Source organism: Diabrotica undecimpunctata, chromosome 9 (assembly GCF_040954645.1).
Source record: "Diabrotica undecimpunctata isolate CICGRU chromosome 9, icDiaUnde3, whole genome shotgun sequence".
Classification (NCBI taxonomy): Eukaryota; Metazoa; Arthropoda; class Insecta; order Coleoptera; family Chrysomelidae; genus Diabrotica; species Diabrotica undecimpunctata.
In genome coordinates, this window is record NC_092811.1 from 125,657,082 (window position 1) to 125,729,170 (window position 72,089).

The 72,089-nt window shown below is 32.9% G+C and overlaps 4 protein-coding genes across 4 annotated transcripts; all 4 read left to right on the forward strand.

Moving 5' to 3' along the window:
• Positions 1 to 7,659: 7,659 nt before the first annotated feature.
• Positions 7,660 to 16,728, forward strand: LOC140451408 (cathepsin L-like proteinase). The gene is made up of 5 exons (XM_072545197.1): positions 7,660 to 7,800; positions 8,888 to 8,981; positions 13,000 to 13,338; positions 13,486 to 13,765; positions 16,400 to 16,728. The coding sequence occupies exons 2-5, from the start codon at positions 8,898 to 8,900 to the stop codon at positions 16,645 to 16,647; spliced, it is 951 nt and encodes a 316-aa protein (XP_072401298.1). The 5' UTR covers positions 7,660 to 7,800; positions 8,888 to 8,897; the 3' UTR covers positions 16,648 to 16,728.
• Positions 16,729 to 28,933: 12,205 nt separating this feature from the next.
• LOC140449984 (cathepsin L-like proteinase) lies at positions 28,934 to 40,949 on the forward strand. Its single transcript, XM_072543401.1, has 5 exons — positions 28,934 to 29,025; positions 29,899 to 29,990; positions 38,443 to 38,781; positions 40,087 to 40,366; positions 40,606 to 40,949. The coding sequence occupies exons 2-5, from the start codon at positions 29,907 to 29,909 to the stop codon at positions 40,851 to 40,853; spliced, it is 951 nt and encodes a 316-aa protein (XP_072399502.1). The 5' UTR covers positions 28,934 to 29,025; positions 29,899 to 29,906; the 3' UTR covers positions 40,854 to 40,949.
• Positions 40,950 to 45,456: 4,507 nt separating this feature from the next.
• On the forward strand, positions 45,457 to 51,686 carry LOC140449985 (cathepsin L-like proteinase). Its single transcript, XM_072543402.1, has 5 exons — positions 45,457 to 45,565; positions 47,474 to 47,565; positions 47,854 to 48,192; positions 50,688 to 50,967; positions 51,329 to 51,686. Exons 2-5 carry the CDS (start codon positions 47,482 to 47,484, stop codon positions 51,574 to 51,576), a joined length of 951 nt encoding a protein of 316 aa, XP_072399503.1. The 5' UTR covers positions 45,457 to 45,565; positions 47,474 to 47,481; the 3' UTR covers positions 51,577 to 51,686.
• A 2,048-nt stretch (positions 51,687 to 53,734) lies between these two features.
• LOC140449986 (cathepsin L-like proteinase) lies at positions 53,735 to 71,906 on the forward strand. Its single transcript, XM_072543404.1, has 5 exons — positions 53,735 to 53,781; positions 59,999 to 60,092; positions 61,195 to 61,533; positions 66,727 to 67,006; positions 71,539 to 71,906. Exons 2-5 carry the CDS (start codon positions 60,009 to 60,011, stop codon positions 71,784 to 71,786), a joined length of 951 nt encoding a protein of 316 aa, XP_072399505.1. The 5' UTR covers positions 53,735 to 53,781; positions 59,999 to 60,008; the 3' UTR covers positions 71,787 to 71,906.
• The last annotated feature ends 183 nt before the right edge of the window (positions 71,907 to 72,089 follow it).

The following is a 72,089-nucleotide window of genomic DNA, read 5'->3' on the forward strand; positions in this document are numbered from 1 at the left end:
TCTTAAAGTTGTGTACTAAAGTAGTGAATTCCATAAAAAACTGTGCGTTGAATAGTCTACTGTTTAAAATTCTTTGTGAAGATTTAGGGAGTGATCACAAAACACTGCTATGTAGTTCATACAGAAGTACGATGGCTCTCAAAAGGAAAAATGTTGGCAAAATTATTTAACCTTCTAGATGAAGTAATCACATTCTTGAAACAGCAAAAGCAAAATGAACTAAGCGTGGCCTTCAAAAGCATTGTACCCAAGTAATATTGGCTTATTTGTCAGACATTTTTGACTCGTTAAACAGCCTTAACCTAAAACTGCAGGGTGAAGGCTCAAATATCGTTACTGATCGTGATGCGATCAAGATGTATATTGAAAAATTGCAACTTTGGAGGCGTAAAATATCAGCAAACCCCTGCAATTATTCGAGTTTCCCTAAAGTAGAGTCAATCTCATAAGAAACACGCTTCAAGGATATTTATGAAGGATCAAGTTTAAAAGTCCAAATATCAAACCATTTGGAGAGCCTAATTGAAGAGTTCCAGAGATACTTCCCAAACAGTTGTGACGATAGTATTTTCAGAATGACAATTGACCCATTCCATGTCAACATAGACTCCCTGACTGAATGACTTCAAGAAGATGCTTTGCAAATAAAACATGATTCCTCTGCAAAATACAACTTTGATATAATGGACAAACCTTCATTTTGGTTAAAATATTTGAAAGTGTATCCTAGTGTACCACGGGAAGCTCTTCGTTTATATTTACCTTTTTCTGTCACCTCGGGGGAACAAATAAGGGTCTAACCACCTTCTGTTGTCTCCGGGTGCTCTGTAGAGGGCTTCGAATATACTATCGAGAGCTCCTCTACTTAAGTCCATTTTCGGGTTATAGACTTATGGAAAATATTTATCTTCGGTGTCTTGATTTGAAAAAGGCAAGATATTTCTTACATGACAATTTCTTCGTCGAAATAAAACACCAAGTTAAGTTGAAACAATTCTCAGCCACAGAGTATGAAAAATAAATTCAGGAAGCAGAGCCCCGAGAGCACTAAGCTCTCGGAGAGCCCGTGAGGGACTGACTTGCTGACCTGAAAATCGCCAATATTTATATGCGCTGTTGAAGCGATAAATAGGGATTTCCAGGTCAAGAGCCAATGGGAAAATTCGAGGCGGGGCGATGCGCATCGAAATGCGTACTAGTCCACAGACTATGGCATTCGATGACATTTCAAGCACCTTTTTGTGCGAAAAAGCATTTTGAACACTTGTGGCAGTTAAAACAAAGTATCGGAATAAATTTGATACTGCTAGTGGCTTGAATTGTGCACTTACTAAAATTCAGCCACGAATAGACATAAAGAAAAGCACATCCATCTTACTAACCAACCTAATTTATATTTCTTTTATTAATAATTTTTGTATTTTATAAAAACTGATATTGTATCTTATGTCAGTATAAATAAAATGTTTTGTTTTCTATGTAAGACTTATTTGTTTTTGTTTTGTTCCCTGGCCCATAAAATTCATTGTTAAGGGATGAAGGGGATGAAACTATCATTTCAACAAAAGAAGGCTTGGTATAAAAAAGTTTGGGAACCCCTGACGTAGACGAATATTGCATGTAATTACGTAAGAGGAAGGTGCAACAGTTTTTGACCGAAGAACGCCGATGGGACAAGGAGCCAGAGGAACACCAAGACTTTGGTATTTAGACAATTTAGAGAATAATTTTAAATCTATGGGAGTTAGAGCATGAAGAAGACTTGTCAGAGACAATGGAGAAGAAAGCATTGTTTTGAAGAAGGCTTTGGGTTCATAACGAGCTGTGATGCCATTGGGGATGATGATGATTGAATATTTATACATCAAATAACATTCTTAGTTTACTATTTTTGAGTGAATCTAGTTTTCTGCCTTATTCTTATTCTTCATTGTCTTTTATTTTCATTCCTAAATAGATTAACATATTCACCTTTAGAACGATATAGGCATTACCTGCATTTAGATTTATTTATAAAACACTTTCTACTGTTTGTTGTGTTTCTCATGTAATAATACAGCTTGTCACTTTTTAATTTAGTTTAAAACCAACTTCTTTTTATTTCCTACAATATTAAATTACTTTATCATTCTCTAAACTTTTCTATTTGTGCTGCAGTTGTAGTCAGATCATTCGTAAAAAATAAACAAATACGTTTGTGTTGTTTTTATCTTGCCTCTTATAAATTATTTTAAGCGTTCGATTTTAGATTCTAAAGTAACGTAGACAGTGGATCCCCGTGAATCCCCTTGTCTCCGTGTTTGTTTAGTCTGCGCTAAATTAGACCAGTATAACTACCCACAAGAATTGTTCTTCAAATTTTTGTGCTATTCAAGGACTTTAAAATCGATAATTTGAGAACCGTTAAAATGAGAATGGTTCACAATTTGATGAAACAATTAAAAATCAAAATAATAGATACAAATATCAAAAATTTCAATTCTGGTTCAGTTCTTAAAAAAAACATTATATTGGCTTAAAACTTTTACCCAATGTGTATTTTAATAGCATAAAACTCAGCAGAACATATTAAATTGTTTTCGAAGTATGCTATATGTTTATTAGCAAGATCCATAAACTAAAATACAACTTCAGCTGATTTAAATCTTTGTACGAGGCTCTTCATTGCCTCATTTTATTCATTTATGTTGATGCTTTAATATTTATTCCGGATATGTATATTTTTAATTTGTTTCACTTTCTAAATGACTTCTGAAGTAGTCTTTTATTTTCAGCGTTGTTTTTTTGTAAATACCTTTACAATAAACAAACATATGGACATGCCATTCAAATAGTATAAATGCTATTAATTCTTCACGAATCCAGCGATCCGATACGTACGTAGCATCACCGCCCGATGGCGCCACTATCGCAAAAGAAATCTACTATCGTGTAGTACATACTCGTATTACTCGTCAAGACTAGAAATGACTTTCGAAATTTTGCTTGTCGATGCAGAGGGAACAGAGAGACAGTATTCGGAGAGAAACAGATAGATGGAAGCCGAGACTCGACTAAGTGATTTGGAAACGTAGTTCACAGGTTGAGTTTACTTCTACTACTAAGATAATTTGTGGTTATTTTGCTGAGCATCAAGTGGACGTGTCGATTGTAGGATTTTCAAAGTAATTACTAGTTTTACAACCTGTAGACGCGTGTGGAAGCGGGTGTGTCCCGCGAATTTTGGAAAAAGAAAAAACGAAGCTATATCTTGTTTTTGGAAGGAAAACCGCGTAGTAAAATTAAAGAGCGCCTGGATGCTGTATACGATGACTCGTCTCCAACGATAACTTAATCTTGAAACTTTTTAAAAAATTGGTTTAAGGATGTCAATACAAATCGCACCTAGGTTTTTGATTAGCTGCGCCCAGGGGCATACAAAACGGCTATCATGGAGTATATTGTGACAAAAATCAACGATTTCGTAACAGCAGAGTACCGATTGATGGTGTTTGAGATAGCTGAGATAGTAAGCATCTCAAAAGACTCCAAGACTCATATCCTGCATGAAATTTTGAGCGTGAGAAATCTTTCAACGTAATGGGTGTCATGTTTGTACAGTCCTATTAACAACCTCAACCGTAAGACCGCTTCAGAGCAGAGTAAGTTGATGCTGTATAAGCGTAATCCTTGGGAAAAGTCTGGGAACACGGGATGCACTGTTTTCAATGAGTGTTCTTTTACAAAAAAGGCGAAGACTCTCCTATCGATCGTAAAGGTGATGGCCACTGGCCACAAGGTGATGACAATGTACCGACTCACACCACCGCCATCGCAACTGCTAAATTGGGCTGCGAACTGCTGCTCTATCCACCGTATGCTCCAGATTTGGCCCTTTTCGAATTCTTTTGGTTTCCAAACTTCAATCCTCGGGCAGATATTTGAGTCGATTGAGAAGGTCGTCGTCGCCACGAAGGCATACTTTATAGAACTCGAGAAAACGTATTTTTCAGACGGGTTAAAGAAGCATAGCTGGGTCAAGTGTATCGAACTAAAATGAGACTTGCTAGAAGTAAATCGCCATGTTACCAAAATTTTCGTTTGTTTTTTGAAGCTATCCTTATGGGACCGCTTTCTATATTGCTACAGACCTACTAGTAGCCAAGATTAAAAAGTTTCACATTAGGTGATGATGATGGTAATACAACTAATGATTTTTCTATGGTTATTGATAATGCATATATAAATAATGTTCATGAAAAAAAGCTGATATTGTTTGTAAAATTTCAAAGGAAGGGAGCATGAAAGGGGAATGTAAAAGGAAGGAACTATGAAAGAGATAATTCTCGGATTAAACGTATCACCAAAGGAGACGGAACAGCTAGTGAGATATTGCAGGATAAACAGACTATAACTGATCATTGGCTGTGATGGGAATGCGGACCATCTAACCTGGGGTGCACAAACTCCAATGAGTGAGTTATTACTACAGTTTGCTATGGAATTTGATTTAGACGTACTAAATGTAAAAAATAAACCAACTTTCGTAACAAAAGACAACAAAAAGAACTCGATTGGGGTGATTTATATTCCTTAGGGGAATAGTAGTCTGCTTGTTATATTTGGCTCTATTCCTACAGAACTGTCTAAAAAGAAGCTGTTTTCTTTTTAAAAGGCATCCGATACCTCTTCATTTGCTCAGTCCTTGTTTTACGTCTTCATTTCTCTGTTAATTAAACCTTGCAATATATTTCACTCGTCTGAGAAATCTCATTCTAAAGATTCACATTCTGTCTATGTATCTGTCTTATTCTCGGACATGTTGGCTATTCTAGTGATATCCTTTTTCTTTAAAAGTTTTATTATATTTTACTCCTTTTGTTGGCATTTTGTTATTTCTACTAGTCCTCCTCTCTCGTCTAAGTTCTTCCATACTTTCTTGGTCATCTCCGTTTGGCAACGTTTCCAAAAAACTTTCTTTTGTTTGTCTAGGTCTTACAGGACCTCGTTCATCACAAAAATCAGTTAAAAAGAACCAATATTTTACGAATTAAATAAGTAAAATAGAAAAATGTAAAAATAGTAATATTTTAAGAGCCTGTTGCATCGCAAATTTGATAAAACTTAAGTACACTCAATTTAAATACGGGGAAATTCGGGACACAATTCATCAATCTTTCACAATAAATGTAGTGAACACAAGTATTGTCTACCGTGTGTTATCTCAACTATTTACAAACAAAACCTCATTGTATAAATAGTTTTAAAGTGTAATATTGATATTTTAAAATATAATTGTTGCGTATGAATGACTTTCAATAATGATTTTACGTTTGTTTATTATATTTTCTAGAATCATTTAAGAAAGAATGCATTTTTATTCATTTACCAATGAAAAGTAAATGTTAGAAATTTCCGAAGACGAATAAATAGCATCTATCGAGCCCAATTAATACAAAGTTATTAAATACATACATACTATACAACAAAGACTAGTAATTAAACTGTTTTCTCGACACACCAAGATGGAGGAGTGATCATTACTTCCAGTCTCTGTTTGCGGTGTTGCCAGCTAACATTTTCTGTCCTCATTATGAATATACATATATATATATATATATATATATATATATATATATATATATATATATATATATATATATATATATATATATTTCTTATAAGTAAAATGTAATGGCATTTTACTGTTTTCGCTGTACTGTTTTGTTTTGCTGTTTTCGCAAAACAGGAAAACAAAAAACAAAATAGGTATATCGATGAAAGGCAACCGTATATACGTATTTCTGACTATTGGTGGTCTTTAGTACAGTGCAGCCAAGTTAGAAAAGGAGCATGTTAACTTGGGAAAGGATCACTACAGGAGCAATGCTACCAATTTGTGGCATCAGAGTTAGACGACCCTGATGTTTCCAGGGCAACCATGCCGGTCTGCTAAGGTTCAACCTTTCTGCTCCATGCGTTAGAACCAAAAGTACATTAACCAAAAACCTTCCTTTTTAAGCACATGGGAATATCTGAGCTAAAGACTTCCTTCAGTTTTCCGTAAGCTGCCCATATTGGCCCTATTCTCCTGTTTAACTCTGTTGTTTGTCTCGTGGCCCAGATACTTATAGATATAAAGTTGTTCAATTTGTGTGCCATTAAATGTTAAAATGTTTTTGGCCAGTACAAGGTTGGTGATGTATTCTGTTTTGTGAAAGTTAATTTTAGAACCAACTCGCGTATTTTAAAGAACTTGACAGGCATGATCTACCCAATCTGCAATAAGTACTATGTCGTCTGCAAATTTCATGTTGTTCAAAAACCCCCCATTTATGTTGACTCCAATATTTTTCCAATTATTGTTTCTCCATAACGCTCTGTAATAAAGCGGTGAATGGTTTAGGAGGGATGGTGGCTCATTGCCTAATATCCTTATCCAAGGGAAATGTGTTTGTGTCGTCGTAGTACATTCTCTCTGCAGCTGTGGTATAGATTTCGAAGAAGAGTTGTGTACCTATGATCAATACTGCACTGGTAAGAGATCTCAATATAGAGCTATGCTGAAATCAAATACTTTTTCAAAGTCTACAAATATTGATATGAATGGCTTGTTGTATTCTATAACTTTTTCTATCCAGGATTTTATTACTTGTTGGTGGTCATTCATTTCAAAGCCACTCCTTTGCATTAGTGGTTGGTGAAAATCTAGTTTAGGTCCTGGTCTGTTTGTAGTTATTCTCATAAAGAGCTCATATATATGATATAACAAGGTGGTAGGTCTGTAGTTTCCAATTTCTGTTACATCTTCTTTTTTACGCAATATTATCATAATACCACTATCCCCTTTTCTGGTGAAATTCTTTCAAAGAGGGGGGCATTATCTAAGCTTTTATGATGCATTTAACCCTGAAGTTTCCTAGTTTTATCACTTCAGTTGCAATGCCACCATTCTTCATACCTTTCAACGTTGATTAATTTCCTCCTCGGCTATATTTTTAAACTCCTCTGATCCTTGATTTTATATTGCTGGGATTGTTACATCTGGAATGGAGAAAGGAGAAGATAGCCTTTAGAAATTTAAAAGAAAAATAATGAGAACGATACTGGGCTCCAATATAACAAGACAGAGAGAAAAAAGAATGAAAACGAATGATGAAATTAAAGAAGACTTAAAGAAAGAAAATATAGTCAGATAGATAAAATTTCTTCGTTTAGAATGGATAAGATATATACAGGGTGCCTAAACTCAGATATGCTGAGAAGGATAACTAACTGGAGAACATTATGGCCAAGATGTAGAGGAAGATATGGATGATCTAGAAGATATAAGAACAATAAATATTAAAGACTGGAAAGTTTACGGCAAGGATAGGAAGAAATGAAAAAGAGTCACGACATCAACAAAGACACACAGCAAGCAATCTTGGAGGAATACGTCACCTCATCCAAGAATAGGATTTTAAACGCCATGGCATTAGCTATGATCGTAATGCTTAATGAATGAATGAACTCATTCAGAAATATATCAGGAGTATAATTACCCCAAAATAACGTACATATACTTTAACTATTAACTTTTATTAGCTTCGATTCCGTTTGATATAAAATATACATTTAAATGAAAAAATAAAAATGTAAATACTATCTCAAAGGTCGATCGTCTACATAGATCCTCAATCAAGTATTCTTCAATCAAACAATTAAGTCATCAATCAATACAATGAAATCTAATCTGATGGGATCTTCAAAAAATTGTATATAATAGTTGAAATTTGCCAGAACACTCATAGAATTTTTGTAGTGCTTGTCAAGAATAAGGTAAGTGTTTCATTCACTATATATATAATATACGCTCCCAAAGAAGTTGAAGCTGTTTTCACTTGAAAATCCTTTTTGTCTGGGGGATCATCCCATTCTGGGTTTGGTTGTAAAGTTTCTGGTGTGACTTAGCTGTTTCCACTACTGTTTTCCTGTTTTTAAGTTTGCATATTTTCTCTTTTACTTCTGTATAGGTCAATTCTTCTTCTTTATCTTGTTCTGTGTTCTTTATTGTTTCTACTTCTTCTTCTCTATCCGGTTCTTGATATATTTCTTCCAAATGCTTCTTCCATTTTTCTGCTTTTATAGCTAGCTATACATGCACTATCGTTTCTCGATAAAATTACTTTAGATTTAGTTTCTTTAGAACCAAGAAGCTAAAGATAAAATTATTAATATTGCAAGTTTTTTGTTTACTAAAGACACAGAAGTGTACTTACATTAAAATCTGGTCAGTAAGACCAATTATCAATTTGTTTCTAACTTAAATTACTAATGAAATCTTAAAATTAGGTGTCTACTCACTAGTATCTTTTCTATTATTTCTAATAACTAGCATTAAATTTAGCATGCATACTCGCACAACACTTTACTCTGCTTTTCACTCACTCATTATACCAGTTCAAAAGGCTTTGTTCTTTTGAGCCTTCTTTCTAGGTTCGTATTGTCGAGGAGCTGGATAGCCTCGACGTTTACATGATGATGGAGTCGTTGTTCATGGCTTCCTGCAAATTTCTTGATTATCTGATTGACGTCTTTCATCTTGAGGTCCCGGTGAAGGTCGTTGTTCCTAACGTACCAAGGCGCATCTACGATGTTCCTCAGTACTTTATTCTGGAATATCTGGATTACTTTGATGTTACTAGGCTTGGCACAGCCCCAGAGTTGGCAGCCATAGGTCCATACTGGTCTCAGTATTTGTTTATAGATTAGGAGTTTATTATTTATGGATAGAGAGGATTGCAAATATTGCAAGTGAAATATTGTTAATACCTTTCTCTTCCTCGTGGACCTTGCCACTTTTTGTTTTGTTATATTTTTTATACAGCTTAAATATTTTTAATAATGTTTATTATTTAAATTTCAGAAAAGGCATAATGAAAGTGTCCGTTGTTTTTGCTTGTCTTATTGTGGCAATCGCTGCTGAATTAAATGATTACGATCACTGGGTTTCTTTCAAGGTAAGAATATTCTTTTATAGTAACAATAATTATCGTATTGTTCGAATTTCTTTAGATACTTAAATATAAGTCTTGACCGGAAAAAATACTCAAAGGCCAAATACAACAAAATATGAGAGTTTCATCAACCATTTTTGAAGAAACTAAACGAAGACAAAAAAATCTTAAACCAAGTGTTATAAGGAAAAAATATTCAAAGGCCAAATACAACAAAATGTGAGAGTTTCAATAACTATTTTTGAAGAAATTAAACGCAGACAAAAAAATAAAATAATTCAAAAAATGAATGATATAAGACTCAGAAAAGAAATGTGGAATGGATACCGCTAAATCTTAAAAAACGAGGACGATCCAAAATATATTGAAGAGAAGGAATAACCAACGCAATGAGTTAAAGAGACCTTAGGGAATTCGAACTTTCGTAGCTTAATGTTTTTTGTTATTTTATTTAGTCATATTTACGAGATAATGATTGGATAGACGTACGCACTAATCAATCTCTCGTTTTTTATATTAAAGTTATTACCTACCAGAACAGTACTTTCTGGTGTTAAAACAATACTTATCAGATACTTTAAAATCACTCACGAGGAACCATTTTCTGATTTGAGATAGATTAGAGCTAGTGTCCCACAATAAAATGAGCTTGGACGAGTTCTTTATATTTTATACCCTAGATATAGGTACCCCTGCACTAAATCAAGCCATTATTGCCACATTTAAAGATAAAGTCGCTACCCAAGAAAGATGGTTCGATTTTAAATTGGTCAACTAGTATACTTCAAAGCTATTATTCTTCCTCTTTCTATAATTACTAAACTTATGGGAGCGTCTAATGGCAGGTTTCTCAAATACCTCTGCTTTCATACGAAATTTTTTTTTGTCACTGAATTGTTTTTTGGTACTTCTTTGTGGTTGATTTATTAATTAATTGAATGATTATATACCTGTATAGTAAAAATTAGTCAATACTCACAATCTTTAGTAGTTTTTATTATTTAATGGTAGTAAATTTTGAGAAAAAAATTTTTTTACGGTATGCAACAGGAAATATGGCGCTTTATAAAAGGTCAAAAAACGGAGGTAAACAAACTAATAGAACCAAAACACATAGAAAAGGATACGTGGATGGACTACCTAAATAAGCTCTATGCAGAGGAAGAACAAATGACGCTAGCACCGGAAAAACGAAAAATTACCACAATGAAGAACTTAATAGAAATGTACAGGAAGTTCGGAAGATACTTGAAAACCTGAAGAATAGAAAGGCAGCAGGTACAGACGGGATACCAAATGAATTACTGAAATATTTTGGAGCAGCAATGATGGAACAATTAACAACATTAATTAATAAAATTATAAAACACAATAATATACCGGAAGAATGGAGAACGGGCGAACTAATTCTACTATTCAAAAAAGGAGATTAAAAAACAGCCAGAAAACTACAGAGGTATAAACTATGCCAAAAATTACATCTAAAATTTTACAACTGCTAATAAACCAGAAGAAAAGTATAGTAGATGAACAACAGGGTTTTCGTAATGAAAGATCGTGTACAGATACAATATCCGTTATAAAGCAAATTACTGAGAAATTGCTAGAGTATAATAGACCAACATTTCTGTGTCTGATTAACCAAAAGAAAACGTCTGACAGAGTAAGATTCAAAGATTTAATCTATCTTCTGTATAATAGAGAAGTTCTCCTAAATATTATAAAAACTATCGACAACATCTACCAAAACAACAAAATGAAAGTCAGAATAGATAGACAACTTACAGAACCTATGGGAATAGGCAGCGGAATAAGACAAGGGAATTCACTGAGCCCCATGATCTTCGATTTGATCATGGATGAAATCATTAAAAGCGTTAACAAAGGAAGAGGATACATACAGAATGGGAAACAAAGAAATAAAAATACTTTGTTACGCAGACGACGCACTATTCATAGTCTAAGATGAAGATAGTCTGCAAAGACTGGTCCACAGTTTTAACATAAGAGCAAAAGAATTTAATATGACAATATCATCTTAGAACATTAAAACAATAGTAGTCAGTAAAGAACCAACCAGATGTAAAATAGAAATTGATGGCATCAGTATTAAATAAGTAATGGAAATAAAATACTCAGAAATTACATTGTCTATCTATTGAGATCTATATGGACAAAGAAGTGACAGATTAAGTACAAAAAGGAAATGAACTGGCAGGATGTCTTAATAATACTATATGGCGAAACAGACACATTAACACTGAGATGAAGTCAAGAATTTATAAACGCCAATAATGACATGCCTCAGAAACAAGACCCGACACAGTCACAACGCAAAAGCTACCGAAAACGGCAGAGATGAGAGTACTGAGAAGAATTACAGTAAATACGCTGATAGATCGAAAGAAAAGTGAAGACATTAGAAGAAAATGTAGCGTACAGTGCATAAATAAATGAATACAACATAAAAAAAGAATGAAATAACCAGACAAGCAAAATGGAGGAGACCCATGTGGACAAAATAGCAAGAGATGAGTTACCAATCGGCAGACGAAGGATCGGACGACCACGCAAAAGATGGAGCAACAACCTTCCAACAAGGTTTAAATCCTCCAATGAACAAGCAGAATTGCTTACAAAGAGGAAGAAGATGATGAAGAAGAAATTTTGGGCTATCAGTTTCAAGGCTTGCAATATTTTCCCCATCATTAGTGCCCCATTGCTTTAGTCGTATTGTATTAAAACCTACAAGATATCAGATACAGGAAAGCTCTATAAACTAAGGTAATCCTGAAAACTAAATTATAGACAAACGTCCGAAAATATAGATATAAAGAGAGGAGTAAGACAGGGCTGTGTTCTGTCACCATTACTGTTTAACGTGTACAGTGAAGCCTTATTCCAGGAAGCGATAGTGGATCTGGGTGATGGAATCTCTGTCAACAGAAGAATAGTAAATAAAATAAGATTCGCTGATGACACCGTTATAATAGCAGACACCCTGAAATCGCTACAAGAATTGGTAAATAGAATTAACGATTATTGCATTAGATACGGACTAAAAATAAATAAGAGAAAAACTAAATTTATGATTGTCTCAAAAACGCAACATGGAAATGAAAGATTAATGATAGAGCAAACCCAAATAGAAAAAGTAGAGACATACAAATATCTGGGAACCTGGGTTGATGACAAAAATGACCAAAGCAGAGAAATCAAAATCCGAATTGAAACTGCAAGGCAAGCATTTGAGAAAATGAAGACAATGCTTACCAACAGAGACCTTCAGTTGCATCTCAGATTGAGGGCTCTAAGATGTTACATATTTTCTATCTTACTATATGGAACGAAAGCTTGGACATTGAAGAAACAACACATAAGAAAAATAGAAGCGTTCGAAATGTGGTGTTACAGAAGAATATTAAAAATTCAGTGGGTTCAAAGGACTACCAATGCTGAGGTACTACGACGTCTAAATAAGGAGTTAGAAATTATGAACAGCATAAAAAGAAGAAAACTAGAGTATTTGGGTCACATAACCAGGGGAGAAAAATATGAGCTGCTGAGAATTATTATGCAAGGAAGGATCCAAGGAAGAAGAAGTATAGGAAGAAGACGCATCTCCTGGCTGAGGAACCTTAGAGAATGGTTTAACTGTAGTTCACTACAACTTTTCAGAGCAGCAGCCAACAAAGTGACCATAGCCGTTATGATATACAACCTCCGATAGGAGATGGAACTTTAAGAAGAAAGAAGCAAACTAAATGCTGAAAACCACCTTCTTCCCCAAAAAATCCATGTACTCAAACCCCGGAATGTACAACTTTTTTATTTAAATATATTATTATGTAAATATGTAGCGAGATGTTATTTTTTCATATGTTTATAATTTTTATAGCTGTTATGTCAGGATAACACGATGCACATACATGAAAATACGATTTATGAAAATTTCAATAGCCTTTTGCCCTCTATGGGAGGTTATGAATTATATTATACCTATTTTCGCTTTCATTTTTAGGCTAAACATTCAAAGCAATATAAAATCACAGAAGAAAAACTAAGATTCCAAATTTTCCAAGACAACCTTCGCGAAATCGAAGAACACAATGCAAGATACGCTAAAGGAGAGGTAGGATGGTTCAAGGGTATCACTCCATTCGCCGATTGGACAAAAGAAGAATTCAAGGAACTCTTAACACGTCAAGCTGCTTCCAGACCTAAGCTTAACGAAAGTTTGGGGGTTTACGTCGCCGATCCAAATGTTAAGTTAGCATCTTCTGTTGATTGGAGAAGCCAAGGTGCGGTATTGCCTGTAAGAGACCAGGCTAGCTGTGGATCATGCTGGGCATTCAGTACCGTAAGTATTTTATAAAGCAGTAAATGAGATAGGTATACTGAGCTAAATGCTGCAGCGCAAAGTTCGTGTAAACAGATGAACCTATAGATGCATTATTATGCTTATTTTTAAATTAAATATAATTTAAACAATACTTATTCATTTTAGGCTGCTGCTTTGGAGGGACAACTAGCAATTCACAAAAACCAAAAAATTCCATTGAGTCCACAGAATCTCGTGGATTGCTCTACCGAAAATTACGGTTGTAGTGGTGGAGACCAAGTGCTGGGTTTTAAATTTATTAAATCAAACGGAATTAGCTCTGATGCTGATTACCCCTACGTAGGAGTTGACCAGAGATGTCAAAAGAATGTTGCAAAAACTGTTAGTACTATCTCCGGATACAAACATCTAAATGCAAAGGAAAGCGATTTGATTTCTGCTATTGGTAAGTATATATAATTAGGAGTTTTTAGTGCGGCATCGGTCAATAATTCAAATTCAAAGTCAATATTCAAAAAACTTATTTAAAAAAATTGAAGGCAATGATATTCTCCATACTTGGAAAATATGTGGAATTATACAGGGAGATTAATACTACGTGTTATAGCAAACATACAATTTTTTTAATGGGACACCTTATCTTTTTTTAAATTTGTATTCTTCTCATAATTCTTTTAAATTAAGTTTTATTTAAAAGACTTCATTGACAAAAATTTGTATACAGGGTGAACTTCTTCTTCTTCTTCTTCTTTCAGTACCCTGTCCGATTATCGAACGTTGGCGATCATATTGGCAATAATAACTTTGTTTACGACGGCTCTAAATAAATTAGCGGTGGTCTCTTGATACCAATCTCGGACATTACGGAGCCAGGATGTTCTTCGTCGGTCTGGGCCTCTCCTTCCGGCGATCTTACCCTGTATTATAAGGTGTAGAAGGTTATACCTCTCTGGATGTCTCATTACATGACCGAAATATTGTAACTTTCGAATTTTTATCGTTTTTGTTATTTCTGTGCTCATTTTCATTCGATGTAAAACTATTTCATTTCTTATTCGATCAACCCAACTTATCGTCAATACTCGTCGATAAATCCACATCTCAAAGGCCTCTAATTTTTTCATTAATATCTCTGTAAGGGTCCAGCTCTCCATACCATACAGCAATGTGGAGAATATGTAGCAGCGTATTAATCTGACTTTAAGGTTTAACGTAATATCTCTATTAATTGGAATTTTCTTTAATTTATAGAAGACGGCTCTGGCTTTTTCAATGCGTATTCTTATTTCTTTATTTATATCCCAGTTATCGTTAACGTTGGCACCCAAGTAGGTAATATTGTAGACTCTTTTAACTCTGATGTTAGTTGGTTGTAACTCCGTTTTGCTGACAACCATAAGTTTTGTCTTAGAAGTATTAAGTTTTAGCCCATATTCATCACATGCTTCGGTTACCCTGTTTATAAGTCGTTGCAGGTCTTCTTCATTGGAGGCAATAAGTACCGTGTCGTCTGCATATCTGAGATTGTTGACATTAATTCCGTTGATTTTAATGCCTGTATCTTCAACTAAAGCTTCTTTGAAAATAAATTCGGAGTAGATATTAAAAAGTAGAGGCGATAGAATACATCCCTGCCTTACTCCACGTCGTATTTCCACTGCTTCCGTCGTGTTGTGTCCAGCTCGTATGTTTGCACATTGATGCCAATACAAATTTTTGATAATACGGAAGTCTCAGTCATCAATTCCCACCTGTTGCAAGATACCTATAAGTTTGTCATGGTTTACTCGGTCAAAGGCTTTTTCGAAGTCGATAAAACACATATATACTGATTGTTCTATATCCCTATATCTTTGAACCATGACCTGCAAACTGAAAAGTGCTTCTCTGGTTCCGAGGTTGTTTCTGAAACCAAATTGTGTTTCACTTAGTTGTAGTTCATAAGGTGAACTACAAAACAAATTTTTTTCTCAATTTCATCACCTTATATGTATTTAATTTTTTATAAATATGGTATTTATGATACTCTTTCATTTTTATATAGCATTCCCTATAACTAAACTCATAACTTTCCAAGATATTTTTAATTTTCTTTAAATTTGGGAAATACATTCAATTTTTGTGAGTAGAAATAAGTATTGGGTATTGAGTAATAATATAACAATATTATTTTTATTCAACAAGTAACTAATAGAAAATATAAACCATAATAATATGCAATGAATGTATAAATAAATGTGATATTATGGAAAAATCATATTTCTTTAACACTTTCGCTGCGCATGACTCCGATCGGAGTCAAAATGGTCCTTTGCTAGGTGCGCATGACTCCGATCGGGATAACTCGTTGATTTTTAAGACGGTATACTTTACTTAGTACGACGCCGATATTAGTTAACGTTTGTCAGGGTATGAATGATGACTTAAAGTGTCAAAAATTTTTAGCAGTTCTTTGCTGTGTTAGTTTCGTGATTTAAAATGGCGGAAAGTATGCCGGGTTCTTTAAAGAGTGAAAAACATGAAATATGACTATAAGACCTATAAATATAAGACTTTCAAATGTTAAGAAATGTGGCTCGGTCATTTAAATATCGGTTACAAACTTGTATAGACGTTGAAGGTGGACATTTTGAACATTTACTTTAGACTTATTTCCTTAATATCCGATTAATTGTTACATTTATTACATATTATTATGTTTTATATTTTTTGTTAACTACTTATCAAATAAAAATAATTTTGTTATATTATCACTCAATACTCAATACTTATTTCTACTCACAAAAATTGAATGTATTTCCGAAATTTCAGAAAAACTGAAAATATCTCGGAAAATACCAAGTTATAGGGCAGGCTTTATAAAAATAAAAGGGTATCATAAATACAATATTTCTAAAAAATAAAATACAGGGTGATCCATTTAAAAAAATTGAGAAAATCGTAATTTCATTTTATAGTTTACCCTGTATACAAATTTTAGTCAATGATAACAAATACTTCAGAATGCATTATGCATTATGTATAATATTTTTCTTTATATAAATTACGAGGTTTTTCAACTATTTTTACATTTTTTTAGCTTCTGTGGGACCAATCTCTGTCTCTGCCGATGCAACTATTTGGTCATTATATGCAGGTGGTCTTTTCGATGAAAGAGATTGTGGAAGCAATATCAATCATGCCATACTTGCTGCAGGTTACACCGATGAATACATTTTGATCAAAAATTCTTGGGGTGAAAGCTGGGGAGAAAATGGATATATGAAGCTCGCTAGAGGACATAATCTTTGCCAAATTAACGAAGACAATTCTTATCCCATTTTGTAAATTTCAAATGTGATATTATCGTGTAAATATGACCGGGAAAATATCGATTTAGATAAAATTTAATAAATATTTCAAGATATATCGAAAGCATTTTATTTTCTAATAGCTTCTTGTCCATTAAATAATCTGTACCTCGGAAGGATACAACACTATGTCCATTTTCATAACTTTACAGGAGAGCAGTTTTAAACTTTTTCTCGCAAAAAAGAGTTATTGCTGCAGCTATTTATCGAGATATTAAAACAATATTGAAACAGAACATTCTATCTATTGTTATCTACAGAATACATTTGTTATAATTAAAAAACAATTTTTTTTTCGGTGTTTTTAACCGTTTTGATGGCCATAGTGTTGTATCCCTCTAATAAAATTATTATAGTGTAAGACTTAGTTTGGGGTATTCCACAACAACTACAATACTATATGACTTACAAAATTTATTTACCCATACAATTCCCCTTTACAAATACAAATAATACATCTATGTATTTAACCAAAATGGTATTTTACGTACAAACCACTCAGCATCCACAAGTAAGTCTCCTTCTGGATAGTCACTATTAGTATTACTACTATGATTTAAGGTTTTAAAAAAATCATGGCAAAATTTAGGAACAGATGGCAGTAATGGTAATAGATCATTATACTTTTATTGTGATATAGGTATTTAACTTTGTGATACCAGTTGCAAATCTTCTAGTCAATCTCATGGTTTTCATCATGAAAATAACTTTTTAAAAACAGAGTTCACATGCTGTTTTGTTTTACTTACAGTTAAACACAGTTTAACAGAAGCACTTGTTGTTTGTTAATATCTCTTTTTATATTACGTTTTATTATGTTTTTATTATGTTTCAACATCATACAAAGACCTAAAATTTTTAAAATTTTCTAGTTCCATATTATGTAAAGTATATATATTTCATTGAGGTTTGTCTGACTAACTGCTGCCAGTCCCAGGGCATTAAAATAGAAATTTTAATTTGTATTTAATTCTAATTTGAAGTTTTTTCCCTTTCGCTCTATCAGCGCATGAACAGTGTCCGCCTCCATGTGGGTGTGATCCTATAGTAGAAACTTCTGAGTTATAATAATTCATTAAAGATCCAACGTAATTGGTTATTTACTTGACCAATTACTTCCTGATATCGTCTATAATGCTTTCTATATGTTTTGTTGTCAACTAATTAAATCTAAGTATGTGATTCGTTGCCAGTATTTGGTTCAAAGAATATTTTGAAGGTTGGACGTCTAAAATTACTGCTTTTTGTGATTAGTCGATAACGGACCTATCATGTATAAACTAGGTAAAAAAGGAAAATAGAAACAGTTGTTTTATGATTTGTATTGTTTGGTTGTATTTTCTAATAAAATGGGAGTTTCGTAAATAGGAATTTTCATTATGTTGTATAGAATTTTGTTTTTATTAATTTCGTTACAGATATTTACCAGAGATTTACTTTGGTAGTAATACATAGAAGTTTGTAGTTTGCTTTTCTTAGATATTTCGAATCCTTATAGCTGTGTTTTTTTTTTAGTTAGAAAAATTGTTTATGTTAGTCAAGTATAACCATGTCAAACATTAGTAACATTGGAATGTGAGTACTTGTGAGTACTTTGCTAGTATAATTATGTGGTAACTCTATTTTATTGGAATATTTTTATAATAAACATTTTGGTAACTGATTTTCATTTATTTAAACAACAAATCCTGAAGATATTGCTGAAAATCGAACTGATATTCTACCGAGGCTCATACAGGGATTGAAAAAAAATCTGTGATGATTTTTAGTTGAGGATGCTTATTGAGTATCCAAAAGAAGCACATAATAATGCTAACATTTTTATTCTCGCCGTACCGATCATAGTATGATTTCTTCTATCTCACTGCCAGGTGTTTGCTTTGCAAGTTTTAGAAGGTACAGTGGTAAAAATTTGAATTCAGTTTCGTCAGGTAGAAATCGTTTGATTTCTCTTTTTGTTTTGGATGGCGTAGTTACGTCGGTAAATAGTTATTTTGATAACTATTGGCTTAGGACGGGAAATATTTTTGTTTTGATTCAGAGCAGTGGTTATACCGCTCTGAAGAGACCTAAAGAGATCGAAATACGTATAAGCGGCTTGCCGCTGCCCTGTATCGAAACAAAAATCTAATACCGTCATTATATTATATCGTAAGTGTTTATGTATTGTCTGATTTTGTAACTGTTTATGTTGAGACAACAATAAATGTTTAATTTATTTCCCTAAATAATTTCTGTTTAATTATTTTAGAAAAGTCTCCTAACCCCTTTTGTGTTTGTTTTTTAGGAAGGAAGAGTTCCCTTTATCCAGCAAGACAAAGTTCGACCTTTATACTACTGCCAAAAAAGGCAAATACAAAGGAATGCAGCGAATATCGTACGATAGCTTTGATGAGTCATGCTCTAAAACTGTTCTTGAAAATAATCCATAATAGGATCTATAGGAAATTAGACGTAGACATCAGTAACACTTAAATGGGATTCAGAAAAGGGCTAGGTACAAGGGAGGCTCTGTTTGCAATGAACGTTCTCTCACAGAGATGCTTAGACATGAACCAAGAAATTTACACCTGCTTTATTGATTTCGAAAAGGCCTTTGACAAAGTACAACATGAACCACTAAGACAAATTCTAATAAAGAAAAATATAGACAGCCGAGATATTCGAATTATATGCAACCTATATTGGAATCAAACAGCAAATGTGAAGGTTGAGGGTAGGCTAACAGAAGAAATTCAAATCCGTCGAGGAGTCCGGCAGGGATGCATCTTGTCGCCACTTTTATTTAATCTGTATAGTGAAGCTATTTGTGAACAAGCACTCGAGGAAGAAGATCTTGGTCTGATAATAAATGGTGAGACGATCAACAATATAAGGTATGCTGGCGATACGGTTCTCCTAACGGGAACGCTAGTAGAACTACAACATCTCGTTCAAAGTCTCAATATATACTGTAACAGTTACGGCTTGAAAATTAATTTGAAAAAAACTAAATTTATGGTAATCGCGAAATCAAAGAACATCAGAGCTAATCTTGTAATAGACAATACAACGATTGAGCGTGTGTCCTGTTATAAATATCTAGGTGCTTGGATCGCAGACGATACTGATCAAACAAAAGAGATTAGATGTAGAATAGAAATCGCTAGATCAGTCTTTAATAGAATGCGCAAACTCTTTTGCAATCGTGATATCAATATCAAAATACAAATACGAATGCTGCGGTGTTATGTCTTTTCTACCCTGTTGTATGGAGTAGAGGCTTGGACACTAAAACAGTTGACCACAAAAAACATCGAAGCTTTCGAGATATGGTGCTATAGGCGCATTCTCAGAATATCATGGATGGACCGCGTCACTAACACGCAAGTACTCCAAACTTTAGACAAAAGATGCGAAATTCTAAATGAGATAAAAACTAGAAAGATGGAATACTTGGGGCACATTGTGAGAGGTGAAAAGTACGAACTTTTAAGAAATATCATGCAGGGCAAAATTAAGGGCAAAAGAAGTGTGGGAAGAAGAAAAATATCGTGGCTTCGTAATCTACGTGAATGGTTCGGGTGTAGTTCGATTGAACTTTTTAGGCGCGCTGCTAACAAAGTCGCAGTGGCCATGATGATTTCCAATCTCCGCTAGGAGTGGCACGAGAAGAAGAAGAAGAAGAAGAAGCAAGACAAAGATTCTTCGAAGCGGCGTCCTTACTTAAAATAGCTAGAGGCCTTTCTTGTTCTTTTTGTAACCCATTTGTCTAGGAGATTTATGTAAGTACCCATTTGTTTCAGTTTTTTTTTTGTAGTTGTCACTTATCCACGACCCCCTCTCCAAATAAACCGTGAGTGCTGTTTGCACAAGTATCGTTTATTTTGCTGGCCCTATCTCCACCCCAATAAGTTCTGTCCCAATTTTCAACCCCCAAAGTAATACCCTATGTGGTAGGCAAAATATTTCGTTACAAAGTTGGTAAACTTCATTCACTCTACATATTCCCAATTGTCAACAGAAGCACGTGAAAGCCAAACAGGGTTGTACTGATGTGTATTATATGATTTTTACAAATATTTACTTTTGAAACTATTAGTGTAAGAATTTCTTGAAATTTAATCATTAAATCACAATTAAACTAAACTCTAAAAAATAATACGACCAGTAAATATCTTAACAATAACTATAACATAAATAAAACACAATATATTAACTTAAAAACACGATACAATTTGAATTTAAAATGCTGGCAAGTTGGGATCTGTAACATGAGAATCTGTCTGCCTTAAGGCAATAAATTATATTTAATAGCCTCTTGACGAATGACACGGCGAATATAAACACGTGCTCATGTTTACAGATGGTAATTTTCTAAACGAATGAACTTTATCAAATTACTATATTAACTTTTTGAGGTTGTTTTTTAATAATTAAAAAATAATGAGCAAAAAAGGTAGCTTACCTGTAAATGCATTTGAAGAATTTGCAGAACTTTTCAGTAGATTAAGAATCTTTCTTTTACGAGAATTATTCTTATTATTAGTAACAAACAAGTTTAAATACACCATACATGACAAAAGTACTATTACGTTTTATTTACGTTTTACACGTTTTATTCACCAAAAGTCCACATGGTGTTTTATTCCTATAAGTGAAAATGGACTTAGTATTCTTTCAAAGGTCACTATCTCAACTAGCAAATAGTTTAGGACCTACTGCCCTATTCCTTTAAATAAAGTGATAAAAGTTGATTATTAGTGTGTAAAAATGTCAAAATTAGAAAGAAGGGACATAGTGTTTTATCCCTCCGAGGTACAGATATAGACATAGAAAAGTAAGAGGTATATAAAATAATATAGTTAGAAACCACACATTTCACCTTCAGAAACATAAAAAAAGTGGTACAGTAGGCGGTACTGTAGACTATGTGTTTCATACTATAGTCTGGCAAAGATTAAATGAAACTACAAATCATAAATCAAGCGTCGTAAGTGATCAAAAGTAGCCGAAATCACGTGTCTGTCATGCATTCTCGGAAATTCTGAATTCGATCATTGGCGTAAGAAAATGTGTTTCCTTGCTGGTCACTTTACATTGTTGCAATATAATATTATATTTCTGCTTACAATATTAAAAATAATGCATTAGATCCAGTTTGGAAAATAAGTTTTTATTTACATTAATAATGTGTAGACTTCATTCACACCTACAGATGTAAAATACTCAAATTAGTATATTTTTCTCATTTCAAAACGATATTCAATTATTTAGTCTGTCAATAGAAAGAGTATTAGTAACCTCAGATGCTTGTTTGGTTTGTATATACATAATGTCTTTTAAAAACATACCAAAACGTATTTATTTGGAAGTTATACATCGAGTCATGCATGATGTAAATCATATTGTTACCAATATAACATCACAGTATAGATAACAACCAGTATTCTCACTCTACCGCGGTACCTTTGATCTTTTTAGACAAAATTCGGTGACCTTGACACCATATTGTCTGGACGAAAACCGTGGACTGGCCCTGCACATATGGACGCGACAGAGCCGACTTTGATTTATTTAACAAAATTGATTTTAATTTCAACCAATTTCAAAACTCTTCTTGCTACTCTTTCATTCTTCGAGAAATTAAAAAAAAAACCTAAAATTGTTTCTTTCTCTGCGTTGTATTTATGATTTTGTTTTCTAACGTTTCACAACTATTTGTTACAGAAGTGTCTTATACACTATCAAAAAAAAATCAAATGGAGAGTTATGCAACAGTTTTTAATAAATATGCTAGTTTTAAAGCTGTATGGTTATAAAGTAGAATAAAATGCAAAGTTTCATTTCAAAATTCAAATACAGAGTTTGAAATCAGTTAATATATTTTAATTATATGTCACTAAAAACACAAGAGGATGTGAACAAAACTCCTAAATATGTATATTGATTAGTGATTGATCTTACCTGTTCATTGTAATAGACTATTTTGACTTGTTATTTCGATATAAACGATTAAATAATCGTGTTATTGATGTTTCCAAATAATCGTTTTATTATTTTTTTCTTTTAGTTTTATTTTCATATTTTTGAGTATTGAAATTTCTGTTGTTGAATTTTAATAAATAGTACAAACGTATACGGCTAAATAAAGTTGTACAATATTTTTTGAGTATTGAAATTTCTGTTTTGAATTTTAATAAATAGTACAAACGTACAAGGCTGAATAAAGTTGTACAATATTTGAGTGGTCTTTGTTCAAAAGGTGACTAAAATTTATGGTACTAAATCGAAAAACATGTTTTAATAATATTCGGTTGTACAGCTAATATTTCAAAATTCTTTTGAAATAGAATGTCATTTATACCTCCTTATAAAGTCAACAGAATCAACAGTAGGGATTTTTAGATTATCAAATGTGTCACCGGTTCTATTTTTATATACATTAACATATGAATATACAGTTTTATCCGACAAATTAGTTACACTTTTTGAGTAGCTGTCTGGTATATTATTTTTAAATAATATATTAGGGCTGGGTAAACAAAATTTGCTACACAAAACATTTTTGTAAAACTTTTGGCTCCTTGAAGTATATTAAGAGACATCCTGTTTAAACTGATTACTGAATCTTCTACCTCTTGCCTTTTTTCTAGACTGTAAAATTTGAACATTTATGAAATTAGCTAAATTTAACGAAGGACAAAATTTAGATGTAAGTGCCATGTAGTCTTCAATTGTCACATTATCGACACATTTCTTTTCTGTAGAATGTACAGAATGTTTTCTGAATTTTTTATTTAAATAATGGTTTTCCTTCCATAATTTTATAACTGTACTTCATAGCACAATTTTTCTTTGAGTTTTTTCTTACAATCCTTGTTGATGTACATTAGATGTCTAACGGAATCGTACAAAGTGCTAAAAGTAGCGTCATCCTGTTAATGTTAAGAATGTATTTGTGGAAATAAAAAATAAATTTTTAAATGAACTTCATTTATTATTACATGTTGCATTAGATATTACATTTATTTATTTATTTAATAATAACAAAGGTGACAGACCCACTGTCAAAATTAGACAAAAATACATTGTAGATAAATACAATTACAGATAAAAATCAAATATACATGTATAAAACAAGTACACATTAAGTTTACAAAGTATCATTTTGTAGTTTAAAATTTCAGAAGTTAAACAAATTATATCTCATGAGCACTGATTTGCATGTATGAGAAGTCAGATCATACTTATATTTGAACCATAATTAGTTCTGCGATGAGATACATGGAAATGTAAATTCTGAAGAAGTGACCAGGAAAGAATATGAAAAGAAATTAGCTAAAGCAATTTAGGAGTATGGACTATTCTCTATGGATAATTAATTGCTTTTGTTCAAATGTGATTTTAAATGATATTTTACATTGTTGTTTACTTGATCTTGATTAATGTCAATATAATTAATTATTAATAAATTAGAAGAAACGCTCTAATACATTTTTATGGAATATGATCAGATATTTTAGTTACATCTCACTAAAAACATAAGATAATGTGAAGAAAGCCCCTGAATGGGTATATTAATTATTGATTGATATTATCTGTTCATTGTAATAAAAAAGAGTATTTTGACTTATTATATTGTTATAAACAAGTAAATAATGTTTTATTGATGTTTCCAAATAATCAATTATTATTTTTTCTTTTGGTTATATTTTCATGTTTTTCAGTCTTGAAATTTCTCTTCATGAATTGTAATGAATAGTACAAACATACACAGCTAAATAAAGTTATACAACATTTTATTATAATAATATTTGGCTTTGCAATTAATATGCCAAAGGAATATGAAAAGAAATTAGCTAAAGCAATTTAGGAGTATGGATTATTCTATACACAATTGCTTTTGTTCAAATGTGATTTTGAATGATATTTTACATTGTTGTTTACTTGATCTTGATTAATGTCAATATAATTAATTATTAAATAATTAGAAGTAATACTCTAATACATTTTTATGGAATATGATCAGATATTTTAGTTACATCTCACTAAAAACATAAGATAATGTGAAGAAAACCCCTAAATAGGTATATTAACTATTAATCGATATTATCTGATCACTGTAATAAAAAAAGAGTATTTTGACTTTTTATATTGATATAAACAAGTAAATAATGCTTTATTTATGTTTCCAAATAATCAATTTATTATTTTTTCTTTTGGTTATATTTTCATGTTTTTCAGTTTCAAATTTCTCTTCATGAATTTTAATGAATAGTATAAACGTACAAAGCTAAATAAAGTTCTACAATATTTTAGTGGAAATTGTTCACAAGGGTGGCTAAAATTTATGGTACTAAATAGAGAAACATATGTTTTAATAATATTCGGCTGTACAGCTAATATGTCAAAATTCTTGTGAAAGAGACAGTCAAGTATACTAATAAAGTTAACAAAATCACCAGTAGGCATTTTTAGATTACCATATGTCTCACCAGTTCTATTTTCATATCCGTTAAATATGAATATACAATAGTATCTCACAAATTAGTTACACTTTTTGAGTATCTGCCACATATTTCACAACTATGAAATTCTTAAACATTTTTTCATAAAATATCCACACAAATATGTTATAAAATTTCAATTTTTCAATTGTCAATATACTTCTTTTCTGTAGACTGTAACTTCTGAATTTTTTTTTTAAATAATGGTTTTCCTTCCTTAATTGTATAACTGTACTTCATAATACATTTTTCAGGGAGTATTTATTGATAATTGTTGTGACACTTGAGTTGAACTTAGTGTTACTGGACGTGTAGTTACATGTTCAGGTTCTCCATGGAATATGTTGTTTTTACCAGGAGTAATAGTAATATCCTGAAGTACAGTTATAGTGGATGGTTTATGTTTAATACTAAAATTTTTCTCTATATCCATAGCTGAACTTTTCACTACTTCTAAAAGAAAAAGAGAAAGCTTAGATATGTGTTACATCTTAATTATTTATTTTAGTTACCTTCATTAATAGGACATCTTGGAAGACATATGTTTTGGACTACTGCAGAATAAGTATGATCAAAAGTTGATGAGCCCTCCATTAAAGGAAAATTTGTGGGAACTGCTGAAGAATCGATTTTGTCATATCATTCAGAAACATCTTATTGTCGAAATGAGTACCACAAAGATGATGACTTCTATGTAAACGTTCTGCCTTATCCAATTAATCTTCTCGTCCACATGCCATTAACCAAATGTTTGCCCTAAATACAAACATTTTTTAATACACGATGAAAATCCACCGTTAATAAATAATATAACATCTTAGCATCTGTAATACACAATTTTATTAATAATTAACATCTTTTGGAAACGAAAAAAAGCTAACATTACTTTTTATAGAATTATTACAACACTTTATAGCTGCACAAGTGTGGCAAGTCTTTTTGTTTTTATTTTTGTACATATCGACGTACTTATACAACGCAATTGCGAAATAAAAAATGTATAAAGAATATTTGTATCTATAAATACACAAAAAGTAAACAAATACAATGGCCTCTATATTATTTATCTATGACAAATGACAATGGCCAATGACCAATGATAGCCGTCAAATTTTTCGGACGCCAGAGAAAATGGCGTCGCTGTCTGCGCGAGTAAAATGCGCGAACTTTCGCGCCAAAGCGGAGTGGGAATACTGGTTGTTGTCTATACTGTGATAATATTCCTTGCAATTAATTCTACTTATTGCGTTTATGGCAGTAAACAGGACGAAACGTAATTATCAAGATTCGAAATTTATGTCTGAGAAAAGTTTAATTTTCTTGATTGTCAAATAACCAGAAGTCTATATAATAACGGAATTAATCAATGTCCTGACATTATGTCAAAATGTGTATACACAGCAAAATAAAGAAAAAACAGATGAATCAACAGCTAAATTAGCAGATTGCCGCAACTACACAACGAAGCAAATACTTTCATTTTATAAACGTCAATAAAAAACTAAAAATTCCGTCAAAGGAAGAACTGCAATACAAAGCAAACGTTTAACTTGCATGGTATGGAACAGGAATGATAACACAGCCTAACAAAATGAAAAAATTTGGAGCTTGAGCAATAACGAATCTTAAATATTTTTGATGCTCTGATTTCAAAATTGACTTATTTTTCAAACAAGTTTTTTTTTGGTATCGATGGTATAATTGTAACTTCGCTCGAAAAGATATACACAAAGTAAAATAAAAGACAATAAATATGATAAATTATTCTATTGTAGACTCAAGACACCAGTCCAATATAATAAACGTTCGCACCAAAAGAGGAGCAAATGCTGGTTTTGATCACAACTGAATCGAATATAGGGTAAGGGCCAGAATTGTAAACGTTTAGAAAAGGAAATACGTTCTAAACATTAACAATACAATGTAGAAGGACTTAAAATACAAACAAAAATAGAGAATATAAACAAAAGATAAACATCGAACTAGAAAACAGACGAAAACATAAAAACATAAATGAAGAGTGGGAAGGGTGAAGAAACATCATGAAAGAAGAATTATTAGACGTGGAAGGTAAACAAAGAACAAGAACAAATGACTGTTCTAACGAAGAATATTAGATTATAGTAGAAGGAAAAAACAGAGCATATTTAATGACGCAATAGTGGTATATAACCCGACAAGTAGAGGAGGAATATAAATAACTACGCAATTAAGAAAAGAAAATCCACCGCAGAAAGAAGAGAGAATCTATGAACAAAGAACTACAAGAACTGAACAAAAGCAAAAAGGAATTCAAACAAAAGAAGTAAAGAGATAAGGGGGGTAATATATTGACAGAACAACAGCAAAAAAAACTAAGAAGATGGAATTCCTGAATTAGACCGAAAATGTTTTAGATTACATGGATGTATTAGATGTTCATTTGTAATACGCCGTTTAACGTTTTTTTATAAAAATATTGCTTTTAATGTTCTTAGTATGCCATACGCTAAATGAAAAACAAATTCTTCGCTGCTGCTACGCTTCTTGGTAAAACTCATAAGCACAGCTAAATTATACGATAAGGTACGATATCACGCTTATGACTCATTTCATTATTTCTTTGCTGGATTATTTAATTTAGCACAGCTCACTTACCGTATTTTTATCAAGACATCGCGTTGCAAAAATCTCATTCGTTTAGTCGTATTTTTATTGCGTTTAAGAACGGATGATCTCTTATATTTTGCTTTAAATTTTTATAACATGTTTTGCGTTAAAAATGTATCCAAACATATAGAGTCCTGGGAAAACACTTTAATAGCCGAATTCTCGGTTTTAAGTTGAATATTTTGGATGGCATACCGTGTTTTATTTGAGCACGGCAGTAAACTCCTGATAGCCTTTTAAATTATGTAGTTATATCGTAGATTATTCAGAATATTGTGATCATAACACAAAACGACTTAAGTAGTGCGAAATAACACAAACAGAGCTATAGTTAATAACAATGATTAAGAAGAAGAGGAACTCGTAAGTAGGCCGTATCATCTGAAATACAAATAATTTACTTAATAGGAAAGATGGGAAACGGTAGAGGCGAAGGCAGAAGAGCAATGTCATTGTCTTAACAACATCAGTGCTTAAGCACTGAATATTCAACAACTAAGAACGGTGCAGAATAGAAAAGATCTTGATGTAATGATGGAATCTCTAGCACTGGAGGTTTACTATTACCATAAGAAGAAGGTTTAACAAAGATCACCAACGAAATAATAATCTGGCAACTCGTACGATACGGTCATGTGAAAACAATAAATCAAGAAATATGGCAAGAAGAACCCCTAATCTATCTATCTTCAATTAGAAGAAAACACGGACCACCAAAAATAGCATAAAAAAAAGAATATTGGCGAGTCAATGGGAGCAAGAAGATCTAGAATAAAACCTTGGTCTTCTTCTTCTTTGTGTGCCGTGCTTGTATTCAAGCATTGGCTATCGTCATATTGACAAGCTGATGAAATGATTCTCGGTCGGCAGCTAGATGAAACAGTTCCTCGACCGTTCGACCTGTCCATTGTCTAATGTTACGCAGCCAGGGCAGTTGTTTTCTTCCGACCCAACGTTTTCCTTCGATTTTGCCCTGAATGATTAACCGGGGTAAGCGATATTTAGGTCCTCTCATTATATGACCGGTACAAACCGGTATAAACATTGGTAGGATAGGAAAAATAATCGATTGTCGTTTATCTTAATCTAAATAATTCCTTGTAATCGTTTATTTAATAAAATTAGATATAATCTAATAGCCACTTTAAAATTTTTAGACAATCGTTTAAAATTAAGATTACACTTATATTTTTGTAGCTCTTTCTGTAACTGTTGAGGTAAGTGTGTTTTTTAATTATTTTTTTTTAAATTTTGATTGAAACTAAATGTATTATACTCATGAACTTTAAATCTCTATTTTTATTTAGAATTTAGTACGTTTTACTTTAATTAGTTTAACCCGACGACTGTGTAGTAAAATTTTCTGACAGTAGCTGTGTGTTGGGGTAATTATCACCCCATTTTTTTTTATTCATAAAATTGAGAAAATATTTTATTTTTACATGCATCTTTGAGATTTTAAATCATAATTATATATCCTTTATAAAATTTATATCATTTTAAAAATTTCCGTTAAAAAATTTAATGATTAAAAAAAGATACTAAAATTTAGTTTACTATCCAAAATTTTTATTAGAGATACAGAATAAAAAAAAATACAAAATTTATAAAAAGTAACCAAGAACTTTTTTAAATAGCATAATGAACAATTTGTTGCAAATTTAGAACAAAAATATGCACATGTTCAACACAAAAAAATGTCACATTTCACAAATTTGTTCTGACACTTTCTGTCCTTTTCACGGGGACACACTCCACATCTAAATGTTATTAGTTGTTTCTTGTTAGGAGGTCCTTGAGTGTCCTCTCCGCTGTCATTTCTTTTTAATTTCTCCCTTATGTCTGATGGTATTCTTTGATTGCTACTTTGTTTTTCAATTATGTATGGTTTAATTAGTGCCAAACCAAGGACACCAAAGAAATGTCTTTTTAAATCCGAAAATTACCGGAAGGTACTCGTGGCGCCAGAAGAATCTGGCGATGTTGTCACTATTTTAACAAGCACTAATGAACGACGTGGGTGATTTTCACCCCACATCACAGTTGCCGGGTAAAATAATGTTAATAAGGATTCAATATGTTTATTTCAGAAAAGACAATGAAAGTGATATTCGCCATTACTTGTCTTATTGTGATAATCACCGCCGAAGTGACTGATTATCAGCAATGGATGTCTTTCAAGGTAAGCGTATTCTTCCAAAATATAAATTGGTGTAACATCATACAGAAGGATTGTCAAACAGACCAAAAAATAATAAGGATATCGATGGAAATTAAAAAGTTAAAAGAGTTTTTTATAATAATGTGGATGCTCCACATTATATAAACAGCTTCTTGCTCGATATAAATGAATTATGTAGAAACTTGTTTGCCATTTGTCTTTAGATTTTTTCGACCAATCAAAATTAAAGTTTGATCAAACTGATCTTGAAAATGGAAGATCCTCTATTTTTAGAGAACTTCATCAAGCTCAGGATGCGACGTCATATCTGCCCTATTAAGAAAGAACCCCATATCTCCACTATAGCGAGTTTTGAGAAAAACGCGATTTAAGATTTTTGATTAATCCCTTCTGCTTTTGGTACAATAATAACAAAATCATTTAGGGTAGAGTGTGTAGCATTGTAGTTAACTTTAAAAAAAAAATTGCAAAATTATCATATGGACATTAGTTATGCGATATACGGGCTAACAAAACAAAGAATTATGTCAAGTTTACTTAGCTAAAACCACGTATTATCCAAATTTGTCTTAAGCTTGGTTTTAACTATGTAATTATTAACTATGTAACTATAATAACTGACTCGAAATTCAAGACATTTAAATATTCTAATAATATTTTTTATGAACATTTGTTGAATAAAACATAAGTATTTACGAAAAACGTTTATTTAAAAATACAAAATGAAAATTATTATTAATCCGAAGTTGACAATTCTTCCCAAAATTGATGGTGGTTCGCCGGTATAATTTGACCTAAGTTTTTTAATATTTGTTCTTTTCTCTTTTTAGCAATTCCAGAAGGTTTCGTCACAGGTGTGGGATCCTTTATCTCAGATTTTAACACTCTGAACTGCAAAAAGTCCATCTCTATCAACTCCTCGCTAACGTCAATCTTATGTGTAAAATCTTGCTCTCTCTCTTCATAATTACTTTAATAATTTAATGGGTAAATACGTGACTCTGTTTTCTTTGATTTTGACTGTGATGATAAGTCTTTCCAGATAAGAAAATCGGAAACCGCCTTTCTTTTACCACCACACGATTCAAATTACACGTTTTAACGGCCTCGACGAAATCATGATACTCATAAACTTTCTTTCCGGCTTGCAAAAGAAATAATATAAAACCACTTGCTCATAAAACCACTTGCTGGTGGAAACTCTTAGCGGTGTTGCTCTATTCCCTAGAAAAAGCCTCGCATATCGTTTTATCCTACGTTAAAAACCCGTATCTGCTGAGCATATACCAGGTTTTTACTACGAAGCGTTAAATGCCAGGTTTATACAAAGCATAATATTCATTTTTGGCGTTTACGGGGAAACTATTTTCTTCCATAAAATATTTAGAAATGTAAAATACGGGTTTTTCTCTATGTGAATATGTTATATAAATCATAATTATTCATATGGTGCAAATATCCCAATTTTTCAAATTTTGGAGATACGGGGTTCTTTCTTATGCTGCTGAGATATGCTGTCAATTTTTTGGTTTGGTCAAACTAGTTTGATCAAATATTTGACCGTCTGACATGGACTTAATAATTATAATTTACTATATTGATATTTATTTATATTTTATTATTAATTTAATATTTTGTCTGACTTTGACGCGGCTGTCGGAAGCAGAGATATGAAACCAATAGGTAAACAACTCCTATCTAAAAGGTATATAAAATTGGAGCTAAGTCCGCCATTTGCATTGAGAAAAGCAAAGCATTTTGTACGAGACGCACAGTAAAGCCTCGATGGTTAGCGGACTGTATACTTAATTAATTGAAATAAGACTCACGAAACTTACTGTAGTTACACCTTTATTTAATTTAGACTATTTACCATTCACTTATGATAATTAGATGGCTATAAGCCAGAGCTAATACAATATTTACTAGTTCAATAATAATAATAATTAGATGGCAACAAGCCAGAGCTAATGTATGTTTTTACTTTTTATAAAACTACAACTAAAAAAATGGCGTTATGCGTAATGAATGCACTGGCGCAGAAATGTCACTTGTCACTTTTTGGTGGTGGCAGGGAGAAACACTGTCACTTCCGACCGAACACACCCGAACCTACAAAGCGTCCCAATAATTTTGCATAGGTGTTGGATATTGTTTCCAACATGCTGGGGGCCAGAGCATTTCATGTGAAATCTTACAAATATAGCTACTATCTAAAATACTAGTTATACTACTTCTTACACTAAATTAATTTTATTTACATTATTTACAATTATTCATAGAATGGCAATACTGCCACCTTTGTGACTGATCTTACATAGGTCCCATTTTTGGTTTTAACTTCAACAACCCTAACCATTTTATCCTTTCCAGGGATAACCTTGGTGATACGTGCAAGTGCCCATTTAAATGATGGAATATTGTCTTCTTTTAGTAAGACTAACATATCTTCCTTTAAATTAGGTAGTTTAATTTTTTCATTTAAACCGACATTTTCTATTTTTACTGATTGATTATAAAAGTTATTAATTTGATTGTTAGCACCCTTGAACGTGGATCCATTATCACAATATACGTTCAAAGGCTTCCCACGGCGAGAAATGAAGCGCTTAAATGCTGCTAAAAAAGTTTCAGTAGTAAGGTCTGATAATAGTTCCATGTGGATAGCTTTTACAGAAAAGCACACAAAAAGAGCTATATAGGCTTTTGTGCTTATTGATTTTCTTATTCTCGATTGCTTGACGAGAAAAGGGCAACAAAAGTCTATTCCCACATTTTGAAATACTCTAGCAGCACAAACTCTTGTTTCTGGTAGAGATCCCATTAAACGTTCAGAACATTTTGCTTTAAATTTGAAGCATATTACACACTTTTTAGTAATTTTTTTTACTTCTCGGTTTCCATTTATTAACCAATAATTTAAATTTAATGAACTTAGCACTTGCCTGGGACCAGCATGAAGTAATTTCAAATGTTCATCCCTTATTATGAGATCTGTATCATGACTAGCCTTTGGCAAAATTATTGGATGCTTTTGAGTATATAAGATGTTAGAATTATGTAATCTACCACCTACTCTTAAAAGCCCATCACCATCAACAAAAGGAGACAGCGTACTTAATGGTGATTTTAAAACTATATTTGATATAAGATCTTTAATTTCCTGAGAAAAATGATAATATTGTTGACACTTTATAATTACCTTTAAAGAATTATCTAACTCTAGCAAATTTAAATTACCAGAAAATTTTTCTGTGCCTTTCAATTTACTTAGAGAATTATTTTTAAATCGTAGAATGTATGCTGTAATTCTTTGCAGTTTAGTTATATTGGAGTATTTTTTAAAGAATGTATTTTCCTTTGTTTGTATAACATGTACACTAACTTTTTGTTCAGGCATTGGATAAGGAAATTGAACAGGTAGCTCATTATGAGCAAAATTTTTGTCCAACAGCATTTTTGGACCAGTAAACCATAAGGGATGCAACTCAATATCATTAGGCTCCAAGCCTCTAGAAAGGCAGTCTGCTGGGTTTTCTTTGCTATTAATATAAAGCCATTTAAAGTTTCTGGACATGTTTTGAATTTTTAAAACACGATTAGCTACATAAGGAGTTAATTTGACAGGTTCGGTTTTTAACCAAGCCAATACTATATTTGAGTCACAATAAAGAAAAATCTTTTTAATATTTGCTTTTAACAAATTATAAATTTTAAAAGTTAAATTAGTTAACAACAAGGCACCATTTAGCTCTAGTTTAGGTATAGTTAACTTTTTATTTATTGGAACGATTCTAGACTTTGAGCAAATTAAATTAACATTAACTGTGTCATGACAAATAGTTCGAGCATAAAGTGCTGCTCCATATGCTTGCATTGATGAATCACAGTAAACTACAAGTTCAATACTTTCAGCATCAGTAAAGGCTAAATTTCTTGGAATTTTTGAAACTGGCATATTTATTAGACCAGTAATAAAATTTTTCCAAATTTCCTGCAAATCATTAGGCAGTACCTCATCCCATTTAATTTTACGAAGCCAAATTGTCTGCATTATAACTTTTGCTTTGACTAACACTGGACCTGCTAATCCTAAAGGATCATAAAATTTTGATATAAAGCTTAATACCTGTCTTTTTGTTAGACAGTCATTGATATTAATTTTTGGCGATGACAATTTAAAATTATCAGTAATGGTATCATATGATAAACCTAATGTTTTTACAACAAAGTTGATTTTATTTATGTCAATTTCATCAAAATGTTGATTTTCTTTGGGGATATCACTTATTATTCTTGGATCGTTTGAACACCACTTGTGCAAGGAAAATGACCTTAGTTGCAAAAGAGAAATTAGTTCATTTTTGAGTTTCTTTGCTTCTTCTATAGTATCACTTCCTGCTAGGATGTCATCTACATAGGTATTATTTATTAATGCTTTAGCTGCCAAAGGAAAATTTTGTCCTTCTGTATTGGCTAGTTTGACTAAACATCTAGTAGCTAGAAACGATGAGCTTCGTAACCCATATGTTACTGTTTGCAACTGGATACACTTTAGCTCACTATGTGGTTCTCTCCATAATATATTTAAATATCTTCTGTCTTCAGGGTGAATAAGTATCATTCTAAACATTTGTTTAATATCAGTAGATATAATATATTTATAAATTCTAAATAGGATTAATATATCAAATAGTTCATTTTGTACAACAGCACCATTATATAGAAAATCATTTAAGCACTTTTTGCTCTTAGATTTCATACTACCGTCAAAAACTATTCTTAATTTTGTAGTCTTCTTATCCTCTCTTATTACTGGATGGTGAGCCATAAAATAAACCTCGCCGTTATTTAAAATTTTTGGATCATAATGAACAATTTTAGCATGACCAAGTTGAATATATTCATCTATGAATTTTTTATAATCAAAGTATAGAGTTGGGTTTAGAACAAACATTTTCTCTAAGTTTTCAAATCTCTTAAGAGCTACAGCAAAAGAGTTACCTAAATTAATATTTTCTTGTTTTAGAGGCAGATTAACTTGATATTTATTTTCGATTATTTTTATTGAATTTTGAAAACTAGCCTCACAAGCTTCCTGATCACTTGTAAATTCTAAGAATACTTCAGGAACCTTTTCCATTTCCCAAAATTGAGAGATGGCAGTGTCTAAATCACTATAAGTTGTATGCATGCATACAATATTTAAATTTGAGAACTGGTTGGTTGATACAGATCCACTAACAATATAACCTAAAAGAGTATTTTGAAGTATTAGTTCTTGGCAGTTTATTTTTTCTGCGAGCAATATTTTAAACACAACATCAGCTCCTAGTAGTAGACTGATTTCACCGCTTTGATTAAAAGTGTCATCAGACAATTGAACAAATTCTGGTATTTTAGATGTATTAAAACTAAACCTGGGTAGATTCCCTGTTATTATATCCACTACAGAACATTTTATATTTGTACTGAAGTCATATATACATGATTCTATATTCAAATCAACTGCCTTTTGGATTCTTGTGCTATTTTGTGAAATCCCTACAATATCTAAATAATTATTGTATGTCTTTAGGTTTAACCTTTTTACTAAACTATTTGTTACCAAAGAAACCTGTGAGCCTGTATCGACCAAACCTCTGACAATCAAGTTGTGACCTGATGCTGTTCTAACCTTTACCTTTACAGTAGGTAAGATTGTATTTGCTCGATTTTTATAAATCGAATTAAAATTTACTACAGCATCGTATTGCGATGAAGTGCTTGCATCTTGATTAGATTGAGCAATATTAGAACTTACTGCCACTTTTTCTAAGTGCAGTAATGAATTGTGTCCTTTGTGACAGGTTTGGCATTTTAAATTTAACCTACATTTATCAGTATGGCTGTTTAAACATAGTTTACATAGTTTGTTTCTATCAACAAAGGAAATTCTTTCATTGACTGAAAGGACTTTAAATTTTTTGCAACTATAAAGTTTATGTCCATTGATGGAACAGTATTGACATTTAACATTACTTTGTGATTTGGTTACTAAGTGTGTAAGTTGTTTATTTTCCTTCAACTTTGTTTCAGATGTACTATTAGTGGCTTCAAGAGCCATTGCCCTATTTTCGAGATATTTTAGAAATCCATTTAATGATGGTAAACTTGAACTATCTCTATCAATTTGATATGACCTATTCGTAAACTGATCTATTTTTCTAGACAGTATACAGACTAAAAGCATATCCCAGCTATCTACTGGTTGATTAAGATTTTTTAAGGCACCAATTTGTTGTTTGACCTTACTTATAAATTCTCGTAATGAACTAGCAGTTCCTTTTTGCATGGCAGGTATATCAAGAACTTGGTAAATATGTGAATTAATAATCATAGTTTCATTATTGTATCTGTTATTTAAAAATTGTAAAGCTTCATTGTATGAATCATTCACTAATGGCAGATTATTTATTAAGCTGAGGGCTTCATGTGTTAAATAATTTTTTAGATAAAATAATTTTATCTACGCTTTTTAAATTTATATTTTTGTCTATAACTGCTGTAAATATATCTATAAATGATTTATATTTAGTTAAATCTTTCCCATCAAATGTGGGAATTTCAATTGAAGGTAATTTAGTGGTACTGGTTGCATGATGCTGTGGCATATTATGAACTAAAGGCACTGTGATTTTATTGTTTTTTCATGGATGTAACTCCTTGGATGGTTGCCAATAGATCTACATATTCAGCTTCTATGTCATCAATATCATCATCAAAATTTTCATCTAAATGAGCAATTTCTGTATTTAAATCAGTTATAGTTTTAAATGATTTACATAACATGTCTTTTCTAATAGAAAATAGATCATCCTTTTTTGAACTTTCTGGATCATCTTTATGTTCACTAATAAATCTTTTTACCCGACTTATAGTGCTTACCGCTTGCCTTTTCCTTGTTATCAGTTTTTACAAATCCTTTTTAGACATATTTAAAGGCTTTGTTAAGTTAAGTGACAAAGTATTTTTAATATAAAAATGTATCTATGAGATTCTGAAACACTGATAAAAAAAGAAAAACGGTCGTTAAAGTAAAAAATTACCTTTAAAATATTAATTAAACATAACACACAAGACAATACATACAAAAATAGGACCAAATACCTATACTTATATTTTTAAAAACAGAAATCAAAGTAAATATTTGTTACTTAATAGGGTTATGTCCAATAAATTGTTAATTTTTGACGTAATAAAACGGTGAATGCCAACGCGAACACAGAGCACAGAAATCCAAGTTGGTGTCTCGGCGTTCCTTGGCTCGATGATTGTCATAAAGGGAAGAGAACAGTCTTACTTACGGTTTCGTTCCGTGTTCTATTTATTGACATTAGAGCTGGCAGCCTGGCAGCAAACTTCAGCTTGGACGCTAAATTTGGCGGGCTCCTTTTTTAATGTTTCAGGAAATATGAGAATTTACCTTCAGTTTCGGGCTCCCAAAATTCTGGATTCCACATCTGTGTCGATGGACCATAATTTATGTACGAGACGCACAATAAAGCCTCGATGGTTAGCGGACTGTATACTTAATTAATTGAAATAAGACTCACGAAACTTACTGTAGTTACACCTTTATTTAATTTAGACTATTCACCATTCACTTATGATAATTAGATGGCTATAAGCCAGAGCTAATACAATATTTACTAGTTCAATAATAATAATAATTAGATGGCAACAAGCCAGAGCTAATGTATGTTTTTACTTTTTATAAAACTACAACTAAAAAAATGGCGTTATGCGTAATGAATGCACTGGCGCAGAAATGTCACTTGTCACTTTTTGGTGGTGGCAGGGAGAAACACTGTCACTTTCGACCGAACACACCCGAACCTACAAAGCGTCCCAATAATTTTGCATAGGTGTTGGATATTGTTTCCAACACATTTCCCGGTCATCGCAGTCAGAAAATCCTGCATCGTTGTTAAGCTTATCGTATTTTATGAGATGGATTATTTTACTTACTTATATTCTATTTAACAGGAAGTTACAAGAAGAAGTTTTAACAAGAAATTAACAAAGTAGAAAAATTAATATAGTTAATTACTGTAAAAAAAAACAAACGAAGACAAGTAAAAGAACAAATTATTAAATAAACAAATAAAACTTTTATCTTCAATGCAAATAGAGGCAGAGAGTTAAAAAATTTAAGAAGTAGGTACAACTTCTATTTGTTCGATTTCTTTAGTCAGAAGTAAACAAAGTATGCTAAGCAACCATGCAGATGAAATACACAGCGAATTTTTGTTGATACGTTAGCAGGGGCTTCGTATGAAGCTTCGCGTTAGTCTACAGTACCGCCCATTTTACCATCTTTTAATTTTTTTTTTATTACACAACGTCTAATTATCAAATTTTTAATCAATAGTATAAAATATAAAATAACTATATTTGCTTTAACTTTAAGGCCCGACATTCCAAACAATATAAAATCACAGAAGATAAACTAAGATTCCAAATTTTCCAAGACAATCTTCGCGAAATCGAAGAGCACAACGCAAGATACACCAAAGGAGAGGTAGGATGGTTCAAGGGTGTTACTCCATTCGCCGATTGGACCAAAGAAGAGTTCCAGGGACTATTGACACGTCAAGCTGCCTCCAGGCCCAAATTAAACGAGAGTTTGGGAGTGTATATCGCCGATCCAAATGTTAATTTGCCCTCATCTGTTGATTGGAGGAACGAAGGGGCAGTATTACCTGTAAGGGAACAAGGTTTTTGTGGATCGTGTTGGGCGTTTAGTACGGTAAGTATTTTATTTTAAAATAACTTATATAAACTTATTCGTTTTCTTAATTCCAGCCTTGAGGCAGTTCATCTTACGTATTTATTTTTCATTGAACGAAAATTTTTTCTAGCAGAATAAAGGTTTTTTGTTTACACTATATATTTTGTATGAAATAAGCTTTTCATATTATTTCCATCTAAAGGGGAATATATATGTATAATATCCATTTTATATTTATATTCCCATCATCTCTACATATTCAAAGAGCATACCGCGTTGTACCCCCTCAACCGACTTATCGAAATCCATAAACAAATTGTTTTCTGTATTTTCCATAATTTTTGGAGTAATGTCAACATTGAGAACAAAGCTTTTCTGGTTCCCAACCTTTCTATGAATCCGAATTGTTTGTTTTCCATTGTTTTTTTTTATTAATGTTTAATACTGTGAAAAATTATCTTAAAAAGTAGTTTGAGATAGTGACTAGTGACTCATAAGACTAATTAAGTCTTTCGCTGATCATACATTAGGTTTCTTTGGAAGTGGGAAAGACCGTCTCAAAGTCCTTTCTGATGTCACTGTCGGAAAGCGTTAAATCTGCATTACCGGCCGAGCATAAAGCTTAGTTAAGACCGAAACCATTTGTCAACTGTCAATTCTTCTTCGTCTGTCAACTCTCAATTTTTCTTCTTTTCCGTGGCTAACATCAGAACGAAGCTACCGACCAATGGAAACAAAGTCCCGTCCACCGAGGCCACAAACGATCTATTCGCTCCTTCTTATAAGCAACCGTTATCTGTCATTTCAATTGTCGTGACGTTTGACGTGGTAAGTTAAAATTACGTGTTGTTTTACCTAGGATGTAACATTTTATGTGACATTTGACACAAAACGTAACATATTATGTGACACATAACATTATGTGATATATTATGTGACATTTTATGTGACAGTATATGACATAATACGTGACACGTGACATTATGTGACATGTGACATTTATGTAAAGTTTGAACTCGTACGTTACAATTTTGTGACGTTTGACTTAGGATTTGACATTTTGTGTGACATTTGACACAAAAACGTGACATATTATGTGATACGTGATATTATAAGACCTATTATGTGACATTTTGTGTGACATTATGTTACACGTGACATATGACATACTATGTGACATTTATGTGACGTTTGACGTCGTACGTTACAATGACGTGATGTTTGACTTAGGATCTGACATTTTATGTGACATTTGACACAAAACGTGGCATATTATGTGATACGTGACATTATGTTGGTATATTAAAACATGTTAGTTTTTAGGTTGGAGCTCTAGAGGGACAAGCAGCGATTCACAAACAACAAAAAATTCCTTTGAGTCCACAAAATCTCATCGACTGCTCTGACAATGACGGTTGTGGAGGTGGTGATCAAGTGAGAGCTTTTCAATATGTTCAAACAGATGGTATTAGCTCTGAAGCGGACTATCCATATATTGAAGATGACGATCAGATGTGTCAAAAAAATGTTAAAAAATCGATTACTTCTCTCTCGGGATACAAACATCTAAATCCAAATGAAGAAGATTTAATTTCTGCTATTGGTAAGTGTACATATATCTAAATCAGCATTTCTTTAACTTTTTGGTGGCAAAGCTCTATTAAAAAACTAAATTTTTAACCGAACTCTAGCACTAAAGTTTATAAAAGACAATCTTTAATAAAAGTAAATTATAGATAATAAACAAAAGATAATTAACATATCGTCTTTATCATTATGTAGGTATATATTATTGCAAATTGCAAAATGCGTCTCTGTTCATTTTTTTTTTTTTGTTTTTAGCTACGGTGGGACCAATCTCTGTCTCAGCTATTTCAAACATGTGGTCATTATATGCAGGAGGTATTTATGATAACAGAGATTGTGGAACCAGACTCAATCATGCTTTAGTTGCTGTAGGTTACGCGGAAGAGTACATTCTGCTTAAAAATTCTTGGGGAACAGACTGGGGAGAGGATGGATATATAAAAGTAGCAAGAGGACATAACGTATGCCAAATTAATAAAGACAATTCTTATCCTATTTTGTAAACTAAATTTAAATTTGATATTATCGTGTCAACCTATTTATGGACCAATAACAATGCAAATATGTGAAATTTAATAAAAACTTTAATGTATAACAAAGGCATTTCATTTATTTACTTTACTTTCCTCCTTTAATATCTGGTTTTAATTCGGCTTTGTGTATTTAAATTTAGCATTAAAATGGCTCTGGGCAGGTCACGTATCCCGATATAATGACAACAGGTGGACACGGAGAATTCTAGAATGGAGACCAAGGACGACAACAAGAAGCATGGGAAGACCTCAAAAAAGATGCGTAGATGACATAAGAACAGTGGCAGGCAAACAGTGGATTAGATGGATGATATAGGAGTGGATGGAAAATGGTTGACAAAGAAAAAAAAAGAAGAAGTATTTAAATTTAAAAGGTTTTGATTTTCGTAGCATTTTTTGGAGTAATAATAGAAAATTTGTGTAGTGTAAATGTTAAAACTTTGAACCAGTGATATCATTAGTTGGGACATACCTTTAGATATGATGGTAAGCTGTGAATATAGTGAATAAAAAGTCCCTGAATGAAGCTGCGGCGATACTGGCAGATGTATTGGATATGTCGTATAAGAACTTATCTTCACAAATGCTAAAACACCCACGAAACGTATCGTGACTAAAGAGGGAAATAAAGTATGGCGGTGGATTTCCTAGATTGATATTGATGAGCTACAAGCATTGGAATGCATCTACTGTAATTTTATACTTCAATTACTTACAGAACACAAACTGTTGACTGTATGTTATGTCAATAAGTTTAGTAACAGGCAAACTACCTAAATTAATTTAGTATTTATTACATAAACGATAAATGTGAAAAACTAACATTATACTTTATCCTACGTAGATTATAAACTATAAAACATCAGGGGCGAAAAATGCTTTTCAAAACGTGACACTATTACATTACAATCCAATATCTCACTGTAATGTTCCTTATGGAGGTTGAATCTACACCCTAATTTTAATCCGTTTTTATTTATAAATAGACTATTACTTTTTTACATTATTATGTATAAAATGTAAACAAAAAACATTTACCTACCCATTGAGATGTATATGTTTTTTAAAATTAAATGATTTACGGTGTATAAATGATAATGAGAATAAAATTAAGTGGCGTAAGATATCATCGTCTGTCTTAAAAAATCCTCTTAAAACTGAAAAATGTTGGTTTAGCATCTATACAGATGTTATCAGCGCGTGAAAACTTCTCGAACATATCCGAACGATTAAACATAAAAATTAAACATTAAAAATATTGCTTGCCATCAGTCAGATTTGACAAGTTTGTCAAAGTGAATTTTTAAAGATGCCACGCCAGTTAAGTCAGTTTGATAAAACGAGAATAATTTCAAAAATAGAAGATGGTTGGTCTATTCGACAACTGGCTAAAGAGTTAAATAGAAGCAAAACCACAATCCACAACATTAAAAAAAATGTGAAAAAGAGCAGACTTTGGATAGAAGGAGAGGGAGTGGGGGACCAGTTATTACTACAGCCCAACAAGATGAAACATTAACTAATTATTTAACAGCGTATGACTTCCATACGGCAAGGCAAGCAAAAGTTAATACAAACTTTAATGCTGCTATAACTACAGCATTAAGGAGAATTAGAAGAACAGATTTAAAAAATTGTGCAGCAGCCCGAAAATACAAATTTAGCGAGAAACATAAACAAAGTAAACTCCTATTTGCTTTAAATTACGTTTTAAATAATTTATTTAATTTTTGGGACTGTGTAATTTTTACTGATGAAAAAGTATTCCAGTCTCATTATGATGGCCATATTAGGGTTTATAGACCGCCTCGAAATAGGTTTAATGAAAACTATATTTTATCAAGTGATAAGTCCGGACGGTTCTCTGTAAATGTTTGGACTTGGATGTATAGAGAAAGTTTAGGAATGTGTTGGAGAACTGAAGGACGGTTCAATACTGAAACCTATTTAAATATATTAGATAATGTAATGTTGCCATCGGTTAGGAAAATTTTCCTCAACAATAATCTAATTTTCCAGCATGACAACTGTTTCATCCACACAGCCCACCATGTACGGGATTACCTTATGGACAAAAAAGCATTGAAGCTCTTCCATGGCCCTCTAAAAGTCCAGATATTGATCCAATAGAGAACGTTTGGGGACTTATGATCAACAAAATACAAAAATTAAATGTAGTTCTCCAAAACAGGGATCATTTATAGACCATCATTGAAAAAATCTAGGAAAGCTTGGCCGAAGATGAAAATTTGTCACTAAATTTAATAAACTCAGTTCCCACAAGATTACAAGAAGTGATTAATAATAATGGAGCTATGACAAAATATTAACTTTTCAAATTGTAATACATATATTTAAATTCCACACTTGTTCACTGCAAAAACTATTCATTTTTTATTAACTTTAAATTTTTCCAGTGGATTTTATTTACTGTAGTATTCCACAACTCAATACAGTTTTGTGCTACACTTTACGAGAAACCAATCACACATCTCGATTTGAAATTAAACATAATAATTTAAAGTCATGTCTAAATTTATTATCTATCATTATTTTTAAATTGAAATATTTTCATAAATTATAATAAAACACGAATCAATGTATGGGTACTGAGATAATGGAAAATTTCAAAATTAATAGAATTTTTTAAGATGTATGTTTAAATAAATATTTAAATATAAATGTGACTGACTGATCGAGAATGCTCGATATTGTTTTAGTTTTTAATATACTAAAACCTGCGACCTTTCGCACAGCCCTGATTTTAGCTGGTTTGATATAATATTTTCGTTGAACTAGCAACGTTGCCTTCGAAATTAGAATGACACACGTGAAAAGCTCAACTTACACAACTTGAAAAACACGATTTTCGGTTATAAGAGTTGTACCAGTTTTTTATGACGCGAACGGTACAATTTTATGGACAAAGCTTGCAAAAGGTCAGAAAAATAAAAATAATGTGAAATAAAAAAGACAGTCAAGATTTTATTTCACGTACAAAGCGTCTATGTACCTGTTTATATGTATTTCGCCTTAATAAGGCTCATCAGAACAGATATTCATAGGCGTTCTCAACGTGAAAAATAAATCTTTCCTGTCTTTAAGAAGCAACACTAAAATGGCTTCGAAACGGATGAAATAGCGATATCTGATAATAAATCCGTATTGTGTTTCGAAACTATTTTACGGATAACAATATTAATTTAATAATTTGAAGCTATTTTCTTGTGGAATTTTAAAGTAATTACTATTTAAATGGAAATAAGCCACAATTAAAGGTTAAAGTACGTTTATTGACGTTTCAATTTCCACTTCGGAAATCGTTCTCAAAATACAAACATTAGTGTTTCCTAGTGTTGCTAATCCCCCATTGCTAAAATCTAACAATATTTTAATTAGAATTAGAGAAATGTACAAATATCTAAGAGCTTACCTCGGAATATTTTTCTATCGATATTAGTGGCGCCGGTCTGAGACACCCGAAAGCTCGTTTACTATAGCACACTATTACACTGTAATGGTCACACGACAACTAACCGTCAGTCACAACGTTACATGAAGGTACTAAAACGTTCGATTCCTTACAATAACCTGTTTAATACCAACATCAAAAAAACAGTCTGCCCGGTCTCTCACACAGTGACGCCACTACCCAAAGGTTAATAAGAACCATGCTAAAGTTGTCATGACTAAAATAATTTGGGGTTTTTAGTCCCACAGTTGTGATTTGTATCCTGGAAATAACTGTATACAGTCTTCGGCAGGATTTTCTCCATACTTCTGCAATCCCTTCCTTGTCGTTTATTAATTCTAATGCATGATTGTTTATGTGTTGGTTTTAATTCTATAGCTTTATATCAGACTTTGTTATAAAGCTCGTGGGATTCACAACGGTTTTCATGCTTGTTTAGTTCTTCAAATCCTTTATTTATCTGCTTATTTCATCCTCCTTACATTCTGCTTATTTCTCTGTTCAACCTCAACAATTCGATTTTCTTAATGTTGTTATAATGTATGAGAGATTTTATTTTCGCTCTTCGAGGAGTTGTTGTCTCTGTATGTCATTCAGTGCTTTTTCTTGATGATCTGTTTTTCTATTCTGGTCCTTTCTATAACAGGCTTCTATGATATTTCTGAATGCTTTCTATATATTTTCTGGACTGTCTTATGCTTCTTAAATGCTGGTTTCCTAAAATATTTTATGAGTCTGCTTCGACTTGGTTGTTTTCAACTTCAGCTTGAAGGGAGTCCAAAATCATTTGAATAAGAACAACACTCAAGTAACTAAATGACATATTTAAAGGGAATTATACGTGTAGTGATAATTTTATAATTTTTTAAAAACCTATGTACATGTGATAAAAAGTTAAGTACATTTTTAATTTAATATGTCCAATTACAATGTTGTGATACCAGTCTTTTATAATTCTAATCTTTTTGTTGTACTTAAAGTAAATTAGTATTTATCAAATTTCTTTATATAGCGTATGTAAATAATAAACGTTATATATATAAATAAATATAATAATAAATATAATAAAATAATAATTTTATTTTGTCTTCAATCAACAAAATGCAATCTAATCTGGCAGGCTCTTCAAAAAATTGTATATAATACTTAAAATTTGCTTAAACTCTTATAAAAATCTTCTAGATGATAGAATTTTGTGGTCAAGAATAAGGTAAGACTTTTTCTTCTTCTTTAATTTCCATCTTCTATCGAAGGTTAAAAATCATCATGACTATGCGGATCCTGATGATTGCCGCTCTCAATTGATTTGCACCACTGCATCCAAACCATCCGTCAAGTGTTTAACCCAGGATAATAATCATTTCGCTTTCATTAAATTTTGACTTGTATAATAAGTTTTCATATTAAGTATTTTTGCTCACTTATCATATGTCCCAAGTACTCAAGTTTTCATCGTTTGATAGATAATATTATTTCAATAACACAATCTCTGCTTCACATCAGTAACAATATCTCGTTTATTATTTTTAAGGATATTGGTTCTTATGCTATTCCTAAAACCTGTCATTTCTTTAATTTGTTTGTATAAATTAAAGCTATTATACTTTTTATCCACATCTTGTATTTCCTTGCCTGTCGAAGAGCCATCTCCCTTTTCCCTCTCTACTTTTTTTTATGTTTCTCTGAATTTTTTATATTTATTCAGGTCTTTTGCTTTAAGATTTCTTTGTTCTTCCATAAGTTCAAGAATTTCTACTGTTATTTAATGTGGATTCTCATGACCACAAATGCTGCAATTTTGATGATTCACAAAGCTATCAAAGTAAAAATATGCTATTGCTTAGGATGATTTTGCCCGAAAAATCAGCATTCACTTGTTGATGTTCAAAAATCTATTCAATGAATTCCTTTTGCTGCGCATGGTCAATAAACTTCAGTTCTTGTGTAAATTAAACTTTATAAGTATTAAGATATAGATATTTAGTGAGTACACACTGTAAAGAACATCTTGAAGTTTGTTATTCTTGTTCACGACGCCGAATTGATGTTCCTAGGCTAGTATGCTTGATGTGCTGTCCTACAATATGGACGGTACGTACACTCATCACATTTTTAGACGGCTACACGCACTGATTTGGTAAGTAAGGCGGACGATCGGTAGAAACCGCCCTGCGATTAGGAAAGTATTCTGGATGAAACAAATTAAACAGTAGGAATGGCAGAACATTCTTTCGGATTTTTCGACAAGGGCGAAGAGTGCGGATTGTCCTATGTGACAGTGACGTCCAAGTTCGTGCATCACAAAGGAAATCAATGCTAATGTCTTTTGAAACATTTCGACACCATCCGACCGTGCCGTTCCAACTCAGTGCATGCTAATCTTAACAGTTTCATTCCGGTAAATATTCTAGGAAAGACTTTTCTTAATTTTATTTTCAATGAGAAGAGTTTTAGTCAATAATTTGGCCCTCAAGGATAAAATACCAAGAACGTATAAATGTTATCCTTAGATGAGCTTAGATGAGTATTCTTAAACATAACAATTTACCTCCACTTGCAACGATCAAATAAAAATAGATGAATATTATTATTAGCGGTTTTAAGTCCACTGCTGAACATAGGCCTTCTGTAAATAATTCCATTGCATACGATCTTGAGCACCCTGAATCCAGTTGTGCTGGATGCTCTTGATATCGTCTGACCACCTTATTGGAGGACGTCCTCAATTACGATAGGCATCGTGTTTACGTCTCCATTCTAAAATTTCTTGATCCTCTTCCATCATATATTGCTGTTTTTTGATTGTCTCTTCTTAATCTTGTGATCCAGATACTTACAGGTATAAAATTGTTAAATTTGCGTGCCATTAGAAGAAATGTTTTTGGCCAGTACAAAAATGGTCATATATTGTGTTTTAGAAAAGTTAATTTTAAGGCCAACTAGCGTACAGAAGCTCTGAATGTTTTGGAGACGTTGACAGGCTTGATCTACCCGGTCTGCAATAAGAACTGTATCGTCAGTAAACCTCAAGTTGTTCAGAAACTAGATGATAAAAGGCTAAGAATATGCAGAAAGAACCTTATGAGTTTTTAATATTGACTAAACGTTTTAATTTCAGAAAAGATAATGAAAGTGATAGTTGTTATTGCGAGTCTTATTCCGGTAATCACCGCGGATTTAAACGATTATGAGCAATGGGTCTCTTTTAAGGTAAGCATTTCTTGAATATTATAAATATGTTTAATAAACTGTTAAAAAAACAACAAGACATTAAAATAAAAAAAAAGTAGAAGAATCTGATATGTATATGAGAATCCAGCATGGTACTTTCTGGCTGGTGGGAACTGTAGAACTAGTAACTAGTAAGAATTGTAAACTGCAGGTTTTTGTTCCTCTGCTATGACATTTATTTATATTAAACGTCAATTATCTACCAGCTTGCTTAATTATTATTGTAGTATCAACTATACTTCTGTAATTTTTGTTTTTCTTTTCAAGGAGAAACATTCGAAGGAATACAAACTCCCAAAAGATAAACTAAGATTTCAAATTTTCCAAGAAAATCTTCGCGAAATTGAAGAGCACAATGCAAAATACACCAAAGGAGAGGTAGGATGGTTTAAGGGTGTCACTCCATTCGCCGATTGGACCAAAGAAGAGTTTCAGGCACTATTAACACGTCAAGCTGCATCCAGGCCCAAATTAAACGAGAGTTTAGGAGTGTATATTGCCGATCCAAATGTTAATTTGCCATCTTCTGTTGATTGGAGAAACGAAGGGGCAGTATTACCTGTAAGAGATCAGGGTAAATGTGGATCGTGTTGGGCGTTTAGTGTCGTAAGTATTTTGAGAATAGAAATGTTTAATAGATTTCAAAAGGCTTAAAGCAAAAACAAAACGCATAATAAAAAACGGTAAACCAAATTCCCTTCCCCCCTCTCAGAGGATATTATACATCTTACAAAATTTCAGCTCTCATCATTCACGACAACGTCATTACAGATTACCAACAAATCAGTGATATGCTTTCCCAACACTTTCTCAACAAATCAAATAATCCTACCAATCCTTAGAACAAAATTGGTGCTACTCAAAAAACAATAATAATCATTCCATTAATATACCTTTCAGTTTCCAAGAACTAAACGATGCCGATGAAAATTCTTCTTCTTCTTCTTCAAGTGCCCTGTCCGTTGCGAACGTTGGCTATCAATATGGCAATCTTGATCTTGTTTGCGGCGCTTGTGAATAGTTCGACCGATATGAGCCCGAACCACTTCCGCAGATTTTTAAGCCACGAGTGTCTTATCTTGCCTGGTCCTTGCTTACTGTTTATTTTCCCCTGGACAATCAATTGCAGTTGACGGTACTTATCGTGTCTCAATATGTGGCCTAGATATTCAAGCTTTCTTTGTTTGATTGTGCTCACGATTTCTTTCTCCTTTCCGATTCTTTGGAGTACCTCTATATTGGTGATATGTTCGGTCCAGGATATACGAAGAATGCGACGATACACCTACATTTCGAATGCTTCTAGTTTTCTCGAGAACGTCTCTGTCAGCGTCCAGGCCTCCATACCATATAGTAAGATCGGAAAAATGTAGCATTTAACTAGACGTAATGTTAGGGGAAGAGACAAATCCTTGCTTACGAGGAGCTTTTTCATATTGTTAAATGCTGCTCTGGCTCGTTCTATTCTCGCCTTAATTTCTGTGGTTTGTTCACATTTTACATTTACGTTGATTCCAAGGTACATATAAGATTCTACATGGTCAATTAGTATGTTACTTATCCGTAATTGTCGAGCAGGTTATTGCTTTTAGCTTATCAGCATCCAGTTTGTCTTTTTGAAGTTAAGGCTCAGGCCGTATTTCTCACTAACTGAATAAACTCTTTCCATTACCTGTTGTCAATTCGTCTATGGTACTAGCAAGGATCATCGTGTCGTCGGCATCTCTTATATTCTTCGTTAACTCACTGTTTATTTTTGTGCCCTCATTGGCGTTTTCCATACATTTGTTAAATATTTCCTCGGAACAAATATTGAATAGGAGTGGGGATAAGATACACCCCTGTCGGACACTTTTTTTGATCTGCACCCTTCCAGTTAGTTCGTTGCCAATTTTTGTTCTTGCTGTTTAACCCCAGTATAGGTTTGCCACAATTCGAATGTCCTTGTCGTCAATACCTGTCTTTCGCAGAATATTCATCAATTTTTCATGATTAATATTATCAAATCCTTTTCTAAAATCCACAAAGCACAAATATATGTCCTTATTAACGGCTCTACACCGCTGTATAAGCACCTGGAGTGCGAAAACTGCTTCTCTAGTTCCAAGTGCTTTCCGAAAACCAAACTGCGATCTATCGATATTTGACTTACATTTATCATATATTCTTCTATGAATGATCATAGTGAACGCTTTAGTGACATGATTGATCAAGTATATAAGCCGGTAGTCATCAAAGATCTGGCCATTTGGTTTCTTCGGGATTTTAATAAATGTTAACTGTAGCCAGTTCTCCGGGATTTTACCGCTATTATATATGTTGTTAAAAAGTACAACTAGATTATCAAGGAACTGTTTGTCTCATTTACATAGGATCTTTAATATTCCGCAGGGTACATTGTGCGGACCTGTTGACTTATTGTTTTTTAGTGCTGCAATGGCATCTTCTATTTCCGATTTAAGGATAGAAGGACCTGTTTCTGTGATCATCAGTCCTGTCAGATGCAAATAATTTTTCTATGTATGATTACTATGTTTCTAAGATCGTTGATGGCTCCGAGATAAGATTACCTTGGGTGACATTACCTTGAGAGTTGGATAACTTATTGAATTTCCTCTTGTTTGTTATTGATTTTATTTTTTTGTGCATATTGTAACTATCGTATTTCCGTTCCTATTGTTCTATTTCCTTGCATTCGTTGGAAAACCATTTTTCTTTTTCTTTTCGAATTTTCGTTCGTATGATTTTGTGGATCTGCTGGTATTTTTCTGCATCTTTATTCTTGAATTTACGTCTTTTATCCATCATATCCATTATCTTATCACACATCCATTCTTTCTTCTTCTGCCTGTCACGCTTTAATAGAGTCGTGCATGTTGTTTGGATTGCTTCCCTCGATTTTTCCCATCTCTCTATTATGTCCGACGTGTTCTCGTTAATGTCGTTTATTTTCTTTCCTAGTAGTTCTCGTACTTTTATTTCGGTTTCTGGGTTAGTGAGTTTCTTAATATCAATTGTGTTTAAATTAGATCTTTTCTCGAGCCGCTTTACTCTCGATGAAAATTGGCTTATAAAAATCGAAATAAATCACAACTTTCTAGGTTGGAGCCCTAGAGGGACAAGTAGCAATTCATAAAAACGAAAAAATTCCGTTGAGTCCACAAAATCTTGTCGACTGCTCTACACAAAATCTCGGCTGTCAGGGTGGATTTCAAGAATGGGCTTTCGAATACGTTAAATCAGAAGGTATATGTTCCGAAGCAGATTATCCATATACAGGTCTTACTCAGGGTTGTCATAAAGATATCAAAAAATCGATTGGTTCTCTCTCAGGATACAAACAATGTACTCCAACCGAAGAAGATTTGATTTCTGCCATTGGTAAGTATATTCGTATATATTTAAATCATTATTCGTAACAAACAAGTAAATAAAAAATATAATCAGAACACATTTTTTAATTCTCAGAAAACAATAATATATATCTTGCTGATTATAGAATAAAATATAAACAATAAATATTTATTTATACGTCCATGTGGTTATACACTTTTAAGAATAATTTTTCTTTCTTTGTAGCTTTCTCTAGTTACTATTCATTTTTCAAATATCAACTATTGGCAAACAAATGCTTTTCCTTGATTGTTTGTACTTCCAGTTCCATATTTCTAATTATGTTTCCATAAGTTTAAAAAAATATCTTTCTAAATTGTTATTAAATTTAAATTTATTTCACTTTTAGCTACTGTAGGACCCATCTCTTCAACTGTCGATTCAACTAAGTGGGCATTATATGCAGGAGGCATTTTTGATGACAGGAATTGTGGATTATATCTTAATCATGCCGTACTCGCTGTAGGTTACACCGATGAGTATATTCTGATCAAAAATTCTTATGGAGAAAGCTGGGGAGAAAATGGATATATAAGACTAGCAAGAGGACATAACATATGTCAAATTAATGAAGACAATTCTTATCCCATTTTATAAATTTTAAATTTAAATTTGATAGTATCGTGTCAACTTAATAATGGGCCAATAGCAATAAAAGATGTGAAATATAATAAAATTTAAATGCGTAATAAAAGCGTATCATTTGTTTTTTTCTTACCTTTCATCCCTATAAAAATTGACTTGACAATGACAAGTGCAACCTTGCCGAAACGTCGTCAAAACAAATTTCTCAAAACTAAAATAATTCAAAGACGAGCCAAACTCAGAAAACCACAGAAAGAATATAAAAGGTTACTTAAAGATATTTGTGGAAGAGTTATCGGTCAACTGAAGTGGAGTAAAAAAGGGTAATTATAATAAATAAATACTGTTATATTACGATAGCAATAAAAAACAATATTTAACTTAGTAAGTAAAGGTTATCATTTTTTTATTGGTAATACTTATAGGTATCTTAAACACAATCTGAGATTAAAGTATTATACTGATATGATGCTAAGCACTTTATTTGCCGACCGTGAATATTTAGTAATGCTTTTGTGCCAATTGCTTCGGCTTATCGGTTTCAATTTAATGGAACACTCCAACAATATTTAAACATTTCGGCGAATTGTAATTTTCAATGAAGACTTTATTTCAGTACTTTATAAGTACTCAAATTAAAACTGCTAATAATCAACATGGGTATTGCTTAATCTGTGACTCTCTGCTTATCACCTTAGTATTTTTATCCATTTTATTTGTATATTTGGGAGTGTTGCTCATTTCTGAGACCTTTTCTTGGCCATATCTTTTTCCCTTACCATCCCTCCATACTATGTTTTCTGTATTTTTAAAGTAATTTTATTATTTATTTATTGTTTATATTTTAAACAAATTCAACAAATTAATATGTTTGCTCCTAAGCATACGTTGTTTACTTATGACAAACTTGTAAAATTCAGATCAAATATTAATAATAAAATATAAATACGTATTATTTGATACTAAATTAAATTATTATATAAACTAAATCTAAAAAATAAACTCAAAAACTATTACACCATTCAAAAAACATTTTTTTAAACACTCATTATGACAATTTGATAGAAAAGTTTTCACAGAATGTTATATTACAACTTAAACTACGAGAAAACGAATATCTTGAGTCCTTTACAGGATAAAATCACTGGCAACGAAAAAAGAATAAAACAATAATTTAAATATTTTTTAACGTCGTAAATAAATTCAATGATTAATTGATTTATTTTGAAATAACCCTGATAAAAATAATAACAAAATACCTTAAAATACAGTAAAACATAATTAAAGTTTTTATCAAACAATAACATAACCTTAAGATATGAACATTCATAGTAAATATCTTAATACTTTGATATTCTTACCTCACAAATTCACGAATAACAAATATACCAATCGCACAGAATGAATGTTCATAACCAAACGTTCGTATTTATTCTTCAAACAATTAAAAAACCAATATTTCCAACTTCTTATTGATCAAGTACACATAAATTAAAAAGGTTTTTAAAATCTCCGCCCATTGTGACGTCGGACTTATGTAGTCCATTGATCGATAGTAGTGAATCGATATCAAGAACCGCTACTCTATGTATATTCAGATAAATTTTAATTACGCCGTGATCTTCATTATAAGCCACAATCTACTGAGGGGTATACTACCATAGACTATCTTACAGCTATGAATATCATATACATTTCTGGCTGCTCTTATTTTCAATAGCTATTTTAAACAAGACATGTTATCAGAGCAACACTTCCCTGCACGAAAACCATTTCGCTACTCTTTTGTGGCCAAATAGCATTTTGTATCTTACTGTATCTTAGAATGATACATGTTTACCTGTTTGGCTCATAGTCTCCATCGTGTTGCGCAACAAGTTAGAGTTTTATATCCACAATGAAATTCAATAATTTTATCAATGAAAAATGTATTTTTAAAATTTCCGGTCCATATAGAAACATTTATGATAATGACCTAGGATTTCACCTGCAGATAGATCTGTAAAGTCAATGAGAAATATACCATTATTGCATCTAAATATAAAAACTAATATATAGCCGAAATTAAAGAAATCAGTAAATAAATTATGGATCGTTTAAATAGTTCCATTGAAGTCGTCAATCGCCACAATGAAATCTAATCTGATTAGCTCTTCAACAATTTTGTATAAATTTGCCATAAAACAAAATAGAATTTTTGTTATTGTCAAGAATAAGGTAAGTTGTTTCTGTTTATTATTTTATATTAATATACTATTTTCATTTTAATCATTTTAACCCTAGAATACTAACCTTATTTTTACCTTCATTTATACTAACCATCGTAAAATTTACTACGCTGAGAAAAAAAATGTGGTCACTGAAAAAGTATTTTATTTAACGTAATTTTACAAATTATTTTGAACAAAGAGATGTTTCTAAAACCTGAAAATCACAAAAAAATATAAATTCTAAATTTTAGAACTACACTGCTGACAACAAAGGGCGCGATGTTCACCACAAAATGGACGTCGGCAGTGTTCGCAATGATGAGTTTTCATTCGACGTCTTTTAGACGGACAAAATTGACACATGGCACGTTTTGACACAGTAGGGCATATTCGTTCTTGCTGCGGCTCCAGATTTAAAATATTTTCAATAAGTAACTTTACCGAGCGGTTCAAAGTTGGCCAATTTACACGATGCTGTAGCCAAGGTTTAGTCAGTTGTTCAGACAAAATGGCCATAAATTTTTTTCTGGTGATGGTTTTTTTCTGCTGTCGTTGTTGGTTATGATTATAAATTATCCAAGAGTTTATGCAAGCTATATTTAACATGCCATAGAACAGGCAAATAGGCCATCTTCGTGTTTTTCTGGAAATATTCATGTTTCCGCACATTTGGTCAAATGTGTCTACTCCGTACTTGGTTGCATTATAAAATTTAATGATATCTGGCTTTCCTGTTCGATCACATTCTACTGGACCATTGTGGATTGTCGACAGAAGAAGCACAGACTTATTTACTTTTGTCTTATAGGATACCATTGTTTTTTCACCATCAAAGCAAAATAAGGAATGACCAATTTCACGATTTTTGAGATTTATCATCTCGGGAGGTATTTCTCTTTTATTTTGCCGTAGGGTACCAACAATAGTTAAATCGTAAGGAGGTTTTAAGAGCTCCGTTGCTAGTGGTACTGACGTAAACCAATTATCCATGGTTATGTTACGCTTACTTCCGTATACACCCTGAGTTAATTGTTTTACATAATATTCTCCTAGAGGCTGTCCATTGGTTTTAGTTCCCTTTCCTAAATACAATTCTGCATCGAACATATATTTGGTACCTACGTCACACAGCATTACTATTTTCAGTCCATATTTGGCTGGCTTGTTTGGGATATACATCCGGAAAGGACATCTTCCCCTAAAAGCCAGTAGCTGCTCATCGATTGTTAGGTATGATCCGGGCTTATAGGACGTTTTGCAGTTCTGTATAAGATCATCCCATATTTCACGAATGGCTGCTAATAGGTCTGTTTCCTTTCTGTGTGGTCTAGATATTTTATCATCAAAACGTAAACATTCTACAAGAAATTCAAATCTTTCCCGGCCCATAGTTGCTTTATATATCGCACCAGAAATTTTGTCATCAAACATTTGTCTTGTCGCTAAATGATTGTCTTTTTGGGCAGCAGCAAAAATAAGTAGTCCTAGGAGTGCATGCAATTCGTCAATATTCACTTTCGAGTTTGTAAGTTTTTCGGCTTTATATTTTTGTGCCCTAACAGAAATTTCGGCATTTGTATATTCTAGAATTTTTTCCAGTGAATTTGGACTCATAAAACAATGAAAAGCATCTAAGGGAGTTTGTGCTTCCTTGGTTTTATTAGTGGGGCCTTGAACAAAATGTACGAAATTACGTTTTGGAGTTTTAGTTGCGGCCTTTGGTTGAGAGGACCATCTGTGTCCATTTTTACCTTTTAGACTCGACGGCAACCAAATTTGCTTCTCTTTAGCTGCAATTTCTGGAGATTTTTCTTCTTTTGGTAGAGTTTGCTGAGCAGGACATTTATTTTCCTTGTCGATTTTAGAGCCATTACTTTCTTTTCTTGGAAACACTGAAGTAAACTGTTTTTCCAACTCATTACTCTTTTTAGAACTTCTTTTTCTTTTCTTACTAGTGGATGGCAAGTCATGGTCGGAATCTGAGTCGTTTTCGCTTAATGGTTCGAACTCTGATTCAGATGGACTGAATGCTTCTAAAACGACATCTTCTGTTTCAGATCCACTTTCCGATTTATCAGAATTGTTATCTGATTTATCTGGCCAAATTTCTTCCAGGCACAATTGCAACTCAGCTTCCAACTCCCGCTGCGTGAGGGGCCTGTGCATGTCTCTCTGTTTCATATTCATATTTCACACTAAAAAAAAATAAAAACTGATAATAAAAAAATAACTGATAATAAAAAAATAAAAACTGACAATAAAAAAAATAAAAACTGAAAATATCGTTGTTTTTGGCAATTATAACGTTACCACTTACCTTCGTAATATTTACGAAGCTGTGCTCATTTGCAGGTACTTCACTAATAGTGTAGGCGTCACTGTACTTGTAAAACGTTTCGATATACACTAATGTAAGAATAGATGAGCGGGCGAGAGATACTGGTGTACCCCTTCCACAATATCCTACAACAATGACATTGGCGTCGTAAAAATTACGATGGTTAGTATTCTAGGGTTAATCATTTTCTCAGAGCAAAACTAAAATTAAGTTAATAAAATTTTCAAGACGGACCTCCACTCCCTTGCCTCAAACTTTATTTAACAATTTTCCACTATCTGAATTTATTCAATTTAAAATTCTCTGTACGATATTTGACTACATATTTAATTGGAGAATTCTCTCTTTGAACTTAAAATCTATTGTTTTGAAAGGCTGAACGTTCTAACAACTATTAGTCTCCTTCAATGGGGTGTCGATGATACTGCCTTATTGATCTAACATAGATTTAGTAAACAATGTTCATAAAAGCGCTGTCCCTCTATGGCTAGGTGTCTAATGAATCCAATGAATCTCCTCTTACCTTAAGACGACAATCACTTCTACTTTTATATGCTGCATTACCGTTTGAAAATCCCTTTAACCCCGTTCATTCCCTAATTACTACAATACCCTCTTTTGCCAATAACAATGTTCAACATATTATCATAAAACCTGTACCTTAACCACACCAAATTTACCATCTTTTAAAAACATAAATCTTCTAAAATTCTTATAAAGAGAGTATTTTTAGAAATTATACAAAAAAAATCATATTATTTAAGTCTTTTTACCGATACTTCTAAAAGTTCCACTGTCGTTGTCTGTGCAGTCAACACTAAACGTAAACTTATAAGATCATCTCGGTTACCCTTAATAAGCAGCATTTACACAGATAAACCATTTAGCATTTTGTTATATTTTAAATGCATCTCCCATCAAACAGACATATTGCCAATTGTACGAATTCCCTTTCATGTATTCGTTCGATCAATATAATTTTCACTGACCACCCATTAGTTCAAAACATTTATCTACCAAAATCTCTCTGCTCAAGATGTAACGTCTCGCTTATATGGCTACCTTTTTATACTGGAATTACTGATAATCAAACAGCAGATCATTTTGCCATAGAAGCTTTTTTCGTCTTTATATAGAGGGGTCTGGAATCCCCAAAAAACATCTCAGTTAAGGACGTCGCCTGACTGGCCTTGTTGAAGAATTCGTCCTTCGTACTTTCGACTATAGTTCCCGAGGTGCTTTAAAATTCCCCTCTCGTCGCCAAGTCTACGCCGAACATCTAGGTGCTAAATCAGACCCTTCTCTATCATCCAGCGATCCTGAAGCGGAATAACCGCTATAAGGTCAGCATTACTTCAGAAGCACTGCCTTTATTCATCCACAGACTGTCAGCAAAGAGGCTCCCTGTCTCGTTCCAGGTAGCGCGTGGAAGATCCTCATCGCTCTTAGTAAGAGATCACACCCAGACGGTCATTTCCTCCTTCCCACAGTCTGACTCACATAGTTTAACTCACACAGTCTGACCCACTTTTCCACCTTCAATTTCCAGCATCATTCACTCTTACCTTCGCCGTTTGTCTAGGTGTCTATCTTCTTCTTTTTTCTTAATCACTGCATGAATATAGTTGTGTACACTAGTCCAACCTGCTTTATTTTCAATCATTCTCCTAATAATTCCTCTCACTGTAACAAAATTTACACCTCTCTCTTTCCATTCTGTTCCTTTCTTCGTTCCATCTTTTGCACTAACATCGTATGTGTTACAGTGTTTGAGTACCCACAGTATAGGCATTCATCTATATCAGCCTTTCCTAACTTAGAGAGGTAGGCACTAAAACACTCGTGCCCTGGGAGCACCTGCAACAGTCGCCTATGGCCACAGTCCACCCAATCTATTATGTTCGGGATCAGCATCTTTGTTTACTGTGTCACTTTTTCCACGTTGTTCCATTCTTCTTGCCATCTTTCAATCGACTTTTCCCTTTCCTTTTTTTTCTCGACTACAGTAAGGTTTGGGTCTCTTATCTCATAGATCTCTTTTCTTTCCACCACCAAAACCTGCTACTGAGCACATTCAGTGATGGTCCACAAGGCTGCTGCAGACAGAGTCTTGTAGGCGCATGCCACTCGCAACAGATTTGTTTTATTAACTTGTGTCATGAGCCTCCTATAGACCGTTATCTCTACCCCCGCTCCAGACTGGTGACGCGTAGATGACAGTATAATTCCACACTTTGCCTGTTCCTTTTTCCCTTCAAAATAATGGCTTCGGTTTTCTCTGCCGCAAGTTTCAGTCCGTATCATCCATTTCTTGACGACGACGCCTGCGTTCCGAACCTGGTATTTGCTAAAGAAGCTGCCAACCATAGTATTGGAATAACTATAATTCAACTAGCTAACGATCTCAAACTCGTTTTCAGAAAGTTAATAGAGGATACCTGGCAAAACTTTTGTAACACAAAATACCGAGATTTGGTACTCTAACCAAATTAAATATGACGTACGCCGTTGGTGGTATCTAAAACTAGTTCTCTTAACTGACTTCTTATCCTACGATTCAGTGATAGCTACGCGGTAGGATTATTACGGGAATAATATTTGAATACCAGGGGTTATTTTATTTAGCGTATTAAAATAAAATTAAACTAAATAATAATGTCCAATTTACACAGCCATTTAATTACTTCTGGGAACATTACACAAAGTACTGCAGGTTTCCACAGTAGGCATTATTTGGGCAGTCCGAAACACAGTGGTTTATAGTATGTCTAAGTGATCCTCAATCGCACTGTGGACCCTCTGCACGGCCCTATTTGAACAGTGAGTCAGCACATTTACTACGTCCCGTACGTATGCGATTTAGCCTTGCTCAGATGGGTCGGGGCAGATTTGATCCAGTGAAGAATTGAATTGGGGTGGATATCTGGATGTAGTCAAATTACATGTTGGCATTCATTTTGTTGACCATCACAACTATCACAAATTTTTCGGGCAGTTCTTATTAAAGGATTTCTAGATTTCAGTAGCTGGAACTCTTTTGTGATGTGTGGTATATTTTGATGACTTGATAATTGTACATTTGCTATAATTTCCTGGTATTCTCCCGCTAATGCTGATGTACGGCGTAGATCTTTGGAGTAATATTACTTTAAATAGGAAGACTTCTCATTGGGGTTGATTTTATTGTTCCAGTGATTATTATCATGGTTTGATTAAATTTAACATCGATTTTGTTGATATGTGCACTGTTTAGGCATACTGGAGCACAATATTCTGCAACTAAAAAAACTAAAGCTATCGCAGAGATCCGAAGTGTATCTGCAGAAGCACCACACATTGTTCTAGCAAGTTTTGTTATTACATTGTTATTATAACCAGCGGTGTAGCAAATACTTAGACATGCCCCACAGAAATTTATCCAAATTTCTATAATAATATAATAAAACAAGTGCGAAATAAAAATGGTTCTGTAAATATGAGCTAATTTTAAGACATGTAGACCTATAGCTATATAGTTAGTTTTCTAGCTTTGTCTATCGACGAATCACTTGTTTTATCCAATTGTTTCGGTTGAAATTAGCCTTTCTTTCTTTTTTTGGTTGGGTTCTCTTTTTTTTTAGTTTGCCAGTTTTCTGCTAGGTACAAATTAAAACTCCTTTCTAGTTTTTAGACCTTCTCGTATATCTACAATTTCTGCCATATTAACCACATATGTTATTTACTTGATGGGAAATAATTTTATTAAGTTTCTTTCTTAAAATTTACAATATTGTCAAATAAACAAATCTTACAAGATAATGAGTTAACTACTTGTATTCCATATCTGCCATAGTATGTTTTAAGCGTCTTAAAGATTTGTAATAATATTTGGATATGTTTATTTCAGAAAAGCCATAATGAAAGTGATTGTTCTTATTGCTTGTCTTATTGTGGCAATCGCTGCTGAATTAAATGATTATCAACACTGGGTCTCTTTCAAGGTAAGCTTAATCTTGTATGATTTTTATGATAAGGGAATGAACAAAAATCATTGGCGTATAAAATAAATAATATTAAAAGTATCAAAGTATTTAACATATTACTGAACACTTTTTTTTGTCTTTTACGAGTGAGGTGGGTCAAAAGTTTGAAGCAACCTTGGTGCTAGAAAATGGGAAGAACCATTCCTCCAGCGTGGCCACGATGTTATCCAAGACCGCAAGCAGGTGTTGTTCGAACACTATCTATGGCAATGCCAGTGAACGATTAACTTGAAGAACACCCTCTTTATCCGTAGATGCCCGAACCACCCTGATTAGCACGCAACGTCGGGAATGCATTCACCTGATATATAATTCAAGCATAATTATCATGCATTCTCGCCCTTTCTCCTTACGACTGAATCCTTCCCTTTCACTGTTTCTTCCTGTTTATTTTTATTCCGGCCCATTCCCATTCTGCTTTATCTTTTTGCTTGCTCCTGGTCACTCTGCCTCTCTTCGGGAGCCTTTTTTATCCTTTCTTTAAACGTTCTCCACATATATCTCTGAACTACTCTTAACCGATCTGACGACCGTGGTATCTCCTCCACAAGTTTCGTGACTAATTGCACCCTACTTCCTAGTTCTCTCAAAAGCAGACTCCTTTCGTATGTCCCTCTATCGCATACCAATAGAGTGTATGAGACAGTGTCCGATATTTCATAATACAGGAATTTGTTATTTTCTCCCTTTCCAAATCTGTAAAGGTATGCCCTCAAGCAAGTGTTCCTTATTTACTTTATAAAACCTAAATATTTTTTATCATAAATCAATTAAGTTTTATGCTAGTCTAATTATAAGAAGCCAAGAAAATAAACAAGTGATAAGGTATTTGTAAGAAAGCTATTGTGAGGAGTTAGGTATATTTATAGTTAGAATAGTTTCTTTTAGACAGAATTTTTCATTGTTAAAGTAAAAGATTACTGCAACTTATGACGTATAATAGCCTGTGGTGTAAGCCTCCAGAGGTCAACACTAGGCTTGATTATGTTTCTGTCAGTTAATAATATATTTTTTTAATTAATAGTACAAAAGATAAAACTTATTTTGCTTTCATTTTAAGGACAAATATTCAAAGCATTATAAAATTACAGAAGACAAACTAAGATTCCAAATTTTCCAAGACAACCTTCGTGGTATTGAAGAGCATAACGCCAAATATGCCAGAGGAGAGGTGAGTTGGTTCAAGGGTGTCACTACATTTGCCGATTGGACCAAAGAAGAGTTCAAGGCTCTACTAACACGCCAAGCTGCTTCAAAGCCAAAACTTAACGAAAGTTTGGGAGTGTATATCGCCGATCCAAATGTTAATGTTCCATCATCTGTTGATTGGAGGAATGAAGGGGCAGTATTACCTGTAAGAAACCAAGGAGCGTGTGGTTCGTGTTGGGCTTTTAGTACAGTAAGTATTATTTCTATGATGTTACCCCATATAAGCTGTTTTTTTAACTATGGCTTCAGTTTTACAATTAGCTTTTTATTGTAGTATATTGGGTCACATTTATAAATTTTTTCTGAAGCTATTTTCTGGCATGTTGTGGCATGTTAAAGTAATTACTATTTAAATGGGAATAAGCCACAATTAAAGGTTAAAGTACGTTTATTGACGTTTTAATTTCCACTTCGGAAATCGTTCTCAAAATACAAACATTAGTTTGTATTTTGAAAATGATTTCCGAATTGGAAATTGAAACGTCAATAAACGTACTTTAACCTTTAATTGTGTCTTATTCCCATTTAAATAGTAATTACATTTACAAATTAATGGCAAAGACAATAATCAATGTTAGGAGAAAATCCAAGAATTGTTACAGTTTAAACCTCACACAAGACTCAAAAAAGTATCCAACAAAATAACTGTAAAACAGAATGTATACCTAAAACTGTTAACCATAAATGCCACGTTAAAACAAAAACCTGTCGACTATTATGCTCCAAGCAGAAACATTTAATAAGCAGTAGACAATACTATAAACTTAAAATGAAAATCAAATTTGAGGAACATGCTTCGAAATTGCCAAACAAAAAAACTATGAAACTAAGTCACAATGAGAAGGTTAATGAAGCTGTTCATTTGTGGTTCACACAACAAAGAGCCAAAAGAATACCATTATCTGGACCAATGATTCAAGAGAAGGCAAAAATATTATCCAAAATGATGGGCGATGAAGGTGAAGGATTTAAAGTAAGTTTAGGTTGGCTAGACAAATGGAAAAATAGATACGCGATTCTTATTCTTCTTCTTTCTTCTTTTATGTAGGTTTTAAAGCCTGTTTCTTCTTCAATATTAGCCTTATTATTTGTACTATTATATCCTCTTACAATTTACTAATGTGTTCGTTCCACTCCTGTTTCCGTTTTGGCACCCATCCATTTATGTCTTCTATATTGCATGCTCTTCTTATGTTTTCGCTTCTTTCTCTATCCAACAGACTTTTCCCTGATATTCGTCGGAGTATTTTCATCTCTGTTGTTTCTAGTAGTCGTCTCGTTTAAAATTTGTCAGGTTTTGTCTCCACCGTGTATGTTAATATAGGTCTAATTGCTGCTTTATAGATTCTTGTTTTTGTGTCTTGTCTTAGGTGTTTTTTCTTTCAGATTGTGTCATTAAAAGATCCTACCGCTTTAGTTGCTTTTAAGCTTTGTTATCGTACTTCTTCTTCAACATCTCCGTTACTAGTTACGTCTATTCCCAGTTATCTAAAAAATTTTTTCTAATGAGGTTATCATACTGTATTTCTTGGTACGCTATTTGTCAAGTTGATTTATGTGGGAGAAAAGCTATCGGCTGACCACGATGCTGTTAATATTTTTAAAACTGAAATAGATATTATTGGCAAACTACACTAAAGATAAAATTTATAACGCTGATGAGACTGGATTAAATTTCAAAATGCTACCCAAAAAATCACTTGCATCAAAACGTGAACAGAGTATAGTGGGTCTAAAAATAAATAAACGACGAATAACAGTTCTGTTTTGTAGAAATGCAGCAGGAACTCACTCATTGAGGCTTATGTGTATTGGGAAATAACAAAAACAAGAGCTCTAAAAGATGTTTCGGAGAAAGCACTTCCAGTATTTTATAGAAGCCAAAAAAAAACTTATGGAGGTCGACCACTTTGTTTTCAAAATGATTTGAAAATAAATTCGTCCCAACTGTAAAATCCTTTTTAAAATCAAAAAATCTTCCCCTCAAAGCATTGTTGCTTGATGACAATGCGCCAACTCAAAATCTACAAAATTATACATTATTATTATTATAATTATAACATAATTGTCAGATTTTTGCCACCTAATGTAACGAGCTTAATTCAGCCGTTAGACCAGGGAGTAATAGAGACACTCAAGCGACATTATAGAGGAGCGTTCTAATGGCATCTGATATTACAGAAGAAGAATGAATTTAAAAGCGTTTCCGAAATTCTCAAATCTTTAACAACGAAACATGTTGTTTATTATGTACTGAGTCGTGGACTATGATCAAATTTTCAACATTGAAAACATGCTGGAACCAACTTTTTGATGGGATTTTGACTGACTATACTGAAAAAGAAAATATTGAAGAAATTGAACTTTTAATAAAAAAATTGCCAGGATATGATGAAATTAACCATGATGAATTAAGACATACGGGACTGGTTAGCAGCTGATGACTTAGAAAGTGAATTCATCGACCACGACTTCATTGATATGGTTTTTCATCCAGATAAGCTGAGTTTATCAGACGACGAAGGTAATGACCCAGCAGATGACAGGCAGCACAACAATGACGAGATTTTCAATGCCTTAGAGGTAAGAATCTTATACAGTAGGCCTAAATGTTTAGGAACACGATAAGGTTCTTAATTTTTGTTGTTATTGCATAACGGTTTGTCCTTTTCAGATTTCTTTACGTTTCGTCGAACAATCTAATAAGGCAAAACGTAGCTGCAAAACATTTCGTTGTCAAAGAAAAACGTAAAAGAAAATAGATTTCTTTAAAAAACACTTTAAACATGTTCATTTTCTTTAATTTTATTGCTTTATTCTGTATTTACATATTAAAGAAAATATTACGAAATCACCTCATAGTATTTTTTAATACTAACTTTGACCAAGAATACTATGTAATTTGATACAAGAATAATACAAAAAACAATGTTATTTTCAACCGAAATTCTTGTTATCCGAAACGGCCTCTCACTAATTATTTCGATTAACGGAGGTTTTATGAGTACTGTATTTATATTTCTTGAGAATGGTCGAATTTTATTGCCCTTTACTGAGGGTGATTTTGCTCTAATTGCGCATTTCAGTAAGATACTCTTACACATAATTCTCGAGAGGATAAAGCCCTTTTTACTACCTAACATTGCGGAGGAACAAGCAGGTTTCGTCCCCGTACGTGGTACTAGAGAACAAATTTTAAACGTACGGCAGATTGTAGAAAAATCCAGAGAATTCAACATCACAACATATTTGTGCTTTATAGATTATAGTAAAGCTTTCCATTTGGTCAACTGGAGTAAAATGTGGCAGGTTTTGTCTGAAATGGGAGTCCCCAATCATCTGATACTGCTAATTAAAAGCCTGTACAATAACAATTATGCTAGAGTTAGAATAAATGGGGAACTAACCGATAGTTTCAGGGTCACAAAGGGCGTGAGACAAGGCTGCATACTAAGCTCAATTCTATTTAACATCTATGGTGAATGGATAATGCGGAAAGTTACTGAGGACTGGAACGGTGGCATCACCATTGGCGGGAAGAAGATTTGCAACTTGAGATATGCAGATGATACTACTATCCTCGCTGAATTCTGAAGCTGAATTGATTCACCTGCTACAACGGATAGAAGACGTAAGCTTAACGATGGGCCTTAAAATAAACAGAGATAAAACGAGAATCATGATAATTGACGGAGCTAACAACAATCAAAATCATCTGGTCATAATAAACAATATCGCTGTTGTAGATAAATTTGTGTATCTGGGCTCATTATTAACCAACAAAGGAGGCTGTACTGAAGAAATAAAGCGGCGGTTAGCAATCGCAAAAAGCGCTATGGCAAAATTAACAAAAATTTTGAAAAGCCATGAAATAACTACCGATACAAAAATAAGACTAGTAAGAAGTCTACTTTTCCCAGTTTTTACTTATGCATCGGAATGCTGGACCCTTACTGAGAAAGACAAAAAGAACATAGATGTATTTGAGATGTACTGCTGGAGACGAATGCTGAGAATACCATGGGTGGCCCGAAGAACAAATGAATCCATACTGGACCAGCTAAACATAAAGAAAAGACTAAGAACACAAATATCAGAACAAATAATAAGCTATTTTGGACATGTGCTTCGAAGAAATGGTCTTGAAAAACTTACCATCCAGGGAAAAGTAGAAGGCAAAAGAAATAGAGGTAGATCTCCCACACGATAACGGACCATATTGTTGCTACCATTGGCGCTCCATTGTCAGAATGTGCTAGAATGGCAGAAGATAGAAAAACGTGGAGGAATATTGGGAAATTTAGCTAATAGCTAGAGTACTACGAAATTCCGATAATGGGTGCTTGCTGTCGTTTAATTAAGAGAATCGTCGGCACAAAGATGTACAAAATAGCGAAATTTCCATTTCTAATGACCAGGAATTCAGAGTCGTGGTATTCACTTTACAGGAGTGGTTACTTACAGATATTTTACTATAATATACTATTATTTCCTTTGTTTAATATTTATTACTCTTACAGCCGGTTTCCGAAAGGCTGATCATTATCAAAATTAGGTAATCTACTGTTAACAGTCGATTACATGCATTTTGAGTTACAGAAACATCGATCAAACTTCAATCACATAACACACATTAACTAATCTAACAAGCAAATAATCGATGATTAACAGCCTGTCAGAAGTATTTTGGGTTTCCGAAACGCTAATTATCGTTTTATCTATATCAAACTTCTGTCATACTAGCTTGTCAGGTAATCTGAGATTTTTGGACAATTAATCTTATAATCTTTGGTTATGTACCAATGGTTGTAAGTAAATAAAATAAAATCTTTGGTTACGTTGTAAGATACATAAACCTAAGGTGTTTTATAAAAAGCTGTTGTTTAGAAAGAACCCAAAAATATTGTTACAAAGGTTCATTTTAAGAATTAAAGATGATAAATGACAAATTGGTAAACATTAACGAACGACACAAAATTATTAGTTCGTTAGGTTATGTTTGTTTGTTGATTTTCAGAATGCAGATTACACATAAACAGGAATGATGGTAAAGTGAAACAGCAACATTACTTTCTTAATTTAGAGCAAGATAAAGAACAATTCGTACAGAAATAATAAACGATTACAATCGATTCTACTGTTTCCATGTAAAATCGTATGTCAAATAATATATAAATCGGTGATCACGTAATTTTACCATAATTTTCGTTTCGGAAACCTGTCGCTTGTTAACAATTGATCAAATTTGATACTTGATTACATGATTGGAGATTTGAATAACGTTTCGGAAACCGGCCGTTTATCTCTCTCAATACCAAATTAAGCATATATCCATATAACTCAATAAACAGTAAGTAAAACAACAAACACCATTATTTTCTAGGTTGGAGCTCTGGAGGGACAAGTAGCAATTCATAAAAACCAAACAGTTTCTTTGAGTCCACAAAATCTAATCGACTGCTCAACGGAAAATCTTGGTTGTGAGGATGGAGACCAAGTAAAGGCTTTCAAATATGTTAAATATAACGGTATTAGCTCTGAAGCGGATTATCCATATCATGAAAAGGACCAGGAATGCAACAAAAATGTCAAAAAATCGATCGCTTCCCTCTCGGGATATAAACATCTGAATCCAACTGAAGAAGATTTAATTTCAGCTATTGGTATGTAGATATATATATATATATATATATATATATATATATATATATATATATATATATATATATATATAGCAAATACTTCTGGTTCATTATAATTATATACAGTCCTCTCTCTATAACGATATGCAAAAGACCGGGAATTTTCATCGTTATAAGGAGAGATTGTTATACAGGGAGAGACAAAATTCAGCACTGTAATAATAATAATACTGTACTAAATAACCCATTTTAATTTAAAAAAATTATCAAAACGAATATAAATGAATTAACATTGTATTCCACATAGATTTATTAACGAATAATATAAGCAATACAGTATAAAAAATGACTGTACAATTAAAACATGTGTACTGTACAATAAAAAAAAATAATATGCTACTGTAAAATATATTTAGCCTACATTACCAAAAAAAGTCTGTCACCTTGGTCTGTCTTCTTTCCCCTTTCCACAGAACTGACTTGACCTTGTCCTGAAGACGCATCAAATCTTCCACAGCACTCATATCGTCTTCCTGATGGATGAAGAATCGATGCAGTACTTTTGCCGCATCCAATGCCTGCTGAGGGGTCGGAGCTGGTTCTGGCACCACTTCCGAGTCACTGTTTTTTTGTTCTTCTACACGAACTGCTTGCAGGATGTCCTCGTCAGAAAGTCCAGATGTTGTAGCTACATTTTCATTAACTTCTTCAAAATCTGTTAGCTCTTCCGGTCCGTAGGTGACAGTAAGTTCAAACTGTCTGGCCCAAACATCTAATGGCAGGTCATCTTCATCATCAGTCAATCCTTGATCTTTCAGCCATCCTGCGTGTTTGAAGGAATGTTTTATTGTATTGCTCGTCACCTCGTCCCAGGATTTACTAATCATTAGGACGGCGTCAAGAATGTTTAGTTTAAGATCTCCATTATTCTCAACCAATTCCATCAAAAGTCTTCTCCTGTAATAGCTCTTCAAACTCTTGATGACACTTTGATCCATGGGCTGAAGGACACTCGTTGTGTTTGCTGGCAGAAAACAGAGTTCGATGTTTTGAAGGTCGCGCAATACATGATGGGCAGGACAATTGTCTACAAGCAAAAGAATTTTTTTCCCTTTAAGCTCGATATCCCACTTTTTTTCTTTCTATTCTTATCGCTTCTTCAAAAATTTCCGAGGTCATCCACGCACTCGTGTTTGCTTTATAGGTCACCGGTAGATTTTTTATGTTTTTAAAGCAACGCGGGTTTTTCGACTTCCCTATCACTAACAATTTTCGCTTCACCGAACCTGTCATGTTAGCGGCCACTAAAACTGTAATGCGTTCCTTAGAGAGCTTTCCACCAACGCACTTTTCCAATTTAAATTTTAAAGTTCTGTTTGGTCTTTTAAAGTACAATTTTAAAAAACAATCCAGTCTCATCCGCATTGAAAATGTCGTCTGACGCATATCGTGCCCTCAGTCCAGGCCACACGTTTTCTAGCCAATCATCCGTTACGTTTTTGTTAACATCGTGAGCCTCTCACCTGATTTAACTGTAGTTGATCTTGTGTTGCAGCTTCCACTTACTCAGCCAACCCTCAGATGCCTTGAAATTCTCAATTCCAAGTTCAGTTGCAAAAAACTCAGCTTTTGTCCTGACCACAGGCCCAGAAAGTGGAATATGGTTCATATGCTGCTGCTGGGACCACTGAAGCATAGTGCGATCTAAATCTTTGTGCTAAGGTTTCCGTAACTTCTTCCTGCTACCGCCCTCCATCTCCGCTTTAAGCCACTTTTTTCTGTCCTTCCATATCGTAAACACAGTTAACTAAGACAGCCCCGTCCGGAGAACGACATCCGATTGCTGTTCCCCTTTCTCTATTGCTCAAGTTATCGATAACTTTTCCTCCACCGAGAGCACTTTACGCTTTTTCGAAAACATGTTGACTGTTGACATACTAAGACACAACTCAAACTGGAAATGAAAAATCGTCAATAGATGACAACATCTGTGTGATAACAGTTAGGTAAGACGCCCGAAAAATAAACTTGAGTCACTTAATTCTTTGATAAGAAAGAGTAGAATGGGTGGCCGCATTCCTTAAGCGCAAAACAAAACAACCGCTGGACAATGATCTTGCCACTCGTGACTCAGGTAGTCTGAACTTTAAACACAATAACACATTTGTCATCAACTATTGAACGCTAAAAAGTTATCGCTATAAAGAGAGAACGATATCGGTATAGAGAAAGTTTTCAAGTTTTCATCGTTATAGAGGAATTATCATTATATAGGGAATCGTTATAGAGAGAGACTACTGTATATATATATATATATATATATATATACATATATATATATATATATATATATATATATATATATATATATAATATATATATATATATATATATATATAAATAATTAACCCTACAGGAAACACGTGAAAAAAAAATTCATTATAGCACAAGTTAGGCCCGAGAGGCCTATGGGTAACAAGTTTTAATTAATAATTATGCAGCAATACAACTAGTAGTTTAATGTTATAAAATATCAGAAATACATTACTACGTTAAATATTCCTTACTACAGTGGGTTTATACTGGAAACTTAAAATGTTAAAATCACAAGTTTTCGATAGAATTAGGAAGTCAAAGGTTTTCCCTACAATTAGGATTAGGATATACGTAATTAGCATGTTGCAAACAAATGCAACAGGCGCATTTTTTACAATAATATCTACATTTTCTATTCTTGCAAAATGTACAGTACTTTCTCTTAGTGATTGAAGGCTCAGGGTTGTTCTCTTTTATTGGTTCCATTCCAGCAAATTTTCTTGCATCATTTCGGGTTTGGCGTGGCAAATGCATGTTTTCAGCTCTTTCCATCAAATGGTCCATTATTTGGCCAAGCGTTATTCTAAATTTTTGTATGGATGCCGTACTGTGTCAAATTACTGAAAATGGAAAAACAGTTTTCCGAATACAAAAAAATTTCCCTGTTCCTGGTACCAATATCTTTGTACGTTATTAGGTCGCAGGTCAATATTTTTATATTACCTAGCTAAGTTCTAAGGTATACATGACGTACAAAAAAAGATGTTTTTTTGTTTGACCAAAAAAAACATATCCCCTTAAGTGATTGACTTATGACTCACCAATACCGATAAAAATTAACGGCATAGTCTCTAAACTTGTTATTACATATTGTAGTATTGTTTTATATGTGATTCACACTGGGTCACATGACCCATTTAAAATCTCCCTGGGTTTATAGACTATTAGTGGTTTGTCAAGTAAGAAGTTTAAATGACTGTTCTGAAGCTATTTTCTTGTGGCATTTTAATGCGAAATATTAATAAAAAACCTTAAAGAGATAAAATCATTTAAACTTAATTTACTTTTGAAAATCAATAATAATTTTAGTGTAAAATATGTTTATGTCGAAGTTTCGATTTCCTTTTCGGAAATTGTTCTAAAAATACGAAAAAAAAAATGTTGAATTTATATTTTGAGATTAATTTTCGAAGTGGACATTGAAATACCAAAATAAGCTTATTTTAAATTAAGATTGTAGTTCATTCCCAATAAAAATATTAAATTAAGTTTAAATAATTTTATCCGTTCAAGAATTCTATTAATATTCGGCTTTTCTGGACGCTTTGGTATGGGTGTGGTTTTGGTAGGTCTGTTGAGATTTTTGAGATTTATGAAAAAGATCTTTATAGAAATAGGAAAGAAGAATTTTGTTTTCCTATTTCTTTTTAAATGACATCTGTTAGTCGGTGTACTTGTTTATTGTTCAAGTGATTAATTTTGAAGCCAAATTCATTTCTTCGTGTCACATCCCTTTGGTCAATGATAGCAGTCAGACTACACTCTGGTTAAGTTCTTACCAGGTTTTGGGACCATTATGACTTCAGATGTTTTCCGTTCATATGATACATAGTTAAGCCTAATACCACTATTGATTGAAGTTGTTAATTTGACCAAAGAATTGCTTTGAATCTTCCAAAATCTCTCTCGTTATTGGATCAAATCCTGGTGCTTTTTTCTGATTGAAACTTTTTTTGATTTCCTCAGAAACGTTCTAGAAGATAACCAGTAGGATTCTATCATTGTACTTATTTGAGTTGAAATTCGGCAATGCATCAGTAACCGTAGGTAAACACTTGAGCTATTTAAAGTTAAGATATTTAGGGACTACAAAAGTGCAGAGAATTGTGCAGAATTTTATCGTGGATGTTCGATGATTCCCAGATTTATCTTAGGTAGTACAGGCCATTCAGTCTACTTAAAAACTGTACTAGTTTATGAACCTTTCGGTAATAAATCGAGAGAATTTTATTTGCCATACAGTTGCAATATTTTTTTATTTGCAGTTTTCTTTATGCGATGTGTTTTTTGTTATTTGACTAGGGTGTTGCTAGTTACACTATTCAAGTACCCATAATGTTTTGCTTTATTAATTAGAATATTTCCATTAAGTTTGCCATAATTAAAAAATTAGACATATTTTTGCTAACAAATGAAAATATAGGTATACGTTTTTTTTAACTTATTTTAATTTTCAGCTACCGTGGGTCCAATCGCTGTCTCCGCTGATGCATCTGATTGGCCATACTATGCAGGAGGCATTTATGATGACAAATATTGCGGAGACCATATCAATCACGCGATACTGGCTACAGGTTACACTGATGAGTACATTTTGATCAAAAATTCTTGGGGGGAAGACTGGGGTGAAGACGGATATATGAGGATAGCAAGAGGAAAAAATATATGTCATATTAACGATGATAATTCCTATCCGATTTTGTAAATTTTAAACAAAAAATTGTTATTGTCATGCAAACAATTAAAAAAGGTGAAATGTAACTAAAATGTACGTTTTTAACAAGTTTTGTATAGTCTTTAAGTTTTGAAAATAAATATCATATATAATATAAAGTATTTCAGTTTATAAATCTTGAAAAATTTTTGGTGGAGGTTGAGGTGAAGTATAAGGTGAAGCTTATATTTTTTAATATAAGGTGAAGAACAAAAACGGCTTACTACAGACTTATAGAGGGATAGACATGGCAAGACCAAATTTCAAATGCAACCATCCAAGAAAGACTCCAGT

Coding starts and splice junctions, on each gene's coding strand:
- LOC140449986 (XM_072543404.1), top strand. CDS start 60,009: ATGAAAGTGATTGTTCTTATTGCTTGTCTTATTGTGGCAATCGCTGCT. Junction 60,093..61,194: donor AACACTGGGTCTCTTTCAAG/GTAAGCTTAATC, acceptor TTTCATTTTAAG/GACAAATATTCAAAGCATTA. Junction 67,007..71,538: donor AGATTTAATTTCAGCTATTG/GTATGTAGATAT, acceptor TTTAATTTTCAG/CTACCGTGGGTCCAATCGCT.
- LOC140449985 (XM_072543402.1), top strand. CDS start 47,482: ATGAAAGTGATAGTTGTTATTGCGAGTCTTATTCCGGTAATCACCGCG. Junction 47,566..47,853: donor AGCAATGGGTCTCTTTTAAG/GTAAGCATTTCT, acceptor TTTCTTTTCAAG/GAGAAACATTCGAAGGAATA. Junction 48,193..50,687: donor CGTGTTGGGCGTTTAGTGTC/GTAAGTATTTTG, acceptor ACAACTTTCTAG/GTTGGAGCCCTAGAGGGACA.
- LOC140449984 (XM_072543401.1), top strand. CDS start 29,907: ATGAAAGTGATATTCGCCATTACTTGTCTTATTGTGATAATCACCGCC. Junction 38,782..40,086: donor CGTGTTGGGCGTTTAGTACG/GTAAGTATTTTA, acceptor GTTAGTTTTTAG/GTTGGAGCTCTAGAGGGACA. Junction 40,367..40,605: donor AGATTTAATTTCTGCTATTG/GTAAGTGTACAT, acceptor TTTTGTTTTTAG/CTACGGTGGGACCAATCTCT.
- LOC140451408 (XM_072545197.1), top strand. CDS start 8,898: ATGAAAGTGTCCGTTGTTTTTGCTTGTCTTATTGTGGCAATCGCTGCT. Junction 13,339..13,485: donor CATGCTGGGCATTCAGTACC/GTAAGTATTTTA, acceptor TATTCATTTTAG/GCTGCTGCTTTGGAGGGACA. Junction 13,766..16,399: donor CGATTTGATTTCTGCTATTG/GTAAGTATATAT, acceptor ACATTTTTTTAG/CTTCTGTGGGACCAATCTCT.